The sequence below is a fragment of the Paramisgurnus dabryanus genome, chromosome 3 (genome assembly GCF_030506205.2).
Source record: "Paramisgurnus dabryanus chromosome 3, PD_genome_1.1, whole genome shotgun sequence".
In the NCBI taxonomy this organism is placed as follows: Eukaryota; Metazoa; Chordata; class Actinopteri; order Cypriniformes; family Cobitidae; genus Paramisgurnus; species Paramisgurnus dabryanus.
The window spans coordinates 27,276,014-27,346,900 of NC_133339.1; the positions used below are offsets into that span (position 1 = coordinate 27,276,014).

The window sequence follows — 70,887 nt, forward strand, 5'->3', positions numbered from 1 at the left end:
ACTTTGTGGTGTGTCCTTTAAAATGCAAATGAGCTGATGAAATGCAAACGCTGATCTCTCTTTCACTCTGCACTAAATGGTAGTGCCGTGGTTTGTTAGTGCAGATTAAGGTGAAATTATTGTATGTAGACATGCTACCTACATCACAAAACAAGTGAATGACCTAATTTTTCACATGCTTGCAGGGAATGGTTTACCGATACAAAGTTAGTGGGTTGATTTTTTTCACATTTTCTAAGTTGATAAAAGCACTGGGGACCCAATTACAGCACTTAAACATGGAAAAAGAGAGATTTTCATGCTATGACATCTTTAAAGTGTTCTCGTCCTTTTAACCAAAATCATTGCAAAGTCCTGAAAGTCTTTGTCCTGGACACCATCAGAGAGTGTCTTGTTTATGGACTAATACTCTAATTCAGTGGTTTTCAAACCCTGGGTCGCGACCCTCTGGTGGGTCGCGGAAATTAAAAACTGGGTCGCCACTCGCCAGAAAGATTTCAAAAAAATGTTACTAAAATAATTTATTCAATTTTTTTATAAAAACTATATAAATATAGCTGCAAGCAGCAATGGCGGGCCCTCTCACGTTTTTTTACCGCTACACGATGCGTCCAAGAAAACGATGCACGGCGGGCAAGGGCATCAAGTGGGTAAACATCAGTGGGCTATTTAATGTTGTTACTGAGCCATTTGGGGACTGTAGGTAAAAGAAAAAACCCACATTTTAGACAAACGGGGGCGCTAGTGAGCCACTTAAGAGACACGCCTTTGCCTGACCTATTTGTCCACTCTGAACAGCCGACAACTCTGATGTGTGTGCCAACGTTTAGGTTAATCTAAGCACGCCAAGAGTCCTAAATATGCCTGAAATAAATGTAAAGTTTGGGGCGTTGCCATGGGAACAGCGTTCGAGATATCAAAAATCCCTTCGCAATTTATCATCTACTATGTCTCGGCATCATGTTGACCGCTTTTGGTGTCAATCTCATGAAAATCCTAGAAGGAGTATTTAAAAGTTTCCTGCATGCAACAGAAAGGCTTAAATATGCCTTTAAAATGAAAGTAAAGTTTAACGCGTTGCCATGGGAACAGCGTTTGAGATATCAAAAATCCCTTCGCAATTTATCATCTACAATGTCTTGGCATCATGTTGACCACTTCTGGTGTCAATCTCATGAAAATCCTAGAAGGAGTATTTAAAAGTTTCCTGCATGCAACAGAAAGGCTTAAATATGCCTTTAAAATGAAAGTAAAGTTTGACGCGTTGCCATGGGAACAGCGTTTGAGATATCAAAAATCCCTTCGCAATTTATCATCTACAATGTCTCGGCATCATGTTGACCACTTCTGGTGTCAATCTCATGAAAATCCTAGAAGGAGTATTTAAAAGAACATCGACGTCAACTGAAAGGCTTAAATATGTCTTTAAAATGAAAGTAAACTCTGAAGCGTTGCCATGGGAACAGCGTTTGAGATATCAAAAATCCCTTCGCAATTTATCATCTACAATGTCTCGGCATCATGTTGACCACTTTTAGTGTCAATTGCATGAATATTCTAGAAGGAGTATTTAAAAGAACATCGACGTCAACTGAAAGGCTTTAATATGCCTTTAAAATGAAAGTAAACTCTGAAGCGTTGCCATGGGAACAGCATTTGAGATATCAAAAATCCCTTCGCAATTTATCATCTACAATGTCTCGACATCATGTTGACCACTTTTAGTGTCAATTGCATGATTATTCTAGAAGGAGTATTTAAAGGAACATTGGCGTCAACTAAAAGGCTTAAATATGCCTTTAAAATGAAAGTAAAGTTTGATGCGTTGCCATGGGAACAGCGTTTGAGATATCAAAAATCCCTTCACAATTTATCATCTACAATTTCTCGGCTTCATGTTCACCACTTTTGGTGTCAATTGCATGATTTTTCTAGAAGGAGTATTTAAAAGAACATAGCATGGAACTGTCAAAAAAAATCCAGCTTTGTGACTGACGCACTTCCTGGCGCCTGGTGGTGGCGCTATACCCGGGAGTCACAATAGGCACATCATTGCAATCGGAATCTTCAGACGAACAAACACACCGCGTGTCATCACAATAAGACATTTTTTGCCTTAGATATTAGACACTTCCTGTTTCTCTGAATTCGCCATAAATTCGTCACCTCGCCATGGCAGAACCGTTTGAGATATCAAAAATCCCTTCGCAATTTAGCAAGTACAATGTCTCGGCATCATGATCACCACGTTTGGTGTCAATCCCATGAATCCACTAGGAGGAGTATTTAAAAGTTCAATGCATGCATTTTTTAAACAAACCAAAATAGCCGACTTCCTGTTGGGCGGAGCTTAAATGTTAGATCATAAACTAATGTTTAAAATATTAATATATGCCTATTTTATTGTTTAAGGTGAATAATGCCTCTTTTAAAGTGGCACTGCACTGTTAGAGGCGAAAGTTGTTCGGGTCGATGAGATCTATATGCGTACCAACTCTCGTACATGTGCGCACATTTTTGCCCGATCTGTGCATCAATGTTTTTTTTTGCATTACAGGGGGCGCTATAGAGCCCCCGTGCCACGCCCGTGTTCCAGCCTTTGGATTTCTGCGATGACGGACGACTCTGACGTCTGTGCCAAATTACAAGAGTTTTCGAGTATGTTAAGGCACCCAAAAAGTCCAAAAGTGTTAAAAAAAAAAAAAAAAAATAATAATAATAATAATAATAAAAATAATAATCCGAGCAAAAACAATAGGGCTTCGCACCTTTCGGTGCAGGCCATTCTGGCCTGCTCCTCGGTGCTCGAGCCCTAATTACAACACACTTGAATAAAAGCACAGTAAAATATCTTTTAAATACACTAAATAAAAAAATACTCCACTACTGTGTCACATGACCCATGTGCGTGCGCAGCTTACTGTATTAAATTCATAGACAGCAGATTAAATTGCGCACGGGGTCACAGCCATTTTTTAAATGATGCAAGGGGAAATAAAAACTCCTAAATAAAAATAAAAATGTGTTTGGTCTGATTTAACAAAATATATATTTTTAATCTATTTGATTGGTTTGTCGAAAGTGAGCGCGGAAATGTTTAGTTGTTTGCCAAGCAAAGCGCCACCGTTACGACACGGTTGAGTTTTGCAGTAAGACTGACACGTTATGGTTCTGCTGTTATCTTTGAACTATTTTCGCTGCTGAAACAACAAAAACAGTCAACATTGCGTCTAAAATGTAAGTGGCTTAATATTAATTACTTGTTTAGTGAACTGTCATGAAATCTGTCACATTTTCAACCGTGATGTGATGCTGCTTAACTGTATCATGTTATTAAAAACTTCACATTTTTACCGCAGTATGTTTAACCCACTTTGTCAGTGTTAACTCACTTTGTGTTTGCTGCACTTATTTGTTTAACTTAGCGTTATTACATTATGCACTTTCGGTTGTCATTGAGACTAAAGGATGCAGAATCATTAGCGTGTTTTGGTGATTGTTATTGGCGTTTTAATCTAACGTTACTTGTCCCTGATAAGCGGACAAGCATTGATGTCGAGCCCTGCGACGTGTTTTTAGACTGCTTCAGTATAAGCTAGGTCCAATCTTTAAGACTCCTCCGTTGTGTTGCGTATGTCAGTTCTTCCTCGTTTTTTGCCCATTTTCATAATTAATGATATTATGAATTGCAGTGAGGTTGATCTCATTTGTGCCCCCTGAAAAAATGAAATGCCCATCCGTGAATTTTTGTCTGGCGTCGGGTCTGCTCATTAGGTAAGTTATATATACATACAGATGCGCGCGTGCACGTTTCACCGGGCTCACTCCACTATGACGGCTTTCGGCCCCGCCCTGCTTCATGCTACTAAGGGGGGGGGGGGGGGTAGAGTGTGGGTCGCATAATTTTTATTTTTTTAAATTAGGTCGCTCCTAAAAAAGTTTGAAAACCACTGCTCTAATTTGTATATGCTCAGTGCTCTTAGGCACTAGTTCAGGGCGACTGTCACTGGCCCAATCACAGAATGACAAGGGAGGTAACACCCGCCCTTTGACAGAGTGTCTGCCTCCTATTGGGCAAGTTGAACTGGCAGGTTGGCACACAGGTGTTTCGGGACTGGCTGCCCGCAGCGGTGAATGACAGCTGCCCCAATGAACAGGTGCGCTCTGAGCAGGGACAGGTGTGTGGGTCAAACAAGCATGACTCTCTATAAGTCTTTCATTCACGCATACACAGAAACAACACAGACACCAGTTGTTTTTTCAGGCCCTCCAGAACCCCTTAAAGTTGTTTTGCTTTTTTTGAGTTAGAGCTGGGCAAAAAAAATCGCCTGTGATTCTCATGCGTGTCACATCAGTAAAGCTGGTTCGGTGATTAGTAGTAAACTAATCTTTTACTACTTTTGTGTACTACTAATCACCAAGCATGCCGCACAAGCCGTGAAAAGTGAAGACAAAACGTCTTGATCGCCCCCCAGTGACTGGTCCCATATAGGTCATAAACCCCGCCTCCCCCATCTTATTCAATGAGACTTAAGACCAACTAAACAATTTAATTACACTTCTATTATCTTTTTTTCGAAGCTGGTTTCTGTCATTTACTGTAATTTTTATCACGCTGATGTTAATTCAAGTGTTTGTTTTTAAAATAAGTTTGTTTTTAGTTAGTTATTTAATGCAAAACAACGGTGGTGTGACATCATGATTGACAGCTGTGATATGCGCATTCTGCGAGAGCGAGGGCGGGGTCTTGATTTCGCAGCTTTACTTCCTGCTCACTACTGCGCTAAATAGTAGTCGAAATTAGAATTAGTATGTCCCATCTCTTTCAAAGCGCTGAATCGGGATGCAGGCCATGTGTTTATCCTACTGCAGGGCCAGTCAAATGCAAATAAATTTGCCCATGTGACATCACAAACGCCGCAAAATCAAAGATTAGGTGGATGTTTAAACCAGTGGTTCTCAAACCTTTTCAGAGTGCGGCCCCCCTTGTGTACGGAGGATTCCTTCGCCCCCCCCCAAAGAAAATTTATGACAAAAAACTGTTCTAAAACTCAACTTTTAATTAATCAAAACATATTGAATGATACAAAGTAGTGCTGTTGGTTAGTAGCCTTATTTTTTTTTTAGGTTTAATTGCACAGAATTCATGATAAATTTATTTATTTTATAAAATGACATAAAACTGGGGCCCCCCGGGCACTGTTTCGCGGCCCCCAGTTTGAGAATCACTGGTTTAAACTTTGAATATATGCAGGATTTAATAACAATAAAAATACATATATTCCAATAGCTCATGGAAAATTTGATTTCTCATCACCCCTTTAAACTGTCTTTATAAAATGTCATTCTTTTGCATTGACATGGGTTTCTTAAATACTGAAAGACATTGCTGTCTGATTTAAGGGCAAAAACAGCATCAAGGATCTCACTAACAGAAGGCAGTGGCACACACACAATAGGTGTCGCTTGACTATTTTAGGGGCCACACTACAAATCACACTTTTCTAGGGGTGCTGACAAATCTTCTGCTGTAAACAGAGCCTGCAGATCTCTCTTCACTAAAAAGGCATGACATTTTGACATACTGCACAATCAGCACCCAATCCAATCTGATTTTGTTTGGTTTATTTTAAAAAAAGACTTGAACTTGCAACATAACAGTATGTGTGAGCCACAACATCTAACACAGTGGAGGTCCTGAAGCTAATATCACCCCAGAAGGCACATAAATTGTAAATCCACAGGGGTAGTGTATATTAACTATGTATGTGCTGTTTTTTTTATTAAGACCACCTGAAATGTTCTAGTCATCCTTGTGGCTATAGTGAAATTTTGTCTGTTGAATTTCGCATAATAAAATAGTAAGATATATGTCACAAGTGAATTGGGTCCATATAGCTTTCTGTAAACAATCAAAACCATAATACATAATGAGACAAGGGGAATGAAAGAGACAAGCAATTGGTAGAGAGGGAAGAACTGGTGATGGAAGAATATGCAAGTAAAGAAAGAAGAGACAGCCATGTGCATCTGGAGCGTGGGGTGCAGACAAAGACAACAGGCAGTGCAAATATTTGAAGCACAGAATGCAAACAGCTGGCAATGCACGGGTATCTATTTGTGAGAGGGGCATAGAAAATTGGAGTTACAGAGAGATAGAGAAAGTGAGAAAGCATAAGATGACCTGTTTGTAACATGTATGCTAGCAGGACAGCTGCTATTTTAAATCTGCTTTAACTTCATCAGAACACTATTCTAGCATGCCATAACCCTAACCTTTTAAAAATTAATACAAATGTCAATATAGAGTTAATATACAGTTTACATGAAATATGGTTCATTCTCTAGCAAGCAAACTGTATTAATAAAATTTCAAATTATAGAACAGTGTGACCGAATTTGGAATTCTGAGTCTTACTATTCTAATACTATTCTGTATTAGCTGTCACTGGGGCAGTGGCCTTTCAAAACATACACCTTTGCAACCCAAAGAGTTCATATTAAACCTCAGAGGTACCAATAGGTACCAAAGAGTGCATTTTAGTACTTCAAAAGTACATATTTCTACCAAATGTATGCATATCTACCTAAAAATTACATATCAGGTCCTTTTTAAAGGGTACCACAGTGTCATCCTTATTTATAGTGTGTTGTTCTTGCACAGCTAGTGGCACCAGATTAAACACTGATTTAAAGGCGGGGTGCATGATTTTTGAGTCGGGCCGAGTACCAAAACACACTTTTAGCCAATCAGCAGTAAGGGGCGTGTCTACTAACCGATCGTTGCCTGGGTTGCTTATACTTGGGTGGGGTCTATTAAATGAATGTCCAGATTCTATTAGGGGAAGGGAAGTATGTTTAGGTGATTTCAAATATCAACATTGGCTTTCAGAGATCATGCACCCTGCCTTTAAACACTCCAATAGTCCCATCCCAAACTGATGCATTTGGATAGGGCAAAGGTTGACATATTAGAGCATTTCTAAATCTATTTCAAGGGCAAAAAAATAATTTCAAATTTCACAACCCATATGGCAAAAAATTTAGTTTTTAAAATATAACATTTTTAAAAAAGGATATTTTTGCAGCATAAATAACTAAATAAATAAATATTCATATATATATTTTTTGCCATAAGGGTTTGGTTAAACGTGTCTGCTAAATGCATAAATGTCAATGCCACAAAGCTGCAGTGCTTAGACTTTTCAGAAATATAAAAGTCTGAATGAATGTCTTGCCGTTGTCTCGGCATATTCTCAATCCTGGATTTTAACATCATGGGCCCTATCTTGCACCCAGCGCAATTGACTTTGTCAGTGACGCATGTATCATTCGTATTTTGCGCCGGTGCACAGCGGGGTTTTTCCCTCCACAGATGCACGTCAGCAAACTAGGGAATGAACTTGCGCTCCCTGGGCGGTTCAGCGCAAAAAGGAGGCGTGTTGCGGCGCAAACCATCTCTTATGCTATTTTGCAGTTTCAAAAAACAATTGCGCTACTAACCAAAAAAAACTAGTCTAAAGTCAGTGGCGCATTGCGCGTGGTTCATTATGCTATTTTAAGGGCGCATGCTTGACCATAATGTATAGCGTGCACAACGCGCATACACTTTGCTTATCTAATCTACACAGATGCAACAGTTATTTTTGCAAATCATAAATTGTTACACTTAAAAATATTAATACACGAGATAAGAGGAATCATAGTGGTGAGCATTGTGGTGATAGTTTTTATTTATTCTCATGCAAATAACGATTAAAATATTTTCATAACTTTGTTGTGTGGCTGTATTACGTTTATTTTATGTAAATAATAGTTAAAATGTTTTCATAAGAAACCTTAATGTATATGAACTTGATTTGTAAGAGTACTTTGGGGTTGGACCTTGCTTGCGTTTCTTGGGTCCGATTTCAAAGCCCCCAAACCCTTTCAGCGGTGAGGGTGGACGCAGCGATGTCCTCTGCTGGCGTCAAGTCCTGAGGCAGATCCACCTCCCGTTACACGGCGTGCCCGATTTATGCTGGCAAGCGTGGGATTCCCCCGTACAAGGACGTCGGTCTCCTCGGCTGTGAACCGCTCCTGGCGTGCGCCTGGTAAATCCGTCATAATAATAGCAACCCGCCATGGAACTTGCGCCCTTGCGTTTAAAGGGAATGTTGGCTAGCGTTCTGATTGGTTTATTTGACGTTACGCCCAAACCACACCTATGAATAATGAACCTACTTCAGACCAACCCCTTATTGATTTGCGCCCGGCACAAGAGTTATTTCTCACGCCGGGAAAATAGCAACAGATCCGCCCACAAACTCACTTGCGCGTTGCGCTTCGCACTTGCGTTTCAGATCGTTAAAATAGAGCCCCATTACAATTACTCAAACACAACATTACATATTGTTTAAAAAATTGGAATACTTCCATTATAATCTGTCAACATTGCAATTGAGATAGCATCCATTTCAAAAAGAGTTTTCTAGTCTTGTTGTCAGGTTCATTTGCAGTATAGAGTTTATAAACCCTAATGTCATCTCTAGCCGAGTTCTCAACTTCGCTTCTCTAAAATCAGATCTGCACTACTACCTGGGTTACACCCCATAATTGGCTCACTAGTTTTCTATATTGTGTTGGTAGACACTGTTCTGTTGTCTGCTTTGGCACATAGTGACCACCCAGTGCTATTTTGCAGCCCTATTGTGCAATGAGGGTAACACATATGTATGCGAGTCTAGGGCATGCATGTTTTTGTGAACGGATACAATGTGTACTTCCTGCAGTCATAGAATTTTTGGGGGGTTGAGTAGTAAACATATAATGAGAAATATTCACTGGAAAAAAAGAGGTGCAACAAGCCTTGGTCTGTTTTATAAGGTGTGTGTCTGTCTTCGCTTTCCACCTGCGTTCACCAACGCTTTTTCTCCACTGTTTCCTTTCCTGCATGCTTTTCTTATCTATCACCACCAAAAGCCACCTCTTATCTATCTTCTTTTTCCCTCTCTAACCTTCCCTCCCTTCACCACCCCCGTGTGCCATCCGTCCATCCATTCATCCTCTCCCTGATTCCAAGCCAGCTCTTCAATTTAATTCCCCATCTGTGGACTGCTTGAGATATTAGTCCAGAGATGAGATCCGTGACCCTGAATACAGGGGTAGAAGATTCAATGAGAAGGGGGGCAGAGCTGCTGGGGTCTCCGTCCCAGGCTGAAGTCACGTATCTGGGCTTGGCAAAGACGCAACTGCCTCCCTACTATCTTGGATCGCCTCCTGAAGTGGCTGGGCTAAATATTTGCCCTCTGCCTCCATCGCCGTCTGGCCATGTCCTATCTTGCTAAGTGTCCAGCATCATCACCTCCCACCTCCACAAGCCAACACCATCTCCCTGTTTCCACATCAAGCATGAGAGTTGGCACAGCGACAGAGACAGCCAGCCAGATTAGAGACTAGGAAAAGTTTTAGCACTCAGCTCAATAGAGGTCAATAAAGTTCAGCGACCTGGAAAGAGACTGTTCACGCATTACAAACAACCCGTGGGTCCGAGCGATGGGAAATCTCTCTCACTTGCAGCAAATGGCCCTTTTCTATCACATTAATTCAAACTCATCTTATATGGATGGAGCGAACTTATTGTACAATATGAATCAAACTAATTAATTGCAACTAATTCTATTGCAAAGACAGACAGATCTGTTAGTCTACATGCAATGTAGCGATTGGTCAATGCATTACAGCTTGCTGTTTTTATTTATGCTTTTTTATTTTTGAGTGGTTTAAAGTAGATCTGCACAATAAATATGGGGGGGTATCTGTGATGTAATCTGTGATGTATATTGCCATGCTAATTGGCTGTAGTAGTAGCAGTAGCTGGGCTGGGTTAGCCCCTAAAACATGCTTTTATGCAATTATATGGCATATAAAAAATCTTCAAGAAGGCAAGAAGCATCACTGTGTTTCCTTTCGATAATTCATTTTGCCAAATGAATGCTTTACACTGACAGCCTAGCATTGCTGTAGAGGAAGGAAATAGAGATACATAGAAGGCTACGAGCTGAGAGAGAGCTCTCATTGGACCTGAAGCCCGTCCCTTCATTTGAATATTCATTAAATTCATTAATCTCTCTCCTTTTCTTTCTTGTCCCTTATTCATAAGGTATTTTTTGCTGCCTTAATTCTAATTTATTTCAGAGGGGGTGGAGCACGCCTACAGGGAGGAACGTATGTGTGTAGGGTTAGTAGTACACGCACTACCATATAGAAAGTTGTGATGAACTTTCTTTCTCCTCTGAGGGCCGGTTGAGATTTGCCTGCCACACTTGAACTAAACCTCCCGGCAATAATTTCTATATGGGAGGATGTGTGTGTATCTCTCACGGCGGCTTGTGTCATCACTGTTCCTGTGATCTAAGATAATTAGCTTTTCATTACATGCAACCTCCTCTTTATTTATCTGTCCAAACCTTTTTGCTTCTTTTAAACTGTACTGCATCTGTACAGCATGCAGCATGGCAAACCTAGAATGCTCCTATGTTTAATCAACCAAGCTGACTACACTGTAGGTAAGCAAAGTGACAGCTTCATTGATTTTAACTGGGGTGTTGTTTTGTTGCAACGTTTTCTCGAATTTTGTCTCTGCATCACAATTCACATTATATACCCTAAATCTATGTATTTAGCAATTGAATCGTTTTTTAACGATCTAACACATGGTCTGAAGCGAACAGCGCAGTCTAAACGGGTGTGTCCGAATCCACTTTTGCTTATTTAATGACGGGAAAAATGGTTTGTGCGCCTAGCGAATAGTCTAATAGGGTTCTTGGTATTCTCGAAATGAGTAATGGGTGTGTTTAGGGCGTAACGTGTAATAAACCAATGAGAGTCTCATCTCCCATCCCATTTAAAAGCCAGTTGTGCTTGCGCCATGCCGCTTCCCTATTTAGATGGAGGAATTTGTCAACTGAAAGACTAAGCAGAGAGAAAAACGTTAGTTTAACTCTTTCACCCCCAGCGTTTTTCATGAATTTCACCAAAGTTTAATGCCTTCCAGAAAATGTTTTTTTTAAATATATCATACAATATACCAAACGAAAGAACAGACCCTCTGCTTTCAAACAAAAAAAACCCTTTCATCCTACCTTCAGTGGTTCTTTTGTAATTAGCTTTTGAATATGGGTAGGTTTCTGCAAAACACCACATTTTGAGCAAAAAGCAGATAATTCCATTTTTGTGACGGACTTTTCATAGAGATCCCATTCAGAGCGATCTTTAAAACAGACACGGACATGCAGCAGCTTGCCATAGGGCAATACTTCCGGGTTTAAAAAGTTGCGGAAGGGCGCCACCTGGTGGATAATAGCGGTATTGCGGAAAGACGGAAAATCTCGTCATTGGCAGGGAAGCGTTTTCTCTTGATTGACGAGATATCTCGTATTAAACCTTTGGTTCTCTTTAAAAGTCGTTTTCTTTCAGTAATGAAAGTAAAAATAACAGGCTTTTAATTCCGTAAAAGTATGGATAGCCTACATGATCAGTGCAATCCAAAGAATAATTAACAGATATGCAAGAAAAGGTTTAAATAACAAAAACAATATTGTGCCATTGATTTTAGACTAGGTTTTAGTTGGTCAATGGCATAGTCTAATTAAGTTGTCTCAAAATAGCAGCGTGCCAACAATGCGCCTGAACACACCTCGTTTTCAGACCAGGGGTCTTCATTTACAAAACTGTATATAGTAGGGCTGTAACGAGTAATCATGTGTCCCATCTGAAATCGATTCTGAATCGCAAGGCTGCGATTCTGTGTTTTATGCACAGCTTGTGGGTGTACTACGGCATTTGGTCAGTAGGAAGTCCTTATCAATCTAAAACCATTATGAGTCGGAGTCGTTTATAACGTGCATTTAAAAAAGCAACACTCGTTAAACAAAATCATTCAAAATAATGTTTTTTATTATGAAAATACCTGAAACAGTTTGAAAAACAGCGATATAAATATTCCTGTAGAAATTTTCTGGAATAGCGTTTGGAATGCTACTTCTTCTGTGGCACAAAGGGAGCACGAGAGCGCCCCCTGGCTTTGGGATGTGCTGGGATTTCACCATAATTCCTTAAAATTCATTCATTGAGAAAACGCGCATTTGCACCATTAATCGTTACAGTCCTAGGGCACAGGATTCTTACTAAAAGTCTACGTACACACAAAGCCAAAAATGGCATACGCATGTTTCCAGCCCTGTTTTGTGTGTACGCACGCTTTATAAATGAGACCCAAAAATGGGCGCAGATGCATTTGCTATTTAAACAACGTGCGCTGAACGTGAAAATGATAACTGTGCAGGCTAAAACTAGCAAAAAACACCTGCGTGTAGTATGTGCCACGAATTTAATACGATTGTTTGTGGTCTGTTTTTCCACAAGAAATCAGATGTTGTTTTAAATTATATAATTTTAAATGTGCTTATCTGCTAAAATTTCATTTTTAAACTTTAAGAAGCAAAGATGGCTTCATGGCTAAAAAATATAGACTGAAAGCCTCACAACTACAATTATAATTTCAAAGAATCTTTAAAGGAATAGTCTACCCTTTTGCCATATTAACCTATGTTACTACCTCAACTTAGACGAATTAATACATATCTATCTTTTTTCAATGCGTGCACTGTACAGCGCGTTGTGAATGTGTTAGCATTTAGCCTAGACCCATTCATTCCTATGGTACCAAACAAGGAAGCCACCAAACACTTCCATGTTTTCCCTATTTAAAGACTGTTACATGAGGAGTAATACCAGTAAGTATGGTGCCACAAAATAAAACTTTTTTTTGGTACCATAGGAATGAATGGGGCTAGGCTAAATGCTAACACATTCACAACGCGCTGTACAGTGCACGCATTGAAAAAAGATAGGTATGTATTAATTAGTCTAGGTTGAGGTAATAACATAGTTTAATATGGCAAAAGGGTAGACTAAAAAGGGTAACTTTTAAGTTTATACATTAAAAAATTGCTGTGGCAGCTTCTGCCTTGCATTCCTTGCCACTTTTAAAACAACTTCAAAAGCCACAAACTACGGTTATGCAAAAGGTTGTGAACAGTATTAGCTGAAAAAAGCCTCTATGGATGCAAACCCAACAGAAATAGCATACCATCTGTGCACCCTTTATATACTGTCTTCATCATTCCATAACTCTGATGAATGAATTCTAATCTTGCACAGTACAGTATTTAGGAAATAGTATACGAGATTCCCACTTTCCGTTACACAGTTACACAATCAATTTGCTATTACATCTGAGATCTTACTTCCACTGAGTGAAGCTCAGTCAGACAAGCTCCTCTCACTATCAGTTCCTCCATTCTGCCGCGATCAACTGAGGAGCAAAAAAACAAACCAAAAACAGTCAAAGGAGGGGTCGTCACCACAGCGATAAGACAGAATGGCCAAATAATAGGTGCTGCTTTTCTTGCTGGGCAGACTAGGGGAGGACAGCTCTGGAGAATGAAGTGAAACTAAAGATAAGACGCTTGGATCTGAAGAGGAAAGAGATAGTGTAGGCCAGAGCTGTCATACTAAGAAAGACAGTGGAAGAGAAGTGATAACCTCCAGTCCGCCATTCACATATGCCAGAAAACGGCTAAAGATGTGACCTTCTGCTTCTCCATTGTACTGCTTATCCTTAACTTTTTACTTTCAGTAGCACAGCTAACACACACGCATACACTCACAGTAAGATATAAATCTACACATTTTCATTCAAGCTTGTTTTTAAAAATAAAACTGTTTAGCTGTTTATTGCTAAGGCTAAGTTCTTATTCAAACTACAAACACAGTCAAAGCACATACAATAAACGCCTGATAACGCAGTCGGCCAGAGTTGTCACATGCAGATGTGGGAAGGAGGGGGGATGCTGATGAAGAGGACACAGTATCGGTCCCCGAGGCTCTTCAGTGATGGGTGGTGGGAGATAGAGATCTTTGAAAGAGAGACAGAGAGAACGTTTGCCTTTGGACCTGAGCATGTAGATGCCCACCCGCACGCTGTGCCGCAGCCCCTGGGTCTTGTCACTTTGTATCAATCTGCATCCCCTTGAAAAAAATAGTACTTAAAATAGCGACCCGCAGCCACAAGCAACATCATAACCAGGGACCCTGGACCCCTATGCCTGAGAATGGGCTCTCATTTTAACACTTAAATTTTCTCAGTATCTTTCTCATCATTTTAAATCTGCTATACTCAAACTGTCCAGGAACCTCAAACTTTGTCTTTGAATTCTAGGAACATCCGTTTGTTCTCTCATATAGGCATCAAATAAATATCACAAATTTATCTAGTACATTTAACAATAGAAAATACTGTATATTTCCCATTAAACCGGTATAAGTCAAAAGCTTTGTTCATTCTTATAATTCACAAAAAAGTATGCAAGTATGAATACACTCTCAAGCAGACATGCATATAGCCTACACATCATACATCTATCATTATATGAAGTATTGTATAAACCTCAATATATTAATATTAGACTCTTTACAGTTTTATATGAAAGGATTTTCATGAAGTATTTCAAAGTTTCTCACTGATAAAATTTATATAATTTGACTACACCAAAACAAACAAACGCTGGTTTAATTTGGGTCTAGTCTGTTTTAAGCTCTTACTTAGTTGGTTAAACTGGTTGTACAAGTGAGAAGTGTCCAAAATCTTTTCAAAAGCCATAAAAGCAGACATGGTAGTGCATTTAAAAACAACACAAACAAAATGTATTTTTACGGTACAGTACCTGCGTAAGTTTCTTCAATGCAATGATATTCAGCATCCTTATCTGTCACCTGCGACCGAAAGCGTTATGTTAGTAGACAGTGCTCTCTAGTGGCGTGGTTCGGTTTTAAAACAAACTCAGTAGTTATTATTACAAGTATGCTGATGAACATTATGTGTTCAGTCTTTATTTATAATACAAGTTTAAAACATTTAAGTCTTTAAACAAATAACTCAAGGCTTTACGGCTCACTGCATTAATACACCTTTACATGACTTAAAAGCGAACACCATCATATAATCTAGTCAAGATTATAACGCAAAGTAAATAATGCAAATAGGCAAATATTAATATTACAAAAAACAATTATTACCGACCAGGTTCGCCACTCGTATCATGCAAGCCGTTTTCTTCTGAATTGGAGTGTAGTAGCACATTTCTGTCCGGCGTTCTGCATGGATACCCAACTTCCTCACTATCAGGACCTCAGCCAGGCAAGATGGCTGCGGCCGCTCAAGTCGTTGGAGAGTTTGAAAACTGGCTGAATGATCGGTTGGACTCGCTCGAAGTAGACCAAGAAGTTTATGGCGCATATATACTCGGTGTTCTTCAGGAAGAGGAGAATGATGAAGAGAAAAAAGACGCTTTACAGGGCATTCTCTCCGCTTTTCTGGTCAGTGCATGCCGCATGTCAGCTCAGCTGTCAGGATGTTTCACGAGTAGTACTGCTGTTAGGAATACTAAAAACTTAATGGAGTGCTGTTGCAAACTGGTCATACTAAATGGAGTAAACTGAGTTGTATTACTAGTTAAATACCTCTTTGTTAAACCGTTCAATACTGAAATTTCTTCTAACGCCTGTTGCCCTTACCTGGTGTCATCAAAACATGCATTAAATGTGCTTTGCGTAACGTCTGACCAGGAGTGTTGGTAATTATTTTTAATGTGGGTTTATGCAAGTCAAAATGTGGACACGTTTACTAACAACCCTTCCAGATTTGGTCTTTCTTTTCTACAAGAGTATTTTTAATTTAAAATGGTAAATAAGAGTTTACTTTGTTGTCATAGGAAGATGACACCCTAGAAGAGGTTTGCCAGCAGATCCTACAACAGTGGACCGAGTGCTGCAGCAGAAATTCAACAAAGAGAAATGAGGGAGATGGTAAGTGAGCGAGCTGAATTGGTGAAGGAAAACCATATTGCAGTTACGATTTGATTAATTTGAAATTAACTTGATAAGGTCATCAAGGATTAAGGCTACAACGTGTTTATAAAGTGAACTTATTCTATTGAAAAGTAATAATGACAATATACTACATGTTATTTGTTTTGGTGACGGTGTGATAAAGGAATTTTTCAGTTGTACAATCACAGGAATTTTTTGCGACCCTCTTTTGCAGATGAGGTTCAGGCCATTGCCAGTCTAATAGAGAAGCAGGCGCAGATTGTGGTCAAACAGAAGGAGGTGTCAGAGGAAGCGAAGAAGAGGAAAGAGGCTCTGCTGGCCCAATATGCGAATGTCACAGATGAAGAGGAATATCCTTATGATGCATGTCTTTTTCATTGTGTAGTTATTTCTGTGATACTCATTTTAGGGGATGGTTCACCCAAAAATAAAAATTTTGTCATTTTGACTTCCTCTATTGACTTTCATAGGATTTGTTTTTCCTACTATGGATGTCAGTGGGTACCATCAACTGTGCAGTTTCCATCATTTAACAAAATATCTTTGTGTTTAACAAAATAAAAAAAAAATCAAACAAGAGGGTGAGTAACTATCAAGAAGAAAGAATCGATGTGTCTCACAATGCAGCAGTTTCTTTAACCTTTGTACTGAAGAAGAGGAGGAAGAGCAAACGGCAGTGGTGATACCCAGTGAAAAATGTATCCTTTTCACATTATTACTCTTATGTAGGGTTTAAAGGGATAGTTCGGCCAAAAACGATATTAAACCCATGATTTACTCACCCCCAAGCTGTCCGAGTTGCATATGTCCATCGTTTTTCAGACAAACACATTTTCAGATATTTTGGAAAATATTTTAGATCTTTCAGTTGATTAAATGTAATGTTACGGGGTCCACCCATAGTCCACGACCTTCAAGTTAAAAAAAGTGCATCCATCCTTCACAAATTAAATCCAAATGGCTCCAGGATGATAAACAAAGGTCTTCTGAGGGTAATCCGTGCGGTGTTGTTGTAGAAATATCCATATTTAAAACTTTATTAATGAAAATAAATACCTTCCGGTAGCGCCGCCATCTTAGACTCCTCTGTATTCAGGAGAGAGTATCAGCGTAGTGTACGCACTTTTCTTAGTGACGTATGACAAATTCGGAGGGCGGGGGCACAGAGCAGCAGCAGAGTAGCCTCCGTAGGCTGCGTAAGCTCTCATCCTGAATGCGGATGCGACTAAGCTACCGGAAGGTAGTTATTTACGTTAATAAAGTTTTAAATATGGATATTTCTACAACACCGCGCGGATTACCCTCAGAAGACCTTTGTTTATCATCCTGGAGCCGTTTGGATTTATTTTGTAAAGGATGAATGCACTTTTTTTGTACGAAGGTCGTGGATTATGGGTGGACCCCATTTAATCAACTGAAAGATCTAAAACATTTTATAAAATATCCGAAAATGTGTTTGTCTGAAAAACAATGGACATATGCAACTCGGACAGCTTGGGGGTGAGTAAATCATGGGTTTAATATCATTTTTGGCCGAACTATCCCTTTAATGTAACTGTTGTAGTATAGTGTCCGCTGTTGATTTTGTTGTAAGAATACAACAAAAGTTGATTAGATTTATATCTGTCAGAATATAAACTCTTCCCTTTACTGCCAGTCCCAGCACTATTCAAAAACACCAACGTTGAAGATGTTTTGAACCGCCGCAAACAGCAACGGGATAACGCTAGAGAGGATGCACAGAAGAAGAAAGAACAAGACAAGATGCAACGTGAGAAAGACAAACTGGCCAAGCAGGAGCGAAAGGACAAAGAGAAGAAAAGGACACAGAAGGGAGAACGCAAGAGATAGAGATGCATGGATTATATAAGGTTCTTTACAAAAATGAGCGAATAGGAAAAATACAATGAAACCTCAGCAAACAATGTCCAGACTAACAATATGAATTCTGTTTTTGGTCTGATGTTGTCTATTAAATGATAATGTAGGGCCTATTGAAGCAGTTTCTAGGCTTAAATCAACCACACACCAGCAAATGAATGAAATCGTCATCATGACCCATATATTACAGGTGCTTAATGCTATACTACTTTTTTTAAAGTGTATCTCATAAAACAAGACTATTTTTCACTCCAAAAGCTAAAATATTTGTCTTTATTATCTTGCAGAATTATAATAGTGATAATGCAAAATATTTTCTTTTGAATTTGGGGTGAAATGTGACCTAGACTTTCTTTTTTTAAGATCAAACCTTTAAGATCTACCAGCAGGTAACCAACACGCTTGGGTCAAAAAACACCATCTTTTTCCTTGACAACTGTTTTTATGTTCTCCACAGGCTGGTAATCATTAGCATTTCAGTGATTATATATATATATATATATATATATATATATATATATATATATATATATATATATACTGTAACTCAAGACGTGTTACATCTATTTATTCATATTGCAAGTTGTTGTTTTTTCAAGACGACCTAAAAAACCATAGGTAGCCACTTTGTCATGTAGCAATATATGAAGAGGGCTCGCAGTCAACCCAAAGACAGAAAAACAGTTTTTTGGAGGGGCTGAACTATGAACACGTCTGTGTACTGATAAACGCCACACAAACAGATCTTGGTGGAAGTCTGCGTCTTTATTTTTGGTTGTTTTTTATTATGTATTTGCAGTGTATAACATTGAATCTATGTGATAATTCGTGTGTGTGTGTGTGTGTGTGTGTGTGTGTGTGTGTGTGACAAATAACAACCATTTATTTGACGCTGCTACATACAGTATTGTGCCAATACCTTTCATATTGCCTTGTATACTGTCAGGCTCCCTCATAGGCAAAGACATATCTTTAATTGCTAGCATCTTTTAACTATTAAATGCTGATTATTTGAACCTTTTTATTGGAGCTTCAGGTTTTTGTACACTAAATTATTCCAAAATTATTACAATAAACAGAAAGTTGTGTGAATGAACATTTGTTTTCACTTTTGGCTGATATGACCATTTAACCACCAATTAAACATGGTATTATGGTGTTGTAACTGTAGATTGTACATCACAGCCAGATCCTTAAACATTTTGAATGTGTAAACAATGCAAATCCCATCGATTATCTGTTTTACCTTGCAGAGACTAGACCAACTAAAATGAAATGTGTAGTGGTTATAAAGTCATACCAATTGCTTTGCATCGAATATATTTAATTAGGGTATTTTTAATGTATGCAATAAAAGCCTTAAATTGAGCTCTGACACAATACTGATGAAACTGTTTTACGTCCTGCTTCCATCTAAACAAACACTGCATATCTTCTACTTTTTTCTGTACATCAGAAACATTTTAATGTTAAGGTAAATCAAACTATTTACTATATTCAGGGGTCAAACTTGAGTAACTAGAAAATAGGATATAAAGGGTTTGAGAGTGAGAAACTTGTTTACAAATGCTTTCCTAACTAAGCAAGCCAGTTGTTCATGGGGTAAACTAATCATAACACTTCTCTTCTGACAGCTAAATTTTTCTTTAACACTTTAGGTTCATCAAAATGTTGACTTGAAAATAAGTTTTTTAGTCACTGTGCATTAAATAACAGTGTATCTTTGAATAAATGAATACATTTGTATTTAAATAAACTGTAGTGTTATGCACCAGTCTGAGTTTTGAGACTTTTTTTGTTTACTGTTGATGCGAGTTTATTTAATGAACAGAAAGTTAACAAAAAAAAGAGAAATGAAGCAATAACAGTAGAAGCACACATCATAGGAACAATGACAGTCTTAACATTCACAGGTAACATTCATTTAATTTCAGTCCATTAATGATATCTCCGTATATAGCTCAATATATTCTAAAATAATTAAATCACACACATATTGATATTAAACATACTTGGAAAAATAGTGATTGAAAGATTGTCAGGGAAAGATTTAAGAAAAGCAAACTGAGTAACTAAGTAAAATCACATTCAGATTTTCAGAGTTAGGTAAATATCTACTATTATTATCATTAATTGCCCAGTTAGATCACTATAAAACAATTGCTTATTCAAATTAAATTATTCTCAAATAAATAAGTAATGACAGGACAACCAGAACACAACCTTTGGTTATAAATACTGCCTTAGCTTTTGTGAATGGGTGTATCAGTTGACTTTAAACTAGCAGAGGATGTTGGTTACTTTGAAGCAGACACTAATTAAACTTTAAAATAAACTAACATAAATTATTGCTTTTGTCCAAAGCAAAACACACACAAGTATTAACTATTTATACACATTCAGGGTCAACTGGGCAACAAAATCCCCATATCCTCCAAAGTCACAGATGATACTCCAGCTGCAACATCTATATCATTATCACCATTGTCCAATAAAAAGGTTCCTTCTTTCTGATTTCATCCCTCTTTAATTTTTAACTGTCACTTTTCAGCCACTCCCAGTCTCCTGAGGCACATGTTACTCTCTCAAAACGTTCTTACCTGGAAGTTTATTAGGAGTCCTTGGACAGTAATTCAAAACTGATCTCATAATTGTATGCACTTTTGGAGAATTTGATTGTATTTTGATTGGTGGTTTCCACAGAAGACTAATAAATATTAATGAACTAAGAATTCGACCAGCTGCCCACAACTGAGCCTAATACTGCATATCACTGTAATATAATAACATAAATAACTCATCTATTCCCCTTTAAAACACAATCCCATCACAACATTTCTGACAGGCTAAAAATGTTATTCTGTGTTAAACAAAAAGACACACACAAATGTGTACCTGACATTCAGTTATCACAGGGCAGTCAGTGCTATATTCAAGCTTCTCTGCTCAGGACTGTCTTGCCCTAAAGGAGAACAGATACCTTCCTCATGTCTCTCCTCTTGGTAAATGCTTGTTTTGGGCAAAGTCATTTGCAAAGCACACCAAAGAGCCGTCCGGGCCTTCCTGGTGCTGCTGCACAGATCTTTCACTGCAGATGCCAACAGAAGTGTCTCTGTAACAGCATAAGACAAAGTGTGTATAATATTTGTTAACTTATTAAGGTAATGCTATCATAGGAGACCAGAAGTATAGGCACCTCTGTCAAGCTCCAAAAAGGAAAAAAACACCATCTTACTGGTATGTATAAAATTAAATGTAGTGTCAGGTTTGACATTTGGTCAGTACTTAGTCTGTCAGACTATACCTCAATAATTTCCATCGATTTCGGTTTAAGATCAAAATCGAGACACCCTTAGTTTATGTACAGTTTTATTGTACAGTAAAGTATGTACTTGTGACAATATGTGACTTGAAGCAAAAGTATTTGATGAACGTATAATACATGCCGAGAGCATTTAGTAAATATCATTATCTCGTTGGCGTTTAGCAGCTTTTTCTGACAAAACACTTCTCAACTAACCATATTTTTAGTCACTATGCTGTTAAACTTTTCCAAGCCTCGCCACTGGCCATCTTAAGGACTGTGGCTTCAAATTAGTTTTTATATGATGTGTACTTCCTGCTTTTGTTATAATGTAACTCACTAACCCCTTTCCTCTCTTAAGAAGGCCACTGGCTGCCTCTGTCTGCTGCCAGCATTGATGAATTCATCCTTGCGGCGTGCCTGAGTGGTGTAGATGATCTCAAGATGCCTGTCCAGCGCTGAGATGATATTAGCATGAAGCGGAAAACTACGCAACTGTTCCATCTTTCCCAACAAACCTGCCACCTATAAAAAACAATGCAATTTCACAATATGAACTGGAGTATTTTTAACATCCTTAAGAACTGTAAAAACACATCACTTTACTATAAATAGTCAAATGAAAATGCATAAGTTTTATGGAAAAGGCTGACCTTGGATTGTTCTCGCAGCTGGTCTACGATAAGTCGGTCCACTCTAGTGGGGTTTGGAGGAATTTTGGGTAAAGTGCTGCTGGTCACCACAGACACACGTTTTCCTGGGTAATTCATCATAAGAACAGCTTCTGCCTGTTAAGAGTCACATAAGAAAAAAAACATCAGTTATTCATCTGATTCATCTTATCCAAGTAGAAGGCAAAGCACTGCTACTTGGGCGGAGTGATTTGCTTGCAGCACCTGAGAAGCCCCCTGATGAGGAGCAGAGAGTTCGGTCAGATTTCAGGTGCTTCATCGACGTTGATGCCACCCTTCACATAAAAAGTCAGAGGTATGGAAGCATTTTAGATTTCGCAAGCAAGACGACGACGATAGTGTTATGGCTTTAAATTTCTTTTTATTAATTACCCACTTATAAACTACTGTTCACTGCAGGGCTCCAGAATGCCACCAAATGGTGGCATTTTGCCACCAAAATTTGAAAGTATGCCACTGAATTTTACATCCAGTCACACATGTGCGAGCAGTAAATTGTACCCTTTTTTGTGACATGACAGTGAATTTGAAACAGTGACATTGTACTTTCTGCATCTATCATCAAAGTATTTATTAGTAATACAGTGGAAATTTGTAGAAATGTGATTATTTGGTTAGCATGTTGATTTACGGTGTGTGCCCCTACATTTTTTGGTTGCGCCTCTAAAATTTTCAGTTGGGGGCCACTGTGCTTCTAGTGAAAAAAGTTAGTCTGGAGCCCTGCACTGTTCTTTTTTATTAATATAGTATTTGTATTAAATCTATATTCATTGAGTTGAATTGAGAATCGAGTATAAAAATTTATCCGAGAACCCGAATCAAAATCGAATCGATTTGATAGCTTGTGAATCGAAATCAAATCGATCTGTAACATCTGAATCAATACCCAGCCCTACAGTTTAGCCATATAATATACCAAGTGTACACAATTAAACGAATTCACATTTTCACTGTTTTCTGTAAACAAATTACACACATTGTGATTCTGAAAATATATAAAATATGCAAATATTTTACAGTACAATTTTTTTACAAAATTAGAAAAGTTTACTGTATACTGTGACAAGGAATCTCAAAATGTCAAGATTCACTTGACACCAATTTATCAATTCAGTTCACATTTACAAAAGACTAAATAAACCTATGAAAAACATGCTTACAGTAAAAGATTATGAAAAAAAGGTCAACAAATTTGCATGAAATGCCTTGTACAATAAACTAATTTCTAAATGTTTTGGGGTGTAACACTATTCAACAGGAACCAGTATAATGTATTTTGATGAAATATAAGCATTAGCAACTGAAAATGTAGTGAACAGCAGACAATTATACAAAATCATCTGCATGATTGTACTAAGATTTGCAGTTTGTCCAAAACAATGAGAATTTGATTTATGTTGTGCAAAACTGATTTGATGATGTGGATGTTGAACAAAGTGTGTTAAAAAATTTATTTCAGATCTGAGAAATGCTCCAAAGCAACCAAAGGTTTTTTAAAGGGTATCCTCCCAGTGACAGCTTTTGTCCCTTTATTTCTGAGAATGTGTATTAAAAATAAAAACATGAATGTCTCAAAAGCACTTACTTTTTTTCTCTCTTTCTCCAGCATTCTCCACTGCTCATAACATTCCTCCAGATAAGAGTGTAGCTGACTGTTGGGGCTTCCAAGTCCTTTGCCAAGCATAGGTAAATTCATAGCAGACATAAAACCTGGGAAAGCCCCATCCCCCAATGCTTGGCTCGCCACACTAAACTCTTGCAGGTAGGGACTGAGGGCTGAAATATCTCCATTTGCAAAATGTTCATTCATGTCGATCACAGGCATAAGGCCTCCATAAGACAGTGGAGGTGGAGGCTGAATTGGATGGCATGCATTTTTCCTAGGATCATGCATCTGATACAGGAATGGGAAAAGCTGCGATGGTGTGGGTTTGGCTGAGTTTGATCCAGCTCCGGTATATCTGACCCGCCCGCCGTACACACTGTCCAGCCCCTGGTATGGTTTCTGCAGAAGTCCAGGTCTCTTGTCAGTCTCCTTAGGAAAACCAACTGGAAGTTTGGGCTTCATGCTGAATCGCTGAGTAAGACGGCCATCGACCATGAGGCCTGTCGACTGCTTGTTGTTCTGTAGCTGGAGGTCAAAGTTTGAAATGTCCATATTTCCAAATCCGTTCCTTAAACCCTCCAGACTGGTCTGGCTTACAGTGCTCTGTAGTTTCTCTTCATTTCCCTGACTGAAATCTGCTGGGACTCTTGACGCAGTCTGAAACAACTGGTGAGAAGGAAGTAATGGAGCAACCCCAGACAAAAGCTTTGGTAACCCCTGTGATTCAATGTTATTGCTAGCTTGGCTTTTGTAATGATTTGACAGGGTTTGCCGAAACTGATTCACACTTTGTCCCATCTGACTGGCTTCTTTGTTTGGCTGGACGAAGGTGGGTGAAAAAGGTTTAGGTGGCTGTTGTCCGAACGCCAAAAAATCATTTGTAGGAAAATAACTTTGTAAAAATGAATTTTTGGCTCCTGCGTCAGCTTCTGCTTGGTTCACATTGCTGTGGGTCATTTCTCTCTTAAAATTTGGCATCTGAGTAATAAGCTCTGACATCTTTTTATACGGATGGCTTTTCTGCTCTGCCATGATTTCCTCACAATTCCTCCGGACAAGAAAGTTGTTCTGATACGATTCTCTGCAGTTACCATCCTGCTCTAAGAGAATGGCCAGTTTATTGACATCCTGCATAGAGAAAGATTCAGCTTTTCTCATTTTTTCCATGCCCACAGCTGAAAAGTCATGGGGCGAACTGAAAACTGAGTTGTTGGCTCTGCTTATGTAATCAGACAGGCAGTTAGTGCTGCTGCAGTATCCCTCATCCTTCTCAGGTGTAATATACTCAGGTTTACCCATGTAAGACCTTAAAGCTGACGCTGGGCTTAAGCCTGGGGGAAAAGGGAGATTTTGAGGTGGGGAAAAATATGTATCAGCCTCTCCATTGCAGGAGAAATGAAAGGGTGGCACAGAAGAATGGAAACCGTTGATATTCTCAGGTTCAGACCACTGATGAGATTCTCTGCCTGCAACCTGATGACAGACACTGCTGACTGGTTTAGCACAAATTTGGTTTGATGGGAAGCCAGTGCTGGGTGGCACCTGCACCTCATTATTGAAGTACTGTAGGCTGTCCTCTCTCATTAACTTTGGAGACCAAACACCTTTCAGACTAGACGATGCCCTGCTAGAAATAAATATATTTATATGAACATGTGTATCACCTAAAAATACACTTATGTGCATAAACACAATAATAAGCTGCGTCTCAATTAGAAGGCTGAGATCTCCAAAGGCTGCATTCCAAGTTTTACAGCAGCAACTTGGTGATACCAGGACTTACATTGGTGCTACCAAATTGAGTCCCCATGCCAGAGTCATGAGTGGGGGAAAGAAAAAAAGAAATATTGAATCTACATCCAAATGTGTTTAATGCAGAAATATGTTGTTTGCCAATTAATACAGTAATGTCTTGTTTATGGATAATCATCTCTATTAGCATCTTTACCATACTCCTAGTTACTACATCTTTTGTAAACAGTAAAACTAAAAACTGTATGCTTCTTTTTGCTAAATCTTTTTTCTTTTTACATATTTTAACCTTACTGATATAAACATTCATTAAGTACACATTTTATTCTCATTATGTCAACTATAGTAGTCAACATTTGAAGTGGATCAAAAACATTCACCAAATTTGTCCTAAAACAAGAACGGGTATTGGATATTGGTTTTTAAGAAAATTTTAGAAAAGGTTTTGATCCACTTCAAATGTTGACTAGTGTATAATAATGTTATATTATATAGACTAACGTCATGTTTTAAATAGATTAATTGAGAGCTTACATTGAGCACTGCTGGACATCAGTATGCCACATTACAGTTGCCCAAAAATAATGTCACTACTTCATAGAGGCGTCTGACTCTATCATAAATAATATAAAGTGGGTCGAATCAAATTCGTGGGAGTGTTCTTTCTTTTCATAGTTGTGGCCGCAATGAACCCAATAAATTGAGCTCAAGTGTTGCCATTTGAGTACCCTGGTATTTGGTTCTGAAGTTTCTCAGACTATAACTTGGGAACGGCATCTGGCTACAACGCTACCACCAATGCAGCCGCTTAAACAAAAATTGTAGCACCTGCAAAAAAATATGGTCGCAGTCTGGAGGCCTGATCAGGTGACACAGCTATGGATCCTCTGTAGGCTAGACCAGGGGTTTTCAAACCTGTCCTGGAGGACCACTAGTACTGCAAATTTGCATGTTTCCCTTTTGTGACACACCTCATTCAGTTACCTTACACACCCAGTTCAGGTCTTGCAGTCTCTACTAATGAGCTGAAGATTTAAATCAGGTGTGTCTAATGAGGGAGACATGCAAATTGTGCAGTACTAGTGGTCCTCCAGGACAGGTTTGAAAACCCCTGGGCTAGACTGTCTCATTTCAGTTTGCTTTGTGAACTTCGGGGGCTGCATCCTTCAAAGGCCCAGTCTTTCGAAGGATTCGGCCTTCGAATTGGGACAGAGCTTATGTGTACATACAAAAGACTATCATGTACAGTCAAATTACAGAAATGTAAAACCTAGCTAAAAACATGTTTTTTGTGTGATTTACCGTTTTCTACATAAAATCATCCTACATAATATAAGGAACACTCTGTGAAAATATAACCTTGATATATTTAATACTGACTGAGTTAGAGCATGTCAGAGATTTAAATTAAAGTGAAATCAATTAGTTAAATCAAACTTTGATTCTCCTCATCTCATAATTGGATTTGGTCACAAATAATGAAATATCATTAAACATTGTTTTAGAAGAATTATTATTTGTATGAAAAGCAGGTGGTTTTGTCATGTCAGTAATAATTAGAAATAATGGTTTACTTCTTTTATCCAAGGCAGGAGAAACATACTTTTCTGAGAAATGTGAGGAGTATGGGTCCATCGAATCCGGCTCGTCCAAGATGTTTGACACTAATCCATAAAGATCGGCTTCACTTCCACAACTGCTGCCATCTATCAGATGTCTTTGAAAGATAATATTTTAGTTGTGCAAAATATCAAACCCCTTATATACAATGTATTATTAATATGTCTAAAAGTAACAAAAAACCTGTTATTAGGCGTGCCTTGAGGACAATCCACTGATTTACAACCGTCTTCCAGAGTTGACCAAACTGTGTAAGGCAGAGGTGCATAGTCTTGCAACAGGCAGTCCGATAAAAAGTTGGAAGACTGAGACAGGCATCTGCCATCATTAAAACTTTTCTGGAAATAAAGAAAAACACAAAGAAATGAGACAAGAGAAATTTATTTTAGAACAATAGATCTCTCTATTTCATACTAAAAAAGATATTTTTGAATTAGTTTACTATAAAATTTTATTTTAGAAAAGATTTTTCATACTCGTATTCTATTTAAACATGGAGATTGATATATGACATTTATATCAATGTATTTGATATATAACATTTGAATAATTTAGTAGTTACAATAACAATACATTTACTTATAAATACACACCAAAATTGCACACTCCTTTTACACAAGAGTGGCAAATCAGTTTACTGAAAGGATTCTTGTATAATCTGTTAAAATGTTAGCCATTAGTATGGTTTATCACCTGTACCTTGTAAGGGGAAAAGTATGAGTCTGGTCCTCCATTCTGAAACCGATCAAACGTATTTCTTGCTCCACTTGAATTCCCATTGACTTTACTTTTCATTGCATTATTAACCTCAAACAGAAAATTGAAATCAGACATAATTATATTAATAATATCTACCGAAAAGCAATCAATGTCATGACAACCCTTTATTTGCATATAACTTGTTGAGACTGCTTAGATAACCAAAACTTCAACTATTGTAGCTTAAAAAAAAGATAAATATCTAAATCTACCCAACCCTCAAGAAACAACACGGCAATGTGAGCAGTAATCACATGAATGGGTACGTTATAGAAGCGTGCTGGAAACAAGTAAAAGGCAATCCATAATATGCAAAATGGTGACGAGGATTCACTGACTGTTCAAAACTAAATTGTCTTTTTGCAGTAATAAAGGCTTGACAAAGGGGTTCTCATTATCCTCGCATATAATCATAAACATGCCAAATTGCCAAGACACTTTCCATTTAGTTATTATACGTTAACGTTACATCAAATCTAGTCAAATGAGGCCTTGTAGTGATTTTTTTTTTTTTTTTTTTTTTCGGCTGACCAGTCGATATTTGGGTGATTATTCGGTGCCTTTCATTTATTACTTTGAATACTGCAATTAGCTAGTCTTGGACACTTCGTAATTTATATCTATATTTGGTCGGTAAACAATTAACATTTTAACATTTTTAGGCTGACAAAGTTAACCAGAACTTTTCCCTCAGAATTTGCTCTTACCTCCATTGACAATGAATTTCGCTGGCAGCGGCTAATAGCTTCTCTCTTTAAATTACTTTCAATATAAATAATAAATATATGTGTCCACGATTGTTTTAATTAATCATACAGCTGATTTATGGCGAAAATAATTAAAGACGTTAACCCAATCAAGTAGTCAAACTTCTTCACAGGAGTGCTCCCGCTCCTGCCGGGTGTCTTCTCAACCCTCTACCCCGCGAAGACAAGCATCTGGAGCGGACAACTGTTTGCTGTTATTCTATTGGCTACACAACTTTTAATTAGCCAATCAAAGCCTATAAAACAATCGCCTGCAGAGTTTCGTATACGCTTAGCAACCGAGCGATAACTTTACTGAAACACATAGCAGATACAATTTTTTTAATCTAACTATGTGGTTTATATGTGAATTTATTGCTTTATTTAATTGTTAATTGGACATTAAAAATACACGAAGACTAACAGACTGCTATTGACGAAATAGCCACAAGATGTCACTGCTTCTTAAAGATGGAGCGTTTTTCAGACATTTGATCACTATTTCACCTCCAAAACTGGTAGACAGTATAGTAGATAAAAGTATTTTATATTTAATTATTTGATTAATGTTTTAAATTCTTGTTTTATTTAATTGTTAATCGTAATTTTCGCATTAAAAAAATTAATTAACGATAAAGCCTTAGTCTATCGTAATTTTATGGATGGATAGATAGATAGATAGATAGATAGATAGATAGATAGATAGATAGATAGATAGATAGATAGATAGATAGATAGATAGATTTAGTTGACTAATGGCATATGGTGGTGATATTGATATTCCGTGATTCAATTGGTCAGAAGACCTTGATGAAGGTTTAGGGTGGGGATCTGTTTCAAGACCCCCAAAATCCCTCCTTCTCGTACTCCCTTCAAAGTTAGTAGCAGTCAGCCCAGGGGGAACTTGAAACAGTCTGACGGACAAAGGGGGAAAAGTCATGTATCCACTTTTGCGCGCAACAGATATGCATCGCAAAGTATGCGCTTTACGTTAGTCCGTGGACTGTTAGTCGAGTCTTTTCATTCGAGATTTTCTAAAACGATGCCAAGTGAAAGTTAAGCGGCAGTTGCTTACGGAACTTTCAGGGACAATGAAGACGAGTAGACGTTTCTGTCCGTTTTTGGCTGTGCTGCTGTCGTGCTGTTTCTTGGCGTCTGGACAATATCATGGAGATAATGGAATAGCTCTTCCCGAACACGGATTCTGTCAGCCCATAACAATCCCGTTGTGCACGGACATCGCTTACAACCAAACTATAATGCCGAATCTGGTTGGCCACTACAACCAAGAGGACGCGGGGTTAGAGGTTCATCAGTTTTACCCGTTAGTAAAGGTACAGTGCTCTCCAGAACTGAAGTTTTTCCTATGCTCCATGTACGCACCAGTATGCACGGTTTTGGAGAAAGCCATTCCTCCCTGTCGCTCCATTTGCGAGAGGGCAAAGCACGGCTGCGAGGCCCTCATGAACAAGTTCGGGTTTCAATGGCCAGAGCGGCTGAGATGTGAACATTTCCCCGTGTTGGGAGACGGGCACATTTGCGTGGGCCAGAACGACTCCACGGCCACGGTGTCGCCCGTTCATATGCCTATACCGGGAACCCCCGGTGTTCATCTGTACTCGACGCCCGACAAACCTTTCCGCTGTCCGTCAATGCTTAAAGTGCCATCCTACCTCAGCTATAAGTTTTTGGGTGAGTTGGACTGCGGTGCTCCATGCGAGTCCTCCAAATCCCATGGGGCTTATATGTTCTTCACTGACCAGGAGATCGAATTTGCTCGTATTTGGATTCTCATTTGGTCCTCCCTTTGCTGTGCATCCACATTTTTTACTGTAACCACTTACTTAGTGGACATGCAACGTTTTAAATATCCCGAGCGTCCCATTATCTTCCTGTCTGGTTGCTATACCATGGTCTCCATCGCATACATCGCTGGCTACTTTCTGGGCGATAAGGCTGCGTGTAATGAGAGCTTTCTTCCTGATGGCTATAAAACCATTGTTCAGGGTACAAAAAAGGAAGGATGCACAATTCTTTTCATGATGTTGTATTTCTTCAGTATGGCTTCTTCAATCTGGTGGGTCATCCTGTCTCTCACCTGGTTCCTGGCTGCGGGTATGAAGTGGGGTCATGAAGCTATTGAAGCCAATTCGCAGTACTTTCATCTGGCTGCCTGGGCCGTTCCAGCCGTAAAGACCATTAGTATACTTGCCATGGGACAGATTGATGGAGATGTGCTAAGTGGTGTGTGTTTTGTGGGCCTAACAAATCTGGATCCACTGAGGGGCTTCGTGCTAGCCCCCCTCTTCGTCTACCTCTTCATCGGCACCTCTTTCCTGCTCGCCGGCTTCGTGTCGCTCTTCCGCATCCGCACCATTATGAAGCACGACGGTACCAAGACAGAAAAACTGGAACGTTTGATGGTTCGCATAGGCGTTTTTTCGGTTCTCTACACTGTCCCGGCCACCATCGTCATTGCTTGCTTTTTTTACGAGCAGGCCTTTAGACAGCACTGGGAGAGGAGCTGGATCAGTACAAACTGTAAGAGCCTGGCCATTCCCTGCCCCATGCAGCCCGCTCCACACATGACCCCCGACTTCACTGTTTTTATGATCAAGTACCTGATGACTCTTATTGTAGGGATCACTTCAGGATTCTGGATTTGGTCCGGGAAGACGCTGCATTCTTGGAGAAAGTTCTACACGCGTTTGACCACCGGCGGGCAAGGGGAGACTACGGTGTGAATTCCTGAATTTTAGGAGTACAAGCTGATAAAATCAAATATAAAGTGCCTTCAGTTGTCAGTATGTTTAAAGCAATTATACATGCCCATTTTCTGCAAGTACTGTTTGTCAGATTCCAGACTTTTGGAGCATTTTGGGTTCTTGGACTCTCAAGTGGAAAGAATGTAAAACCATCTTGGTTTCCCCAAACAAACATGGCCAATTTGATACCAAGTGTTTTCCTCCCCCATTCTGCACTCCCCCTTTTTTTTTCTCATAAGCTGCTGGCCATAAAAACTCTGCTTGGAAAGTGAGATACCAGCTGGGAATTCAGCAAATGCCAGAGCAAAGACCTAAAGGGGGATGAAAGCCTGAAAAGGCCTGTCATCTAATACTGTTAAATGTACTTAAATCCTTGTAAATAGTTTTTGTAAAAATCTGTATTTGAACATGATTATATATTTGTATTTAAGCCAATCTGCATTTTTGTGTTTCAGCGATAAATATTCCTGTTTTTAGCCACCATTCTCTCTCAAGCTCTCTCGCTTTGTCTCATATCAGTTAGCATTCTGTACTTATGTTTGTCCATCTGTTTCAAATTAAAAGTGCTGTACATATAACTTCCTTTTTTCTGCCATGTATCACTGCTAAGCCATATTTAGCACACCAGTAAAAGAAAATCTCTTCCTGTGCTGTGTGTTGTATGAGAGACTGAAGAGTAACTCTGTTTTTCAAATATGTAATCCAGCTGTATGTAATTGAGCGTTTGAAACCACCATCTTAAGTTGAGAGTTTGGAATGGTTGTGTGCGTGAGTCAGTGAAAGAGAGTGCTGATTAAACACCGTATTTTGTCTGATTGCGGTGTGAAGCAGTCATTGAGGAGCAAATGGTTCTCGCATGGTCCTCCGAGCTGAGGCATGTGGAAAGAAATGAAAAGCACATGATAAAATGAATGTGTGTTTATGTCACAAACCAGGCTGCCTTGCACTCTGAGCTACACATTAGACTTTTTGTTACCAATACTGTACCTTAAATCTGGTCACATAAAGAAAAAAACCTATAACCGTTTATAAAGTCATTAACAGCAATGATTGGTATTTTGTTCAATCATTCCTGTGAAGGCATATACTTTATAGATTAACAGTAAAGGTAAGGTAGGTCTAGAGTAGTTGATGTCTGTTATGAATTACAGCTAAACTGCTGAGGGTTTTATTCCACAAACTTTCCCTGTCTTCCGACTGCTTGGTTTTTTGGGTTCTCCTTGGTTTAGCCTGTGAGTGTCTGTTTGTGAGCTCAGGTTTCTAATCTAATGCATACCTCTGGGCAGCCAATTTCATGCGCAGCCTTTCATACAATGTTTGCCTTCTTCCTTTGCGCTCATTCACTCATACACCTCAAATGTTCATTGTGTGTGCGTGCGTGACACTATATACAGGTATAGGAAAAGTCTGCAAAGAGCGACATGGTTTTCGAGGTTCTGTATATGCTTTATTTAAATGTGGTTAGAAAGGCTTGGATGTTTAGATTTGTATCTGTATACTTATACAAACTCCTGCCGACTGCTACAAATCATGCATGTACACACTCCTTATCATGGGTTTTATGAGTTTGCATGTTGATATAATTATAAGACACCATTATTTTGGCTTTCTGTCCAAAATATAGCCCTTATGAACGATGAAAACATATTCTAATGCAATCTTGTGACTTGTATTTTATGAGGTATTCTAATTCGTATTCATATGACCACATGTTAATGCGTTTGCCCCGTGACATTGGGGAGGGATTTCATGGTTTGTTTGTTTTTTATGATAATCATACATTTTTATATGATGCACTTTGTATGAATTAGTCAACTCATAAAATACATATGATTTCCTGTGAGATCAGGCTTTGTAATATTATAATGGAAGTAAAGTTATTCTGAGAAATAAAATGAGGAGGCCAGAAATTTAGCTGGAGACAGGTGTTTATTTGCCCTAACAATGATCACAAAATTAGATTAAAATGTCATCTTGAACTTTTTGTTAAATGCATTCAGTAAAACAAATTATGCATGGCACAATATGTTGACAAACTAAAGCACAGCGACGACCGTGTTAAAGAGCACCTATTTCATTACAAAAAAACAACGTTATTTTGTGTATTTGGTATAATACAATGTGTTTGCGTGGTTTATGGTTAAAAAACACATTATTTTCCACATCCTGTACATTTTTTACATTGTGGCTCCAGATTTTACACTCTTCATGAAACGCACAGATTTTAAAAGCTCCGTGTCCCTGATTGGCCAGCTAATCTGTACGTTGTGATTGGCCTGAGTTCCTCTGACGTCAGCCGGAAATGTAACGCTCCTTATCATGTTTGAAAGATTGGCTGGCTGACAGGAGTTAACTTACAGGCTGTGAGTTGGAAGCGGGAGGAATTATGATAATGTCGGTCTTGTCTACATCACCAATCCCATGAAGTAAACTTTTGCCTACAATCTGTGTGTTTGTTTTAGTCCAAGAAAAGAGATTTATGTTGGAAACGATAACTCGCGTCATCGTTTACTTTGGGGTATGTAGCCTACCTTATACATATCATTACACGCACTAATACACACTTACACACCAAAGGAAATTTAAAAACATGAATCAGACAATAGGTGCTCTTTAATGGAACTTTTTTGTGGATTTTCTTACTGTTCATGTAAAATGATAGCCCGCTGCCTCTTAAAATAATCTCTCCAAACATTTAGACAAAGACGAACACACAGTCTTATTGTTGGAATCTCCCTGAAAGATAAAGAGCGGTAATTCGGCTCCTGGAGATAGTGATGTCATGGCAGAGATGAAGGGGAAAGAGTAAGTAGATCCACCCTAAATCTTAGCAACTAGGAAAAGTACCACAGGCATTTACTCTCTTTCTATCGATAAATGCGTCTCGAGCTTTGAGAGTTGTCTCTAAAATTGGGATTGTTCTGGAAACACCTCAATTCCTACTTTCAACCTCCTCTTAACCAAGCAGAGATTATTTTACTTTTTATTGCTGACTTCTCAGAAGATTCAGAGATAGTTGTTATACTGTTGACAGCTCAACAGTACATTCAGATGAGAAAGTATTCATATCTCCAGTAATACTTCTGCAGAGTCTGTCATCACTTTAATTCTTCTCGTGGTAGATGACTTGATCCCTCAGGGGAGTCTTGAGAGATGTAGGTTAGATAAAACAGATGTCCCAGATTTGTTACTGCTGATATAAAGGTATTTCATAACCTAAAAGATATAAATGTTAAAACTGTGGACAGTTCAGGCTATCTGTTTGGGTGTCATTTCAAAAATAATGAAACCCCAGGTGTCTTTTAAGCTATTATTATATGGTGTTCCTTACTTTTTTTAACTTGCAATACACTGACAACTCTCTATCTCTCCCTTGCTTTATTTTTCTCAGATGAAATAAAGAATGCAGTGAGCCAGTGGCCAAGTATATTGCTCTGACTGTACCTTATGAATTTGGCTGGCCCAGTGACAGCATATATCCTGTCTGTAAATGTGTGTGTGTGTGTATGAGATAGCTGATCTGCCTAAAAGTTTGAGCTTGGTTCAAGTTGATGATGAGAATCTCTGTTTTGCTTTTCTATAAAAAGTGAAGGGAGGGAAAAAGTTTAACATAACAACTAAACAATGGAGTGATAAAACGCTGGGTGCTGGAATGGTTTCCATTATGGTTTTGTAAGATTGGTTGGGAAGATAATGTGGAAAATACAGCAATGCAGTGTTGAGTTTCCACATTACCCTCTCAACTATTTTTCTTTCTATATGTCTTTCATTTGGTCCAGGACAAACAAGCACTAAGAAAAAATGGCATTGTAGTACACTGAGAGATTATGTTTCAGCATTGAACAAAGCATTCGGTCTTGTAACCCAGGGCCAAAAATGAAAAAAGCAGCTAAGAGCTTATTTAACTGAGAATTTGAGTCTCACCGCCTCATCTCTTTCCTTTTATGTTGAATATTTTACAAAATGTCAGCATGTGTTTAATGATAAAATAGAGTTACAGATTACATCCTATTATTCCTTAAAATCTCTGTTTATATTCTTAACCTTTTGTCAACAAGATGAGTTGTAAAATTTGTAATTCAAGGAGTTTTCAAAGGTGAAATCTCCCTGGCGTGACAATACTCCTCCTGCATCTGTATTAGTTTAGTTCACGCTGCTTTAAAAGATGTGAATGCATGCTGAGGGGATTGGCTCCTCGCTTTTGGCATGCGTTAAAAATGTTGATGACTTGCCAGTGTAAAAGTTTCAGCTTTAGTGTACACTGAACTCTTCCCAGACCTCCGCACCCGAGAGAAACGTGCAGATCAAAGTGTTTATTGTGTGTTTCTCTCTCAAAGGTTGTTGCAGTTATAGTATATAGCTGTTTTCAAACATGTTATGCTATGTTGCAGTGTAAATGTAAGCTGGAGAGAGCAGACATAGCAACGGGAAAATCTAGACAAAACTAACATTTATCAGCTTAATAGAAAAGGCATGCCGGGTTTAGATCTTCTGATTTGTGTATGTTTTCACTCTTTTTATGCACGTGGAATTATGCAGCTTTCATCTCCTCTCGTGGGACAGGAATGGGCAAGCTAAATAGTGGGCAGAGGAATGCTAACCATCAGATCACATGGCGATTAAAACAAACACACATTTACACTCATGCACAAACAGATATGTGTTCACTTGCACCAAACCAGCATCTATGAATTGGGATATTGGTCTGATTCTGTTTATTCAGCAGGTGTTTTAAATGGCGGTGAGAGTACAGTCTTAACCACTGACTGCCTGACCATATAAACACCCTCTATCTGTATCTATCTTTGTTACTATTGGCCTCTTTTATTACGGTATATGCAAACAGGAAGTGGGTAGCGTTCCTGCTCCCACCTTCCTCTGTGACAATTGCTTCCTGTGTTTAATTGTTGCTGTATGTGTGACCAAGTATTTAAAATGTTTTTTTTAACATCTTTGTATGTTTTTGTGCATGCGTGATTGCATTTTCTTTGTCTTAATTTATAAGTCTGAGTCTGTGGGTGGATTTACCAAAGGGAAGTCTCGATGTTTGTAAGTGTGTGGCAACAATAACTTCTACTAGCAGCTGCCGTTTAGAAAAGTGACGACAGCTGTGTTATGACTGTGTGCCTGTGTGTGATGGCTATTTACAGAATAGGACACCCAGCGAGGATAATTATGGCCTTCTGTGTGAGCAAACACGTCTGTGAGTTGAAAAGATTGAGATTGACAACAGATTGATGGACTGAAGCAGAGATCTAAAAGAGATTCAGATTTTAGAGGATGATTCAGTGCCGGGAACCAATTGTGCAGAACCGCTGTTGATTTGGTGGTATAAAATGAATGATGTCATTGAGGTTTATTGCAATCTCAATTTCATTCCACAAAAAAAAACAAAAAAGTACAGAAAGCATGTTTACAAAGACACAGAAGACTAAAAGACTAGCATTACTGGTAAACTGGTAATATGTGGTTGCTGGTTTTCACCAAAGGATGCTGGTGTCACCAGGCATCTTGACTAGCTTAACCAAAAAGATTTCTTTGGTTAACCAATGAGAAAGAGAAATGAATGCAATTCTACACCAACCTTTAAATCTGATCTTGTTTGCTAACACAGTTTTCTTTGCAGCCTCATAAACTTTCCTGACCATACGCTATATGCTCTTTGTGTAAGTTGTAAGTAGTTTTACTTTCTTGCACTTTAGTTTTACTTTATGAAAGCAGGCGTTTAACAACTGATATGGGTGTATCTGGATTAAGAGGTTGCAGATCTTTCAGTGACGTGACTGCAGTGCAATAGATGCGCACCCTTAGGCGCCCTATAGACTGGCACGGGCTGACCTGGGGCGGAGGCTCAGGCATTAGGGTGGAGCTGTAATGCGAGTCTTCAGTCTTCAGGTAATGAGTAACAGCTTTGGCTCCTGACAGTCGAGTCTCTGATCGTCAGGGCTTTAATAGAGGCATTTTAAATGGCTCATCTTTAGGAATTTACAATGCAACTCCCACCCACAGTCACTAAGAGGAGAGGAGGAGAGACAAGGCTAGCATACACAGTGCTGTCCCAACAGAGAGCAGAATGGGAAAACACAACCAGAGGCAAAAATAAAGCCTGTAAAGTATAAGCATGCTAATGTGAGTGCGTGCATGTGTGGAAGAAGAGAGTGAGCATGAGTTCTCTATTGTTGGCCTTTGTAGTCTGTATGTGTGTGTAAAGTTGATGGTCTGTACATTTGCTGTAATTTTTCCCTTCCAGTGTAATCACTTCCATCTGGGACCTGCCCAGAGAGGGGCCCCAGATTGGAGGTAAGAGACAGTAACAAAATGCAAACTCCCACACAGCATTACAGTATGACTCCCTAGTCTCACATCTCTGACATTTAAAACTCATTTATTTGGACTGCTTTACAAGAAAAACATGAACTAAAGTACGGTAAAGCATAAAACAGGTTTCTGCAACAAGAAGCAAAAAAACACTGGAGAGTAAAAAACATGTAAAACAATAAGTGCATCTCTCCTCTTACTAGCTATGCAGTAGAGTTAATGACGATTTAGCGCCATCTACTGGCTGTAGCGTATCTGTCGCAGTCTAATTAGGGAGTCAGAAAGTCGCCAGAAGCGCCAAACCTATCATTATATCTCAGGAAGTACACATTCACATCTGCTACCCTCAGTAATTATTATTATCTAGTTAAAAACACAGCTTTTATTTGGTTAAAAGGTTATCCGTGGGGCAGTGTAACGTGCATGAAAACAATAAATGTGTACAAGTGGAAGTACAGCGTTATTAATTAAAACAACATTTATCCATTTAATTAGAGATATATAGAAGGATTTTGCTCGGAATTCAGCTTGATAAAGTTCCTTACGAATTTAGTTTACATGTGTTACATTTACGAACCATGTGCAGATTCAGACAATTTTGTTTATATTTTCATAAAATGTGCAAAGGAGGGGGGGGGTTAACACGAGTTTGCCTGCCATGTAGTACCGCGAATAGCTCTCGCGGTACTTTGACGTCATATGCCCATCGGCCTGCGCAGTGCCGCATAAAATTGAACACGCCTTTTCGATTGCTGTGCTAGATCACAGCTGAAACCACGCCAACTTGTACTACTTCATAAAATAAGGAAAATCAGAACAGAAGAGGAATAGGATGGTGCAGGAAGAATCATCTCAATTGTAGGTAAACGTCTGGTTACACACTTGATTGACATGATTAAATAATCTCTCAATGTACGTTTATAACGTTATTTTCCATTAGCTGTACCTATACAAGCATTAAGTTAGCCGGTTTTCAGCCATACACTTAAAAGTCAATTCAATCTTACAGAGACAATAGTATTCATAATTGGGAACATGCACATGCACAGGCCCGTGTGTCGGATAGTGGTACTATTGTAAAGAACATCAGAGATTTAATCTAGGAAATTTTATCCCACATCGGACCGTATAACGCAGGGCTTATTAAAAAAAGTATCTTTAAAATAAATTATCCTAAATACAGACAGTAAAAAGGGCTGCAAACACAGTGCTGTTGACATGGAATCTCATTAATTTTTAACAACACAGTTACTTGAGTTTTTTGGACCAGTTAATAAATATGTAATTTAGGTTAGCTTGCTACCTACTGAAGATGACCTTGATAGTTTTGGTTTGGATTATTTTTAATGTACAGTAAACACACACAGTGTTGATGTTTCTTTGTGTTATTCTTCATTCTTTCCACCAGAGCGCGCAAATTTATCAGTTTTTGACATTTAGGCAAAGAATGACCATTTTGACAGGTTTTTATGTTACGTTTGTAATTTTTTGTTGCTGGTAAAAAACAATTGTTAAATATATCTACTAGCCACATTTAGTGTTGATGTAACAACACACTCTATTAACTGAATAATAATCAGTTATTTTCAGTCCATAATATGTTGTGTTTACTTTAAGACTTGATTCTAGAGTTAACTGTTGATTATATTATTATCATCTTTAGCTTATTGAAATATGTGCACTTATTTGTTTATTTACATTTAGTAATCATTTCAAAGCCTTCGGTTTACTACTGCAATATTTTACACGCCCTAAAATAAATCATCCACCATGTGCGATTCAGAAGTCAAATGTTTGTCGGAATCCGATGCTTTGTTTTTGTTTCCAGTTATTCGTGGTTTGTTTTCCAGGATATTCCTGTCTACATTTCAACAATAACAACATGAACAGATTTTGTGATAATGAGGTCGACTGTTCACTGCAGTTACATAGTTAACAAACCATTTACTTACTCCCCAAACCACAGCTGTTCCAGAGAAGTTTGTTTCACTCATTTTTCTCCCTTTAGAAGTTATCTGCTTTCTTTTTGGTCTCTCGACGCACACAATAAAGCTGCTGTGCTTTATTGATTGTTCTCCCATTTTCGAGGTCTTTAGTGTGATGTTTGGGTTTCTCTTAGGACTGGCATGTCCAAAGCAAACAGTTCCTCATCTCACATACACACAAGATGAGACTTGCTTTGTTTAGCTTATTTGTCCAATTTCACATGGAATTGTTTATTGCACTCATTTGAAAAAGTTTGATTTTCACACAAATGTAACAAAAATCGACATTTTTAGACCGATGTGCCATCAAGGTTTCAGATGAGCATGCAATGGATCAATTAAACTAATTCCAGTTGCAGTGTTGGGGAAAGTTACTTTTAAAAGTGATCATTACAATATTAAGTTACTCCCAAAAAAGTTACTAATTGTGTTACTTGGTTACTTGTCATGGAAAGTACTTGCGTTACTTTTAAGTTACTTTCTCTTACTTTGCTGAGGCTTGATCTCTTTCAGGACTTGCAGGTGTTTTCTATGACCTAAGAAGTTCTGCATTTAAAAATTTCATATTTCCATTGAAAAATGTCTGGCCTGCCATCTCTGTCTCTGACTCAAACTGTTCCTGCTCAGGCACGCACACATAGAGTGCATAAACTGACTATGTTCAGTTTAATTATGTACATTATTTTTTTTTTTAAATCGAACTAATTACACTGAAAAGTAATTCGCATTACTTAAAAAAAACTGAAATATTAATGTGTACATTTTTAAAGTAATGCGTTACTTTACTCATTATTTCAAAAAAGTAGTATTATAACGTAATGCATCTTACTTGTAATGTATTACCACCGATGGGCAACCTTCCAATCTCTGATGAAACAATACGGAAGTAATTTAAACTGCAAATCTTCAACTGGCCACTAGGGGCTGGCTCCAAAAAGGAGTCAATTTCCATAGACCCCCATGTTTGAATGCCCATCTTTAGAGCAGAAAATAATATGTTTACAGCCTGGTACAAAAATAGTTTTTGATCTGTATAGCTAATTTTGTCCTTTATGACAACTGTGAGAGGGGTGAATTTCTTTGCAACTCGTTTAAATTATATTAAGCCTTAAAGTTCTGCATAATTAAGGGCGTGGCCGTTTGATTGATGGTTGAACAGCCACTGCTGTCACTAGAGTCAAGCTAGGCAAGCCTCTTTACCTCTTTTCAGATATCCATGAGTGATGCGTGGTGAAGCGTGGCCAAGATGGCGACGGCAGGCACCGCCTACTATTGGCTTCAAAAACGATCTTCAGAAACCTATGGGTGACGTCACGGACACTACGTCCATATTTTTACAGTCTATGGTTACCCCCAACACTGTCCAGAGGTGTATTTAGTGTAACTGAAGGTGTAACTGTACTTTGAGTATGTTGTTTGCAAAATAACCAAAATGTGCTTCTCAAGATTTACAATAGCCTACCAGCTTAACCTGGAGTTGTCTATGTAATGATGACATAATCAAACACAAGGCTTCTTTTGGGAGCAAATGGCATACAAATATACATAACTTAAGGTTAATTGATAACATGAGAGCTATCGTAGAGAAGAGAAAATCCCTGACCTTTGGTTTTAGTCATTCTTTTGCTGTGCGCTGCTCTCTCTCTCTCGCTCTCTCTCTCTTTTGCTCTCTCTCTCTTTTGCTCTCTCTCTCTCATTCATTGTTTCATTTTCACTTATAGTATTCAAAATGTTGTAATTGTTGCAGGTGTAGTCTGGGGAGGTGCTGAGAGAAACCGAACAAAAAGATAGCACCAAAAAAATAAGGTATCCACTGTGTAAGTGATATAGTGACAAGTGAAGTACAGACAAGGGGTGGAGTCAGAGACTAACTAAACAGATGCAGGGAAGGACAGAAATAAGACGCAGAGGATGTGTGTGCATGTAGGGTGACAGGAAAAAAAGGAGCTGTCTGATAAGAATTCTGGGAAATGAATTGGATTTTATAAAACTCTCCACAGGATAAAGTCAAGGGCGACAAGAGAGATGAGCATTACCGGTGGGAATACTCGCTATGTGTCTACTTTCAAGATGCAGCTGTCGGCCCCCAAGTCAAAGGGGGCCAATGCACAAGACCCCCAACCCGCAGTTGTGAGGAATGGTGAAGAGACATCCAGTGCAGGCAAGTCTGAAAACTTTGCATCTACACAAGTGTTTGTTCATACAAATGTGTGTAAGCGTGTTTTCAATTTGTTTTCATATCTTTAAGTATAGGTTTAGACAAGCTTGTTAGATGTTTATCTTAATGTATGCATGTTGTGAAAGGGATGTCTTTGCTTGTGATTACATGCATGAAGTTAAGAGGAAAAATATTTTCTGGACCAGAACGTGGTGATAGACACTTTGTTTTTACATGTACTGTTTTTGACTCGAAAGCTCAGGTGCCAGAAGAGTTACTTACATTTATAAAGACACATATAAAGGCTCTCTCTTTCTCGGAATGGATGTGTTTTTACTTCGTCACTATGCAGATTTCTGATAAGGAAATGTGTTTATTCAATCCATCCTGTTATTGTGCTGCTGCATTCTTATGTACAAGTCTGATAGCACTAGTAAATGCTCATACATTGCCCATTTCTAATTGAATTAAATTGTTTGTCTAAGAATGACTGCATGTGTGAAAAAGAAATAGAATAGAAAGCAAATCTGGCTTTTTCTGTGAAGAAATGCGCACACGTCACAAATTTGCATACATTTGATTAGTGACCTAGAAATAGGGCAAAATCTTAAATATTCTTCTGTATGCCTTTTATACATTTTTTTCGGTTTAAATGTTTACTGTAAAAATCTTTACTGTTTCATTGTAAAACATAAAAATGATCTCTGGTGTTGTATTGCCTGTCATTCTTTTGAAGCTCATCGTATCTCAGCATGCTCAGGATGCAAATTGCCAAACAGCCAAGGGGTCAGTACTGGAAGGAAATTCCTTCCTTTGTAGTTTAAGCACCCAGCAGGCCCGTATTTTGTCTTAATTGCAGGAAAAATATGTTTGGGAAGAATGTGTTGATGATGATGATCAACAAGTAAGCCTAATGTATTTCAACACTGATTGCAACACTTTAGTTCCCTGCTTGCATTTACTATCATATCATCTAATACAAGACAGTCACGGTGCTGTACCAAGAATAAAAATAAAACTTATTTTTACTTTATTTTTGTTCTTCTCAGTAGTGTTTTGCAAGTCAAACATTGAAAAGTGGTTTGCTTGAGCAAACAAGGATTAGGTTTGTAGTGGTTACATGAGGCCGGGTCAAAGGACAGTGAATCATGAGACCTATGAGGTTAATGAGAACCAGAAGCGTTGCCTAAGTCAGTGTTTCCCAACCAGGGGGCCTCAGCAGAGTTCCAAGTGGGCCTCAAGATGACTTAAAATTATAATAATTTGACAAACCAAGCATTAAAATAAGCTAAAACAAGTAAAAATCAAGATGTTTCTTTTATTTGGCCATTTTAGTGAATATACATTTGTCTAGTCATTCTAAGCTCTAGCTAATTTTATTTGGAAAAAAAATTGTGAGTGGGGGGCCTTCAAATATTGTTGTGGGCTACTAGGGGGCCTTAAAGTGAAAAAGGTTGGGAACCACTGGCCTAAGTGATAGGAAAGCAAAAAAGCAAAATGACTTGTTCTCTGTATTGAAGTTCCATGTCCATTCACTGAATTAAATTAATGTGACCACGTACGTTTCTCAGGTCAGTCTCTACATAAGGACTTGCAGACATTACAGATGTTTATGAACTTGTTTAACCTGGAAACACCAGTTACCATCACAAATACACACTGAGAGAAAAATAGTCAAAAATGGTCCCAGGCTGTCAATGGGGCAGTATCCTTGCAAAAGCTCCTCCTAGTATGTATAATTTATGTGCAGAGATATGTGTACATTAGGTTTTGTCCGGAGCTACATTCGTGTTAAATTAAAGCAAGAGGGGCAGATTTATATTTGCCCATATGGCTTTCAATTAGGGCTTGATTAATTTCCATTGTTCACCACAAATTTAAATTGGGGAAAATTGGGGCGCTGTTGAGCTTGGGAGGGCAGAGGCAGAAAGTCTGGAAACCATGGCCGCTTTGAAAGGCCAAGTATCAACCAGTAAGGCCATGATGGACAGGTAAAGCAACCAATTACGTTTCACTTTGAGTCTCGTCATGTTTGGGGGCTTGAAGATTTCAACCACGTGCAACCACGTCTCTGAAGTTTATAACAACAATAGCAAAGCAACATGATCTCACAAAGTTCCGTGGGATAGTCACGGAATTTTTATCTGATGTATTCTTTTATATTTTCTAAACTTTAATCAATTGTCGCCTGGCGTTTGGGGTTAGAATTGGGTTTGGGTAGGGATGTCATTTTATGTAAATCTAACACTAAACTGAAGCGACAATGGTAAGAAAACAGGACAAAACAGTTGAGTAACCAATCCGTGAGAATGCCACGGAAAAGAAAGTTCGTGGCAGGGCCACGGAAATATGCGGAGATCCGTGAGAATGCCACGAAAAAATGAGCAAAAAATTTTGTGACTATACCACGGAAATTCGTGAGATCAGGTTAAAATGCCTTTCATAATTTTAAACATAAAGCATTTATTCAATCTTGATGAAGCATATTCTTACTGATGTAAACAAGAAAGCTTCGATCAGACGGCTTTGTATTGTTAAAGACCTTGACACGCACATCTCCCGGAAATCCTGTATGGAAATCTCACTTTATGCTTTTAAATAATCTATAAACTCTGAAAATATTTGTAAAAATATTAGGCACATTTACAAGTCTAGATTTGAGTTATTTATATTTACATTCTATGTTTTCAAGTGGATTAATATTTGGGTGGGGCACTGCCCCACCTGCCCATACCACAAGCCGCGCCTGTTTGGTACCACTTTGTATCTTTGTTGTACTAATTTGAACTCTTTAAGTACAAAGAAGTACTTTCTGAAAGTGTACTGCCCCAATAACAGCTAAGGACCATTTAAGCATGTCTTTGGAAGATACTTTTATACAAGCGAATGTATATTTGATCAGTTGCCTATGTGTATTCCCTGTGGATCAAACCAATGCCCTGTGCGTTGCCAACCAAATGCTCTACCATGTAAGTGAGCTGCTTGAGCACCAGTTCATAATGTTCACACATATACGCTTATTGGAAGTTCGTTTGGATTATTTCAAATATATCAAGGTTATATTTTCACAGTTTTTTTTTTATTATATAGGAGGATTTTATGTAAGAAACAGTCAATTACAAAAACTTGACATTAACTGGGCTTTCCAATGCTAGATCATAAATCAGCCAAGATCCATACATTCTTGTGTGGCAGCTCTAGAATCAGATAAGATCGCTGTTCCAAAGAAGACTTTGATGTCTTTTCCATTAGCAATAAACTCTGTTGGTTTTGTTTTTGTAGTTTTGTCGGTCTTAAATTGTACTTCCTGATGGGGTTCTTTTCTGTTTAGGGCATTTTAATAGATATGCACTTGTGATTCTACACAGGCCAGTAAGAGAAGGTGTGATAACATAGGATGTTGATGCGATGGGCATACTATCACTTACTGTACAACCCATATCTTAGCCGTGTTTCTTCCTCTGTGAATTCACAATGAGAACGGCAGACTAAATTCAGCATGATTTGTGCAGAATTTGAGCAGTGCTATAGGGCGCTTGGTTAGAAAGTTCAGCTATGTAAATGTAATCCAAACGTAATGTAAATGAAGTCAATGAGCCAATCTCAAATGTGTTTCTCTCTGAGAACAAAGCAGAGACTTGACTGAAAAGTGCATTAACTTGTATTATAATATATAGGCTATGACTAATGTAGGAATTTGTGAATGTGAAGTTTGAAAGAAATTACTATTTTGCTGTGCTGCAGAATTTATTTCATTTATGTTGTTCCTATATAAATAAACCAGTCGTCTATGGTTATCCAGTTTATAAAAACTAATATGTGGCACCTTCATGCTTCATTTCTTAATTCATTCATTCTCTTATCGCTCTAATATTCATTCTCCGCTGCTTCTGCTTCTTGTATAACAATATCTTTCCTCTGTCAAGCTAGTGAGCACAAAAAACATCCATACGAGAGGTCTGGATCCACCCCTTTTTATCAAGCCCCTTCAAGACTGTTTGGTCGATGAAGGAAATGACATCATTTTGAAGGGTATTATTACGGGAAGTCAGCCAATCAGCGTTTGCTGGCTTCATAATGGTGAGTGGGGGGCTGCATCCGAATTCCTGTTTTAAGTACTCATTTCCATAAACAACGTCCTTGTCCCATGATGTAGTATGGTCTGTAAGTATGTAGGTGTGTGGTGTGTAAACACATTCCATGTATCCCATATTGTACCTTGGCCTGTGTTATTTGACCTGAACTACAAAAATGTACAATTGATCATGCACAAAACAGCCTTTTTTTGGTACTTTGCACTTACGTTTAATATAAATCACCTGGCTTTTCAACATTTCACATTAACATTTTCACTCTTTATCTAGCTTTTCAAGTTGCTACAGCATTAATGCTCACAATACAGTGCTCTATCTAGGCAAATAATATCCTATCCCTACCCTAATGTACTGTAAATATGCTTCTCACTTTTCACAATGTCACAATGACCTCATCTGCCGCCTTTGTCTCCTTCTTTTCTCCCAATGATTGTACACCTGTCTTAGGTGAGGCGGTCCAGTTTGGTAAATCCTCTTTAGAGGGTACAGACGTGAGTCTGGTTGTTAAAGAGTGTCTCCCAGAAGATGCTGGGGCTTATACCTGTGTCGCTGAAAACACGGCAGGAAAAACATCTAGCAGTGCAGCCGTCTGTGTGAGAGGTAAGACACCCACACACACAATCACGTTTCTTTTATGGCAACCAGGTTTCTTTTATGGGAGGTAGAGATGTGTAGGTGTTCCTGTTTTCGTAAAATATCAGTGTTTTGCAGTAAGTGTGTGTACAGTATTAACAAAAAAGAAAGTGAAATCCTAGATAAAGTCATTTTGTGATTATTGATATTATTATCTTTAATATTGACCTAGTAAAGCCATGTCAAAGATTAAACTTAAAGTGAAATCAATGACTGAAATCAAACTTTGACGCTCCTAATCTCAGAATTGGATCATGAGCCTGGATTTTACAGAGAGGGTCACATGTATGTGTTTGTATTAACAGAATTATTGATGATGTTTGTATTGAAATAATTATCAATGTTAATTCGCTTCTGTAATATTTTTCTCTCTCTTTTTCGCTGATTCATAAATCTGCATGCTCCCTCATACTAATGTACAAATGCACAATGTTCCCCCTTCGTCTTCAAACAACGTGGACTTTTAAGACTATGAAACAATTTTTGGGGTCAACAACAACATCGCACACACGTCTCATTCTCAGTCACCTCATCCTCTCACTCCTGATGTGGTAAACGGGTTATTAAACTCAATCGGGAAGATGCCAGATGACATCAGTGTTTTTAAAGAGTCGCATTCTCCTCACACACCCCAGACAGGAAGTCCAGATACAAGCTCTCCAACAAACAAAAAAGGTATGACAGTAACAATAGCCCCACCCGTGAATTCATCAGTTAAACTGTATTATATGACATTATGGTTAATACTTGGAACAGTTTTGTTCCTCAAAGCATCATCATTAATTTAGTTAACATCACAGCAGTGACAATAATTCAGTATCACCTGATGTACTTCATCTACAACTTACAATTTTTAAACTTTCAGTTTTGAATTTTCATCTAAAATGGTCTAGATTTTGTATATAACATTTTCTGTTTTTTTTCCAAGTATTTGTTAACTACTGCATTGTAAAGCATTGCTTTTATTTTCCAGAAAAAAGTATTAAACTGAGTATTACCTGACTACTTAAAGGGACAGTTCACCAAAAAATGAAAACCTCTGCTGTTATTATTTACTCACCCTCACTTTGTTCTAAACCTGTATGAGTTTCTTTATTCTGTTGACCACAAAAGATTTTTTTATCATAGATTGTATCCACACAGTTGACAGCACCCATTGACTTCCATAGTATTTGTTAATCCTACTATAGAAGTCAATGGGTACCATCGAATCTGTGCTTACAATCATTTATCAAAATATCTTCTTTCTTGGTCAACAGAATAAATAAACTCTTACAGTTGTGACAACAATGTGAGGGTGAGTAAATGATGACAGCAAAAATTTCATTTTTGGGTGGACTATCATTTTATCATGCTAATGATTAAGTCATATATTGATATTTTTCTCTTTTATCTGTGTCATTTATCTGTTTTTCTTACATGCGCACACACATGTCCTCTAGACTCCTCCCCTGTATGATAAGCAATGCTTATGTTATCTGTTGCATGTGACCGTACACACACACATGATTCTTCACATATTTGTGCTCTTGTTTTCAGAGGTGCCAGTGAAAAGGAAAAGCAGCTCTTGTACCGGTAAGACTATCCTTAAATGTTGTCCTTTATTTATTTCAAGCTTACAGATGGACCTAGATTGGTCAATTAGAATCTATTAAGGATCTATAAATCTAAAATCTCTTAAATCTTTTTTCTTCCTCGCTTGTTCTTCTTCTCAGGGACACCTGAGCTATAGTCTCTCACACACCTACTTTTTTTAACATTGTAATTAATTGGACCATGTCTTATAGTTGTATTTGGTCTAGAATTCAAGTTAAAGCGTAACCACTGTGACCTCTTCAAAGTCGGTTGCTTTAAGAGGAAGTCTATGTTGCTCGGCTGAACATTCCTTTCATTTCCAGATTGCTTCAGGGGCTGTCAGGTTTAAATGGAACTGGCCCTTTTTCTTTGTATGTCATAGATACAGGTTTTCGTCATAGACTGTAACCACTGATTTACAAAAGAATGCATCAGATTTATTTGACTTCGTGTGAGACATTTTAATAGCAAATATACAGAAAAAAACAACCTCTTAATATGTATTTATATCTCACAGACAAATCATGTGCAGGACACTCATGTACTCGCCAAACCGGCCCATAAATAAATAGAAAATTTGAAAACCACTTGCACTCTTAAAGGGATAGTTCACCCAAAAATGAAAATTTGGTCATCATTTACTCATGTTGGTACAAACCTGTATAAATTTCTTTGTTCTGATGAACACAGAGAAAGCTATTTATATGTTTGTAAACAAACCATTCGTGGACCCCATTCACTTCCATAGTATTCTTTTTTCCTACCATGAAAGTCAATGGGGTCCACGAACGGTTTGGTTACAAACATTCCTCAAACTATCTTCTTTCATGTTCATCAGAACAAAGAAACTGTCTTTTAAAAATTAAGCCCGCTTGCACTCATAAACATTTTTGGTTATATTATTTTCATAAAGAACCTCATTAACTCTTTCACCGTCAGAGTTTTTTTTAAAAGTTGCCAGCCAGCGCCAGCGTTTTTCATGATTTTCACCAAAGTTTAATGCCTTCCAGAAAATGTTCTTCTTTAAATATATAAACATACAATATACCAAATGAAAGAACAGACCCTCTGCTTTCAAACAAAAAAAAAAAACGTTTCTTACCTTCAGTGGTTCTTTTGTAATCAGCTTTTGAATATGGGTAGGTTTCTACAAAAACACCACATTTTGAGCAAAAAGCAGAGATAATTCAATTTTTGTGACGGACTTTTCATAGAGATCCCATTCAGAGCGATCTTTAAGACAGACACGGACATGCAGCCGCTTTCCATAGGGCAATACTTCCGGGTTTAAAAAGTTGCGGAAGGGCGCCACCTGGTGGATAATAGCGGTATTGCGGAAAGACGGAAAATCTCGTCATTGGCGGGGAATCGTTTTCTCTCAATTGACGAGATATCTCGTCAATGGCGGTGAAAGAGTTAAGAATTTCACAAAAGTTTTTTTTGTAGTGGATAAAGGTCCTTTTAGACTATAAAAGTGAGAAAAATAAGATCCTTTAACTGAATGTTTTTTCGGTGAACCAAAAGCAAAAAATAAACCTTTAGCACCTTTATTTTTAAGAGTAGCGTTATATTTTATTTTATACTGTGTTTACACCAAACGCGAAAAGAGCGTCTGACGTAAATTATTTCTAAGTTAAGTCAATGTAAAGACGCATTTACGTGCGTCTGGAGGTCTTTTGGAGCAAATGAGGAATTTAGCGCGGCGCGTTATACTCGAATGCGCCTCATTTGCTCGTCTAGTTCATGCAAATGACGCAAATTCACGCGCGAATGACGCAAATTCGTGTCTGACGCCAGAGGTGAAAAATTTGAACTTTGCATCAATTCGCGCTGCATTAACCAATCAGGAGCATGCCGCCCGGAGTCACTCAACCTGGAGGAACGACAAATATTGTCATTGATCAGTCACCCAGACATGCGAGACAGGAAATGATGAAACTTGCCAAACTGGGAACACCTCCGGAGGGTAGAATCAAGTATGGCGACGTTGACCCCTATGCTGCTGTTCTGCTCTGCAGAGCAAATACAAAGCGGTAACCTCGATGAGTGCTTGATTGACATCAGCCATCTTGGAAACAGACGACTGCCTAGCACTTGCCCCTCCCACAAGAAGTGGATTTTGTGTCTATTTCGCTCTAGAATGCATTAAAAATGTTCAAGACTTTATAGACGCAAATTTGACGCTCTATTCACATTTGGTGTGAACGCAGCATTAAATGCAGTCTCATTCATACATTTTACAGCATGTGTCCAAAAATATTTCATATGTGCTCTGTCTAGACTTTTGTCTGTAACAGATTTGTTTGAATCTGACGCTCTGTTTATACTGTAATAATAGGTGTTTTCTTGCTGTCATCTGGTCTTTCATGTAAAACATGTCTGTCTGTGGCCATTCTCCGTGCTTGCTTTGTATAACAATAGATCTGTTTAAAGACATGAGGTTATCAACAGTATAAGCAGGTTAAACTCAATCCCAGTTTAATTTGTTTAACTGTACTGGTTTGAATAATGCAAGTATTAAGTATTTGTTTTAATGCACATGGCCTACTTAGCAGTAGAGTTGTGTTTGTGTTGTCGGTGCAGTGTTTAAACGCCTCAAGACAGCTGTTAAATTCTCTTCTGCATGTACCGTGTGCATTGTGTGAGAGGAAGGAACTGTCACGGGTCTTCTCTAAAATAATGCATTGTGTGAAACCACATTGCCAGCATGGTTTAAAGTGAATTAGTTATTATTTGTAAATAATTGCTAAATTGCTCTCGCTCTGGTTGATGTGCACGTGGTTTATTCCGGGAGAAGTGCCCATATAAGGAATTCCGCCTTTCATGACGTCGTACAGGACCATACTTGAAAAAAACTTTCCTAAACTTATACAAACCCTGATAAAGTGTATTCGGCACAGAAACATACGACCAACTAGTTTTAGTCAGAATGCCTAAAATAGCATTAGACAAATAATATTAAAGGCGGGGTGCATGATTTTTGAAAAACACTTCAAAAAAGTGGGTCGGGCCGAGTACCAAAACTCACTTGTAGCCAATCAGCAGTAAGGGGCGTGTCTACTAACAGACATCGTTGCATGGGTTACATATTTGTGGGGCTGGTCTATCAAAAGAATGTCCAGATTCCATTGGGGTAGGGGCGTGTTTGTTTGGGTGATTTCATATGTCAACATTTGCTTTTTCAGAGATCATGCACCCCGCCTTTAAAGTAAGAATAAAAAGCAAGTTCATATTAAAATCTCATATTTAAAGGGAAGCAGAAGTCTTAATTTACTTTCCACTTACAATTGAGCTTAAATAGATCTCATATGTGTAATGGTCTCTCATGTTTTGGTCTTGACAGCGCCACCTCTGCAGTTCATAGCTCCATTAGATTGTTTGGAGGTCCGTGTTGGAGAGACGGCCCGACTGACCTGTGCGTTCAAAGGCAGTTCGCCAGTGGTGTCTTGCTGGATCCGAAACAAAAAGGAGGTAAAGCCCTCACACTAACTAACACAATATATTTTTGCCTTCCTACATATGCCAGAAAACATCTATGCATCTACTGTATAGTGAAGTGTCATGACCTCTCTTTTTAAAGGTGGTAGAAAGCTCCAGGTTTCAAATAGAGAAATCTGATGAGAGCAGTTCTCTGGTGATCCTTAACGTTTTACCAGATGACTCTGGACGTTATACGGTATTTGTACGAGATCGCAAAAGTTCAGCTCAACACACGTTGACCCTGCGTGTCATTGGTAAGGTCTGACAACATTTACGTTAAACATGCGGCTGCAATACTTCTTTGCATGTGTATAATGATTGCATTATTTATGTATTTAATCCAGATCGTCCCCAGCCTCCTGCTTCCTGTCCTGTGCCGTGTGTTGTCTCTTCTCTCTCTCTGGTCTTGTCCTGGTCTGGTCCTTCTTATGATGGTGGCAGTGCTGTGACAGGATACGTGGTGGAGGTTTGTGAAAGCCCTGCTGAGAGTGGACACTGGAAAGAGCTCACGGCCGAGTGCACGAGCACTTCATTCAGGGTGAGCTCAGGCCTGAAGCCGCAAGGAGAGTACCGCTTCCGGGTCAGGGCGTATAACGCTGTGGGAGTCAGTGAACCGAGTCAAGAGTCGCAGCCAATCAGAATGGAGATCCCAGGTGAGGCGGACCGTTTCTTTGAAATGAGTCAGATAAATATTATATAATTTCTTCCTTGTAGTAAAAAGAATGTAGACCATATTAATTTATTAATGACATTCAAAACATAGCACCTTCAGAAACAAAATAAAGCAAAACAAAGTGTAGTGCTATTATTGCCTCCATGTATGAGCCGTTTTATTAAAAATAGCTTACTATAGCTTGCAATGACAGATCTTAAAATAAGCCAGTGTCATTGATTTGTCACAAGATAGATACACACAAGTTTACACAGTAACGTCTTTTCTAAGACACGTACTTTGAAGAACTTAATTTAACTAAGGCTTGGCTTTAGCAAAGCCTTGTTTGTGAAACCAGGCCTTCGTTTTCTTATTTGCTTAAAGTGTGTTTGTGGTTATTTCTTGACTAAACCCTATTTGCTTTGATATTTTGGTATGTAATGGAAAATGATTCATGCATATTTTCAATGTGAATATATAAATATTTTTCTTTTCTTCCAGTTTAGTCGTTCTGTTGGTCGTATGCAGCTATTAGTTGTTAAATTTTTTCTCACACAAAGTTCAGTAACCAGACTGTAAACAGGAAGATAGCATTTAAAGTCATTATCACAGACATGAAGGCCATGCCATCTGTGAAACTTTAACCGACAAAATGAATGAGATCATTTGTGTTCTCTTTACAGGAGACGCCACTGAAGAGACGCCCGTGGAGTATGTGAATGTCATCATCAATACTGAAAATAAAATAACCGATCACTTCATTGTCCAGGAAAGACTCGGAGTGTAAGTACCCACATCCACATAAAAAAGGGCTTGTTTGCAGGGCCTGTCAATCACAACTTCATACGGGCATGTTTGCGTGTATTGAATGTCTACATGTTCCTACATGCACCAAAACCTATTGTTTCCCGTTAAAGTCAAATTCCCAAGTGTCATATGAAGAACAATTACAGGGTGTTGGGTTTATAAACGTATTAACTTTTTACTAAGTGCTTTTATTCTATAGTGCAGTAGCTACACGAGGGTTTATACATAATTAATATAGTAAATACATATTCATATTTTAACAGTTGTAAAATGTAGACTCAAATAACTCTCCCACTTTAAATACTATCGGGCGGTTTCCCGGACAGAGATTTGACTACTCGTAGACTAAAATAAATGTAAGAGCTTTCCATCTTTAAATACATCAGTGCTCTTTGTTTTGCCTCAGAATGCACATAGAGACAGAGCGCAGTTATGCTAATTTGAAAACCACGCCCACCGGGGGGAAAACAATCCAACCGTCGCCATTGACTTTGTATTGCGGGAGGCCGCCTCCTTGTCATTTCTGGCTTATAACAAAAAACAGAATAATGCCAAAAGCTGCTGCGTGACCAAATGTACAGCTAACAAGCCAAAAAACACAGAAATACGTTTTTACAAACTGTCGAGCTGTAAAACTCAGACTTTAAGGAGAATAAAGTGGATTGCCGACTACGTTTCCCCCTAGTGGATGCAGTTCTATTATTAGTAGTACTATATAAATTGCCTATTTCCACTTTTGTGTCTTTTAACGCTCGTTCTTGACAGCTTATAAAAACTTATTTTTGGGATCTTTGGCTTGTTAGTTGTACATTTGGTCACACAGCAGCTTTTATGTATTATTCTGTTTTTTGTTATAAGCCAGAAATGACAAGGAGGCGCAATACAAAGTCAATGGAGACGGATGGATTGTTTCCCCCCAGTGGGTGTGGTTTTCAGGTTATGACGTGTTGCGTTCTGTCTCTATTAGTACTACTGTTTTTAGTAAGACATGTTTGTTAAAACTAGTTATATTTTTTAATTAAACTAAGACCTAGTCCTGGTTTAAGCTTATCTCTGTCCGGGAAACCGCCCCTATGTATTTAAATTATTTTGAATACTATGTACAATTATATCAAATGAAATGTCTACTTCTTGTGGTTATATATACAGTACATGTAGTAAATGTTATTTAAATTGAGTTTGTGTGTGTGTGTGTGTGTGTGTGTGTGTGTGTGTGTGTGTGTGTGTGTGTGTGAGAATAAAGCTTAATCTATTCTGACCCTAGAACCTGATTCTGATCCATTGTCTTTTCCAGAGGTAAGTTCGGGCAGGTCTTTCGGATGACCCATAAGGAGACGGGCCGTGTTTGCGCTGGAAAGTTTTATAAGGGACGTCGAGCAAAGGAGAGGGAAGCTGCGAGAAAAGAAATCGAGCTAATGAATTTCTTACATCATCCTAAGCTGGTCCAGTGTCTCGCCGCATATGACAACAAGTCTGAGATGGTCATGGTGATGGAATAGTGAGTTTTTTTCATTTGGATGACTTAAATTCATGCTGTTATTTGAACTTATCGAAAACCACCTATGAAATGGTTTGAGATGTCATTTTCTTTGTGTGCACTTGTTCGGGAGGAGCATGGTCATGTAATCCAACCAATCAGTGTGAAGAGGTGCCTATAAAAAGCCGTCCCTCACCTCTGTGCCATGCAGCATCCCTCCTCCACCCCATCACCTTATTCTCAGCTAGTTCATATATCCCAGTTAAAGGGGAGGGGTACGGTGTTCGGGCTAATATTCAGAGCTTGGAGTCCTCCATTCAGATGGCAAATATGCAAATATGCTTTATCTCAATTCCTATTGATTATATTTAAATGTGAACTTGTGAACTACCTACTAAAGCAGGGGTAGGCAACGTCATTCCTGGAGTGCCGATGTTATGCAGAGTTTAGTTCCAGGGCTGCGTTCAGCCCGCAAAAAACGTTGCACAGCGTTTATTAAACACAACAATGATGCATTGAACACCCTGTTGTGATGACGCAAGAGTTGCAACTACGGTAGCTGAGAAGCATGCTTTGTGTTCTTTTTTAAATGTTTCCGGAGCCTGATGAAACCTTTACAAATACATGTTTAGTGTAAAATACGCTTGATGTTACAGTCACTGACCTTGCCGTCTAGAATGAAAGAAAACATTCTAACTTGAACCCATTGTGCGAGCTGTCTCTTTAGTACCACATGTTTTATTTACATGTTGCTGCTGATTGGACTCCAGTTCTGACACACCCACCAAACAAGATCGCAGCGTTTCCAGGAAACATGTCGTTCAACCCGGAAACCATAGCAAAACGTTGCGCACAGTTTTGAACTTGAACGTGCCCCAGCTCTTATCAAGCACACCTGAACAACTAATAATCAAGGTCTAAAGTGTCACCTAAAGACAATAGACCATTTTGGAGTAGACGTCACAGTAACGTCACTGCAAGCTGCGCGCGCAGTGTGGTGGCAGAAAAACTGTGGAAATGAATTAGACACGAGTGAAACGAGCAAGATAACTCACTAGAAAATGTCCTGTTGTGCTGTTGAGTGTCAGAATAAGAATGCCAAAAAAGATAGCTTTCATTTTTATATAATACCATCGTAGAAGACATCATTTGAAGATAAACGTAGGTGTTTATGTTTGCAATAAGCCCTTAAACGGACAGACTGGAGCGATGAAATCATCTGGAAATCTATTAAATAATTAGAATAGAAATTAAGTAGAGAAAATGACCGGTGTTCTGTCGAAGTCTGTTCCCTCTGTGTGTTTCTTATAGCGTTTTTATCACTTTACATTTATAATTTATTCAGAATAAACGTTTTTTATACTGAAAAAGCAATAATATCACATTTTCTCTGAAATATTTCATACTTCTTTTCGTTCTGTATTATTTCTTTTTATTTCCTTATATCTTAGCTTATGTCTTCTTCCTGTTTGTTCTAAAATTATTATGTTTACATACTTAATAAATATATAAATATAGCACACACACACACACACACACATATGATGTAAAGTGTTATTAATATATAAACATTTTAATGTATGTTTAAACATAATAGTTTTATAATAGTTTTAGAACAAACACGTAAGATAAATATAAGGAAGAAATAATAGAAAACAGGAAAATTATGAAATATTTAATAAACGCTATTATATATAATACATGATAGTATTGCTTTTATATGTACTTTAGCGATTCAGACTGTAAAAATAATTGATTTAGCAAAAAAGAACAATACATATACATTACATACATGGATATCAGTAGCCAAGCCATTTAAACTTTTTATTTATCTAAAAATTAAATGTAACGTGATTAAAACGCTATAAGAAACATTTCGCTTAAGGGAAACATAGGGGAATCAGACTTCGACAGAACACCGGATCCATAAAAATCATGGTTTAATGCTAAAACATCTCACAGCTACTGTGGAGCTGTCACTTTTTTGCAACCAGTTTGGCTCCGCCCACAAAAAACGCCATCTCTGTTTGCAAACAGGAAAGTGGTCTATAGGTAGGCAAGGTTGTATCAGGGTTGGAGCTAAAATCTGCAGGACATCGGCACTCCAGAACCGATGTTGCCTACCCCTGTATTAAAGTATAAGCAAGACAAATCAAAAAGTTCAGCCTTTTTAAAGTCACAAAGAAACAGAAGTAGCGAATGTATTTATTTTCCCTGTTATGGCATTTATCCGAGTAAAACAGCTTATGAAATTAGGAAAAAAGGCAGGACGAGACTTGAATTTGTCCATCGAGAATTGATTGGATCGTTGAAAGTTGGGTCATGTTGTTATTTGTTAATTGCTGCAAACTGTTACCAGACCCCGCCCTTGGGCAATTCCTCCTGACTGGAAGTAAAGAGAGATCGTTTCGAGTAGGGGAGGAAAGGAGATTAGCGTTTTTGATTGGGGCACATTAATTATTTTTTAAGTCTCACAGCTGTTAAATTATCACAGCTAAATAAAAACAAATCACAATATTAATATTCTAATATATCTGCTGAAAAGTTTGTTTTGTCCATTTTTAAAAATTACACTTAGATTAAAAGCATAAACAGTCATGGACTACAAGACTCCATTTTGATTTGATTTGGCATTTTGTAAACACAATCAGAAATATTGATAGACATAAGTTTTTTATTTTTTCCTAAAATAACATACAAAAACAAAGAGTACCATTTAGTTTTGTGCCTTTACAGTGTCTATATTTTTGTTAATATTTTGGTATCCAACATACCACAGCTTAACACATATATTTATGTTACTCTGCATGTATAGTGTTGCTGGTGGCGAGCTGTTTGAGCGTATTGTGGATGACAGTTTTGAACACACCGAGATTACCTGTGTGGGATACATGCAACAGATTTTGGAGGGAATTCAGTACATGCACCAGCAAAACATTGTCCATCTAGACCTTAAACCTGAAAACATTGTCTGTGTGGACAGAACTGGGATTCAGATCAAGATCATTGACTTTGGATTAGCTGGCAAGCTGGGTAAGAATGTACTCTGATCAACATAAACATCTTAATATTCTTTAATAATGTGAAATGATTTAATGATTTTGTCTGTGTGTGTTAGATCCCAACGTACCTCTGAAGGTAATGCAAGGCACTCCTGAATTTGTTGCTCCAGAGGTGATCAACTTTGAGCCTGTTACTTTGGTCACTGACATGTGGAGCATTGGGGTCATCTGCTACATCCTGTGAGTTCAAACAACATCTGTATAGGACGTTGTAGTGCAGGTGTTGTCAACCTGGCTCCTTAGGAGTCACTGTACTGAAGAGTTTAGCTCCAACCCTAATCCAACACACTCAAATAAGATAAATGAAGTATTTAATTTTACTTCGAAATAACAGGCAGAAGTGTTGGATTGTGACCGAACTAAACTTTGCCAGTCAGTAGCCCTCCAGCAGCAGGTTTGATTAGTCGTGCTGTAGTGCTTCAAGTAGTTAAGCACTTGCCGCCCCCTAGTGGTAAATCATGCAATTGCATTGTTTTTATAGATCCTCACAGTCTTTGATTTTCTCCACGTTGTAGGCTGAGTGGTGAATCCCCGTTCCAGGGTGAAAGTGACACAGAGACTTTGTCTCTTGTAACAGCTGCACAATGGGAGTTTGATGAGGAGAGCTTTGAAGATATCACTGACCTAGCCAAGGATTTTATTAGCTCTCTGCTCAGCAAAGATGTCAGGTCCATCAATTTAAATCACTTATCCCATAATAACACAAATACATGCAATGTACCGCAACATCCTGTACATACATCCACACTAACTCTGCTTAACCTTTTTATAGACGTAGGATGTCATGTAATGATGCTTTAGCGCACCCTTGGATGGCATACTTGTGTGTAGACAACGCCAACAGCGCCACCAAAACACTATCCAAGGACAAGATGAAGAAATTCCTGACTAGGCAGAAGTGGAAGGTAATACAGAGACCAGGCCTACAATATTAACTTCATTTTAAAGACAAACACTTTGTCTATATTTCCTATGACATGGAGTTGTGTGTATTCATTCTTGTGTGTTTTATTTGCTTATAGAAAACAGGTAAAGCTTTGCTGGCTTTGAAAAGGATGGCAATACTGGCCAAACCAGAGGGTTCTGCAATCTTAAGCCCTGTAGATGGTGAGAAAACAAGAATTATAAATGGATTTTGGTTTGACGTTTGTGTCAACGTTTCACTTTTTTGATGAATGCTTTAGCAGTGGTCATTAATGCATTGTTTTTGCTCTTGTGTGTTGTAGAGACCGAGCAGGCATTGCAGTCTCTGGAGCTAAAGCTGCAATGTAAACCTGAGTTCAGTCAGACTCCATGTGACCTGACTGTCTCGCAGGGCTCCAGTGCCAAACTCTCCTGTCTCATCACAGGTCAGGCATCACAGACCAGAAAATATTTGCATAAATATTTACTTTTGATTAGGGTTGCATGCACCTTTCAATCATGTACAATTTGCATTTTTTTTTTTTTTGTGCGTCAATTAAAGCGGTTCACAAATCATTTATTGGTAATCGCAACTGAATGAGAAGATCATGAAAATGTTTTGGTGATTTTGTTGGTGGAACCTTAATCCGTCTGTTTATCTTTCAGGTTACCCTGATCCTGAGGTGGTGTGGTTAAAGGACGGTGAGCTGCTGGAGTTAAAGGAGGGCTGTGTAACAGTGGACTATGAGGAACAAGGCAGCTGTACTCTTACGCTAGAGGAGGTTTCGTTACACCACAGCGGCCTGTACTCATGCAGAGCCACTAATGCACATGGGGAGGCGCTGTGCACTGTAACCCTTGCTGTAGTAGAAAAAGATAGGCCTGTAGATTCATGATAACGCAAACATTTACAAATTTATAATGCATACATTGTGTCTATACATATCACACAACACGCACTCAATCCAGTGTTGGGTTAAACAATAGGTTAAAACAACCCAGCATTTTTGGTTGAAACACCTCCGCATAAAATTACAACCCATCGTTTTGGGTTTGTCATGTTTTTTGACTCAACGCTGGGTTGAAAATAACCCATAATTTTTAAAGAGCATACATGAAATTATTTATGTTTATAGATATCACACAAACCATATATACATATAAACGCACACCAGATATGATATAATATAATGTGATATTATTGTTGATAAAGTGTTAAAAATGTAATAAATTGATGCATTACTTTCAAGTTGATTTATATATGAGCATTCATTTAAGTTTTATATTATAACATATTTAAGTTTAAATGATTATTGGACTTTGGTTTAATATTATTATCTTACTTGTAGATTTATTCATTGCGTCATTAAGTAAATAAGCAGACAGATATGAGTCTATAAAAGTTAAACAAATTTATTTTAAGAATTGTGTCCGTGTGTCTCCTTCAGACTTTATGCTAGGGTTATGTCACAAGAGCTTTAAGGTTTTAGGTGTAACCTTGGTGTTAGGATGATGGTTTTAAAAACCATTTCAACACTGTATAAGATTTATATTTTTATGAATTCTGTCCTAAGGCTGGAAAGACTTTTCTATGACGTCAACATCAAAAAGGATGACCACATCATTATCTATGAATTTATGAAATGCTTTCTATAATTTTGACAATTAAAGGCAGTATTTTTATTACTATAACCTTTTTGTTTGTGCTAAACATCATACAAAAAGTAGTCAGTGTTGGATTCATATTGAGCTAGTAGACCTTTGGTAGCCCATTTTATCACTAATTTGGATAGTACACAGATACACACACACACACACACAATACAGCCTTATATATATATATATATATATATATAAGGCTGTATTGTGTGTGTGTGTGTGTGTGTGTGTGTGTGTGTGTGTGTGTGTGTGTGTGTGTGTGTGTGTGTGTGTGTGTGTGTGTGTGTGTGTGTGTGTGTGTGTATATGCATGCATCTATGTATCCAAATTAGTGATTAAATATATATGTATACTGGACTCTAGCCCTTGTTCTGTCGAAAATGTAAAGAGGCTGGTGTAGACATACATTTGCATAAAGCATCCATATTTGTCCACCCATGTTGTTTAGAATATATTAAAAACTTGAAAAGTGTTAAATAAAGGTAAATTTAGAACAGATAAAAATGTGCGATTAGTTTGTGATTAATCAGGAGTTTACTCAATTATGCAATTAATCTAGATTAACAATCCATTGACAGCCCAGACGTTTTACCGTAATTTGTCTAATTTTAACAAAAATAAAATGGAAGTATTACAGTTCATTTACCATAATTCCTTTAGAAGATGCTGTTATCCAAAGTAACTTAAAAATTAAAGTATTACTTGCAAACATTTAGAGAATGACAAAAACTATATGTTTTGATGTTGTGCGTGCCACTTTTACTATACATGAACATGTTGTGGTCACTTAACAACCAATATTTGCATATAAAGCTATGTCTTTATGCATAACTCTTAAATGTTGCATTATTTTGTGACCAGTATAATGAAAGCTTAAAATGTGCTTTCCCAAGTCACGATATATTGTCATAATCAGGCATTGCAAAAGAATCAAATGAAACCATACAGTATATTTTCATAAATTGAATGTCATTGAGTTGGTAATGCAAAAGAAAATAGATTTAATAAATTGCTTACCAGAACAGCAGATATTATAAACATGATTTGTTTTTGTATAATCATAATTCTATATGATTTAAACACATTTACTCATACGTAAATTACATTTTAAACTCTGGTGTCATGTAAATTCATCTAGAATTTACACCAGCAATGTGCAGGATAGAAAGCAATAGGGTCTATCCTTATGAATATAGACTTATCACTGCCATGTCAAACTCATAGTGAGTGTGGGTCATAAACATAATACATCAACATTACTACAGTGCAGCATAACCACTTTTTTCTAGCGGTATCTGTTTCCCTGGCCTTTATTGTTTTTATTGTATTATTATTTGCATTACATTGCTGGAATATTGGCATGACTGTTCCTCCATATTCACCTGGATTGTAACATATATGAGACAGTTCTGTTAACCCAAACCCAACTGGCAACATGCTATCTAGTACAGACAGTCTGAATTCAGCTTCCTTATTCCCTTCACAAGTCATGTTGTTCTGTGTTCATGCTGGGGACCAAATCCAGACTAAAGTCTCAATCTAATAATGAGATTATGAGCATCAAAGTTTGATTTCACTCACTGATTTTACATTGGTCAATATTAAAGATATCAAAGTTATATTTTACCATTTTATAGAATGGTTTTATGTAGAAAATAGTTAATAAAATAAATAAATAAAAGACTTTAGCAGGGTTTAATTGGTAACATATAGATATTCTGGTCCACCAGCATTAACCAACATTCATGGCGGTCTCAGTGTGGTTGTGTCTTTAAGTCAAATTATTGTGAATAAATGAAGCAGGTGTATTATGTGAAGCAGAAAGTTGTAAATTATCTGGTTTTGCAAATGGGCATTTGATCTCCACAATGCAAATCTATAACATTTCCAAGGTAACAGACAAAATATGGACAAATGTCCTGCTATAAAAATCTGTCTCTTCAGCTCCACCTTCATGGAGCACCACACTTGGCATCAGAGGATGAAAGAATGGAGATGTGGACAACAAACAACTCTTCCATCGACACCCTTTTGGGCGTAGATAGGAATTTGTCAAACCTTTCATCTCATAACCAGCTTTGCACAGGATCTTACCATCCAGCCCTTGCTGTTCTTGATATCCTTATGGTTGTTGTTAATCTCCCAATAGCCCTCTGTGTGGTTGCAGAGCTACTACTGAGACAATGCCGGGCACCTTCAAATTCATCTCCCTTTTCCATGAGCGAGATCTTCTTTCTCCATCTATGCTGCATCCATTTTTTTTATTACATCGGAAATCTGCTCACGATTGTTCGCAACTTTGGAGAAGTAACAGGAATCAGAGAGGAATACATCATGGCCTTTCGTAACACCAGTGTGATTGGAGCAGCCTTCTTTTTTGCTGGCATGGTGGTAGATATGTACATGGCTGTGGTTTATCCAATAGCGTATGTGGGCCAGAAGATTTCCACAAAGAAAATAATGGCACACATATACTGCACATTGATTTGGCTGTATTCCATTACTTTTGGGATAGTAGAAGTCATCTTTGATGTTAGTATGTATGATCCGTTAACCCTGACGTCTTTATATGCCACAATGCCTATTAGCTTCTTTTGCTGCATTCTTATGGTGAAAACCTTACGCACCTCTGGGCCTGGAAAAAGCAGCCAAACTTCAAAAATGGATAAAACCAAACAACGGGCTGTCCAGTTCATTTTAAACAGCATGATTGTATTATCATTTTACAGCCTTCCTCGCAGCTGTTTATTAATTTACAATGCAATAAAGAAAATTGAATGGGAAAATTTGCCATGTCAGGCTTTACCTCTTTTGTTATTCGTCCAGATTGCTGAATTCTTAGCACCCCTGCTCTTTTTTTATAACACAGGAAGAATGGACGTAATGGTTACACGTTGTTCATCTGTATTTCAGAATCATATCTGCTAATCTTGTATTACTGTGAATCTCACTTCATTTAAATTGTGCTGTTTATAAATGTTAATGACAAAATTGTTAACTGAAAATAAAATAGCTTTAACCCTGTTCAATTGTAACACTCAATACATAAGAATACTACATATGCGTTTACATTCTCATCTCTTTAAAGCGTAACTAAACCCTAAACCAACTTTGTAGCTTTATTAGTGCTGTTCATTGATTTTAGTAAGTTTTTTGACATTTGGATGTAAAGTGTTTCAATACTACAATATATGGTGTAAAAACGTCTGAGTGGTGCCCTCTTCAGGTTGAACGGTGGCTACTGCAGTTTAATTTTCCTATTGGATGTTGGGTCCAAAAAATTACTCGTGACGTAAGCAGGTTCAAGATCACCACGCCCTTGTTACGATCTCACCACACACTTAGTTCGTCCCCTCTATCTCCTTGGGATCTGCCCACTTTTCTTGCATTTTTCAAATATTGCCAGTGGGTGGAGTCACGCTCTGACCAGGGGTTTAGTTACACTTTAAAGCTGATGAAGCTTGTACTTTGACTGGACGTGTTTAAAAGGGCTCCTGTTTATAGTGCACATCTACAACGGGAGTTAAACTTTCTTAACATAACTTAGTTGAAAACTTAGTTGAAGTCTTGCATTTTGTGCAGATATATGTTGTATAAAAGCTGAATATTATGTAGAGTGCGTCATGTAGAAAGCGCTTCAGTTTGTGTTTATTAACCCTTTGGTTTCACTTCATCACGCAGCTTTTCCTGTTAGAGGTTTCTGTTAAAAACATTTAATTAATTAAGAATCTTGTATGTGTTCATTGTTCTGTCATAGTTTCTTTAAAATTAAGATTTATTTGAGTGTTTTTAATACAAATATTTTCATTTTCACCATGACGTATACGCCCCGCCCCTTTGATTGCCCCGCCCCCAGTTAATCGAGTACTCGTTCTTCAGACCTATGGATTAATCGAAATGAAAAAATGAGATAAATGCCCATCCCTACCAATATGAATGTACCTAGAACATAAATATGCAAGTAAACTTTATATAAAAATACAGGCAAACTAAAGCAATCAATAAAGGTTTTCAGTTTTATTAAGTTGTGCACCGTTTTATGAACAGAAAATGTTACAGAACAAGGGGTACAGACAGTCAATGTTCACTCTTTAATATGACATACCCAGTCAACACGTGAGATCACGCAATGATCACAGTGACGACAATTCAGGCACGTGCACACATATGGCGCTTTTCCATTGCATAGTACCCCACGGTTTAGTTTAGTTTGGGTCGGGTCAGCTTACTTTTGGGAGCTTTTCCATTGGGTGCAGTACGTAGTACCCGATACTTTTTTTCGTACCACCTCGGTTGGGGTTCCAAGCGACCCGAGCTGATACCAAACGTGACGCGAAAACACTGTAGATCACTGATTGGTCTGAGAGAATCGTCACGTCATCGCTATAATGTAAATATTAGCTTTAGCTTACTGCTAGCTTGCGCTGTCTCAAGCAAACATGTTGTTATCTGTGTTCTGCTATAAGTTTCCAAACACCCTTTTAGCGATGAAAAACATCCGCAGGTTGAGAATCCGGGACACCATAACAGTTTTTTTCTAGACTTGCAGTTTGTGGCGGCACATTCGCGACGTGCACGTCCGAATTATATATGCTTAAATGCAACTGAATGAGGCTCAGCGGAGCGCCGTCGACTGACGCCACGGGTCGGGTGTTTGAACAGAAACTGTCATGTGAGACAGAGGTAGTTATAAACGCGATGTGCAAACATCTATTTGTGGTGGTCAATTTTAATTTTGTGGCAGACTGAGAAATAAATGAATGTATGGGAATGTACAACAACGCTCTCACGTGAATGATGTCACAGCAGTAGGCAGCGTAAATATAACGACACGCCTATAATTCCTCCCACTCCGAAGTGATACTAAACTCGATGGAAAAGCTAACCACGCCAAAGTGAGGTGAGCTGACCCGACCCAAACTAAACTAAACCGTGGGGTACTATGCAATGGAAAAGCGCCATTAGACATCAAATGGCGCTTTTCCATTGCATAGTACCCCACGGTTTAGTTTAGTTTGGGTCGGGTCAGCTTACTTTTGGGAGCTTTTCCATTGGGTGCAGTACGTAGTACCCGATACTTTTTTTCGTACCACCTCGGTTGGGGTTCCAAGCGACCCGTGCTGATACCAAACGTGACGCGAAAACACTGTAGATCACTGATTGGTCTGAGAGAAGCGTCATCGCTATAATGTAAATATTAGCTTTAGCTTACTGCTAGCTTGTGCTGTCTCAAGCAAACATGTTGTTATCTGTGTTCTGCTATAAGTTTCCAAACACCCTTTTAGCGATGAAAAACATCCGCAGGTTGAGAATCCGGGACACCATAACAAAGACTTGCAGTTTGTGGCAGCACATTCGCGATTTGCACGTCCGCATTATATATGCTTAAATACAACTTGAATGAGGCTCAGCGGAGCGCCGTCGACTGACGCCACGGGTCGGGTGTTTGAACAGAAACTGTCATGTGAGACAGAGGTAGTTATAAACGCGATGTGCAAACATCTATTTGTGGTCGCCAATTTTAATTTTGTGGCGGAGTGAGAAATAAATGAATGTATGGGAACAACGCTCTCATATGTATGATGTCACAGCAGTAGGCAGCGTAAATATAACGACACGCCTATAATCCCTCCCACTCCGAAGTGATACTAAACTCGATGGAAAAGCTAACCACGCCAAAGTGAGGTGAGCTGACCTGACCCAAACTAAACTAAACCGTGGGGTACTATGCAATGGAAAAGCGCCAAAAGGGGCCTTGAGCACCTGCCCTTTTTATTCCTGGAGAGAAAGTGCCCTTTTTTCTGGGGTGCTTTAAAAAAAAAAAGATCTTTATTCATATAACAACTGATGTCTGTCTGTTTCTTGTGTTTTTTACTTGTTGCTTATTTTAATTTAACATTAATTCATTCAGGAATAATTTAAATGAGATTTAAACTCTTATATAGAAAGATAGCGCTATTTGTGGCACACAAACGGTTAACAGATGAGACCCGCCTCCAAAATTCACATCGCTAATATGATTGGCTTTACCTTTCCTTAGTCCCGCCTCTCTAACTTACTGCGCTTTATGATTGGTTTGTCTACACTCGTGCTGCATCATTCGCGCTTCAAGCGCCAAAGCTCAGCCTGAACGAGACGCGATCATGTGCATGATTATTCAGGCAGGTTATCGGTAAGTGTTTGAGGATGAAAGCATTCTTATATTAACAGTTTTATGCACAAAATATGGGACACGTTGTTACACATAACGATTCAGGGACATTGTTTTCCATGGCAATCCCATATTAAGCTGAAGAGTTGCAAACTTGTAACAGTGTAGTGTAGTTTAAACAGACTGCTCATAAAATAATAAAGCACAAACAATAAAATAATTGCTAACTGCAGTAGTAAGCTTTTTTGTTTGCGTTTTTTGTAATGGCTGTTAAATAAGTATAATGTGTTATACTGGATGGCTGGAGTAGATTGGGAAGAAATCTGATGGTTCAGTATTTTACTTGCCCAGTCTGAATTTTCACTGACATCACAAAAAAGTAAAATATAAAATACAAATAAAATAGGCCTAATCTATATTTGTTGTTTCTGACATGTGTAACCCTCATAAATATGAAACCTAAGATTAAAGGTGCCATAGGATATGTTGTCATAATATGTTAAATTGTTCTTTGACAATTACATAGAAGGTATGTTGCTTTATTAAGTGCAAAAATTATCCAGAAACGTTTTTACATGTCCATTTACAACCCTAGAATTTGTCATTTTAATTAAATGGTCTATTTTTGCCCTATTTGAAAGGGTCATGAATAATAATGTTGAGCTCTGCTCTGATTGCTCTGCTCTGAGGCTCATGCCAGAAGCTCAAATTAGTAAACAGACCTTATATTTTGAGCCCTTATCAGACAAAAATACATTTTGAGTAACAACTAACAACTAATCAGCTAAACGCTAGCATATGATATAGCATTTATTGGCATGTAGCGCTAACTCAGCAGTCACAACTTTGTTTTTAGCATTTTAACAAATTTGTAATTAATTTGTAATTTAATGTTTTCAAAACATGCACATTGTGTAATGGCTTCCTTTGCTGCTCTATAAACCTACTACTAAGGAGACCATGGTGTCTGTGTGAACTGATTATTTTGTAGACATCTTTTGAAAATTAAACAATTGTGTGAGTTTGAGGAAGATAAAATTAATTAACGTTTTTAATAATTTAAAAAAAAAGGAAGTCAGAATTGCGTTAATATATATATTTTTGTTTAAAAAAAAGAAAAAAAATATACATAATTATAAGAAGTGCCCTTTATTTCACTTGAGCCCCTGCCCCTCAAAATGTCTGTGCACGTCCCTGCGTCACACCATTCTCATACTGTGATAATCACACTGTGAGCTATATGTGAGCTCATTGTGAATTCAGAATGTTGAGTTCATGGTATGAGTGCACAATAAGGTGTACCATGACCTCACATCGTGACCATAGTATGAGCACACTGTGAGTGTATTGACCTCACATCGTGAACATAGTTTGAGTGCACACTGAATGTGCTGTTATCTGACATCGTGAAAATAACTCAGGATGTGAGGTCACGCCACACCACGCTCATTATGGTCACAATGTGAAGTCATGGTGCACTCACAGTGAGCTCATACTATGGTCATAATTTTAGGGGAACGGCACACTCATTCTGTTATAGCAGCCAGGACAGCACATATGTCTGGAAAATGTTGTCCCAAGAGTAGAATGTCACCCTTCTTACCTATAATTTCTAAGAAATATTATAGGAATGATTATAGGATCAAATTTAGGACACTTTCTACACAGCATTTTATACAGCCATATACATGGTGTGTAATGTATATACAATATAAAATGTCAACAACAACACTATGGCATCAAGAAGCCTAAATGAAGGTTTTAGAAAGCTCACACACTTTGGAGGTAAAACTGCCCAGGATTCACAAATTAGTTTTGTCTAAGCATTGTGGCCTAGTGGTTAGCGAGTCAGACTTGTGTGTAACCCAGAGGTTGGTGGTTTGATTCCCACAGCTGGCAGGAAGTGATTGATTGTTGGGGTTTTGCAGTGATAGTTGCCATATGTATGTGTGGTTGTGTGTGTTCATGACTTGAGTGGATGATTCACTGTTCAGTTGGTGGGTTAAATGCAGAGACAATCATGTCTCTCTCACATTTTCTTTTATTGGCTGGATATCATTTGCATTAAATGCTGACGTCTCGGCAACTTGTTTCCATTTAGCAAACCTATATTAGCTCTCTGAGCAACATCTGGAACTTTGTATATCATGTGCTTTATGGGTAGTATGAGCTCACAGTGAGTGTGCAGTGACCTCATATTATGACCTTAATATATGAGAAAACCGTGAGTATGCAGTATGGTTACACTTTTATATCACTGTGACCCACACATTGTGACAACATTATGAGGATCTTGTGAGCTCATGGTGACTTTACTGAGAGATCAGATTGTTGAATGGGTAAGCTCATGGTTTAGGTCTGAACAACCTTTAATTTATAGATAAATTAAAAATTCACTATTAAATACATAAAAAAGTTGCTGCCTAAACAGTGACAATTTACCGTTAAGATTTTGCGCAATAAAAAATGAGAAAAATACAGACTACATAACACGTCTGTCTGTGGTCATTCTCCGTGGTCTACAATTGATCTGTTCAAAGACATTTGAGGTTATCAACAGTATAAGCAGATTAAAATCAATACCAGTTCAATTAATTTAACTGTACTGATCTGAATTTGCAAGCGTTAAATATTAAAAAGAAACTTCATATTTTTCAAATCTCATATTTAAAGGAAAGCAGAAGACCTGAGCAAAAAACTGAGATTAAAAACAAATTTCGGTCACACTTTATTTTATGGTATCACTGTTACAGTGTAATTATGCATTTAAGGACTAAGGGTAACACTTTATTTTACGGTGTCTTTGTTACACATGTTACATGTTATTATCATAGTAATAACAGTTAATTAGGCATAGTTAACCCTAAACCAAACCCTTATCCTAACCCCAACCCTCTTGTAAGTACATGTTGTTAATATGTATTGAGTTCTGATTGTGTAGTCTGTTTAGTGTGTTGTGATTCGACAGCAGCTTTTCTTAGCAGCGAGGACTTCTTGAGCCGTTTGAGCTTAGCTGGCGACTGACGTATTCCTGTGGGCGGAGTTTAGTCAAACACTCTTACTTTGACGTCATTCAACCGGGAGTAGAGAGCTGTAGTTCGTTCGCTTTAGGCTTTGAAAGTTGAATTCTTTAAAAGGAAATATATCGCCGATACAATAAAATTATTTATGTTTATAGATATCACACAAACCATATATACATATAAACACACACCAGATATGATATGATATAATGTGATATTATTGTGGATAAAGTGTTAAAAATGTAATAAATTGATGCATAATTTTCAAGTTGATTTGTTTATAAGCAAGTCTTTAGAATATAACATATTTAAGTTTGAATGATTATTGGACTTGGGTTTGATATTATTATCTTACTAGCAGATTTATGTACACACAGCATAGTCATTCAGTAAATAAGCAGACAGATATGAGTCAAACAAGCAAATTTATTTTAAGAATTGTGTCAGTGTGTCTCTCCATCAGACTTTATGCTAGGGTTATGTCACAAGAGCTTTAAGGTTTTAGATGTAACCGTGGTGTTAGTATGAAGTTTTAAAAACCATATTCAATATTTTTATGAATTCTGTCCTAAGGCTGGAAAGACTTTCTATGACATCAACTTTCAAAGTAAGATGACCACATTATTATCTATGAATTTATGAAATGCTTTCTGTAATTTTGACAATAAAAGGCAGTATTTATTACTATAACCTTTTTGTTTGTACTAAACATCTGTACAAAATTTCATATTGAGCTAGTAGACCTTTGGTAGCCCACGATTTAATCATAAATTTGGGTGTATATATATGTATATATACATTTTACAGTAATTGGTCTAATTTTTATGACTACAAAATTATGAATTATTATAGTACATTTACAATAATTCCTTTAGCAGACGCTTTTATCCAAACTGTCTTAAAAATGAGAGTATTAGTTTGAGAGAATGAGAAAAACTATATGTTCTTGATGTTGTACGTGTTGTGGTCACTTAACAACCAATATTTGCATAAAAAGCTTTGTCTATATCCATAACCCTTAAATGTTGCATTCTTTTGTGACCAGTATTTGCTTAAAATGGAAAAGCATGTGCTTTCCCAGGCCACAATATCACATAGTAATCAGGCATAACAAAAAGAATCAAATGAAACCATGCATTTTCATAAATTGAATGTCAATGAGTTGGTTTTATGCAAAAGAAAATAGATTAAATAAATTTCAAATGTCAGCATGCCAGAACCGCAAATATTATAAAGATGATTTGTTTCTGTATAATCATAATTCCATATGATACAAACACATTTACTTACACATAAATTACATTTTAAACTCCATGACCCCTCATTTGGTGTCATGTAAATTCATACACAATTTGCATTAGCAATGTGCAGGACAAAAAGCAATATGGTCTATCCTAATGTATGTAGACTTATCACTGCCATGTCTAACTCGGTGTGAGCGTGGGTCATAAACCATAGTAATACATCAACATTATGGTGCAGCATAACCACTGATTCTAGCGGTATCTGTTTCTCTGGCCTTTAGGATTAGCATTATTAATATTTGCATTACAATGTGTAGTGTTGGAATATTGGCATGACTGTTCCTCCACATCCACCTGGATTGTAACATATGGACCCTTTTACTGTTAGTACACAATGATGACGTGGCAGCGTATGCGCGCATTTAGGCAACGGAAGCATGGTAAGAATCAACAGTGAAGCAACACAGACAGAGAAAGTTATTTTAAAAAGTTGACTTTATCAACATTTTCAACACAGCTGATCCGTGTACTATAGTGGAGTGGATAGAAACCCAAGCGACAATTGTAAGAAAATAGGTAAAAACAATGAGAAAACAACACATAAAATG

The 70,887-nt window shown here is 38.0% G+C and overlaps 4 protein-coding genes across 6 annotated transcripts; 3 read left to right on the plus strand and 1 right to left on the minus strand.

The window, feature by feature from the left end:
• The first annotated feature begins 15,208 nt into the window (after window positions 1-15,208).
• ccdc43 (coiled-coil domain containing 43) lies at window positions 15,209-19,588 on the plus strand. The gene is made up of 5 exons (XM_065274144.2): window positions 15,209-15,420; window positions 15,816-15,909; window positions 16,148-16,283; window positions 16,582-16,631; window positions 17,597-19,588. Exons 1-5 carry the CDS (start codon window positions 15,247-15,249, stop codon window positions 17,782-17,784), a joined length of 642 nt encoding a protein of 213 aa, XP_065130216.1. The 5' UTR covers window positions 15,209-15,246; the 3' UTR covers window positions 17,785-19,588.
• A 46-nt stretch (window positions 19,589-19,634) lies between these two features.
• Window positions 19,635-27,604, minus strand: moto (minamoto). Its single transcript, XM_065278860.2, has 7 exons — window positions 27,488-27,604; window positions 26,972-27,126; window positions 26,772-26,885; window positions 23,396-25,043; window positions 21,772-21,906; window positions 21,463-21,643; window positions 19,635-20,926 (listed from the first exon to the last, which is right to left on the minus strand). The coding sequence occupies exons 1-7, from the start codon at window positions 27,581-27,583 to the stop codon at window positions 20,724-20,726; spliced, it is 2,532 nt and encodes an 843-aa protein (XP_065134932.1). The 5' UTR covers window positions 27,584-27,604; the 3' UTR covers window positions 19,635-20,723.
• Window positions 27,605-29,148: 1,544 nt separating this feature from the next.
• Window positions 29,149-32,957, plus strand: fzd2 (frizzled class receptor 2). The gene has a single exon (XM_065277931.2). The coding sequence runs from the start codon at window positions 29,385-29,387 to the stop codon at window positions 31,035-31,037; it is 1,653 nt and encodes a 550-aa protein (XP_065134003.1). The 5' UTR covers window positions 29,149-29,384; the 3' UTR covers window positions 31,038-32,957.
• Window positions 32,958-38,193: 5,236 nt separating this feature from the next.
• On the plus strand, window positions 38,194-59,451 carry mylk5 (myosin, light chain kinase 5). 3 transcript variants are annotated; one of them, XM_065277915.1, is made up of 17 exons: window positions 38,194-38,234; window positions 41,362-41,522; window positions 46,061-46,213; window positions 46,715-46,921; window positions 47,786-47,821; window positions 51,165-51,292; window positions 51,402-51,555; window positions 51,646-51,954; window positions 52,637-52,736; window positions 54,055-54,258; window positions 57,053-57,270; window positions 57,356-57,479; window positions 57,815-57,967; window positions 58,072-58,204; window positions 58,322-58,406; window positions 58,526-58,648; window positions 58,869-59,451. In XM_065277915.1, exons 1-17 carry the CDS (start codon window positions 38,209-38,211, stop codon window positions 59,096-59,098), a joined length of 2,544 nt encoding a protein of 847 aa, XP_065133987.1. In that variant the 5' UTR covers window positions 38,194-38,208; the 3' UTR covers window positions 59,099-59,451. The 3 variants fall into 3 exon arrangements, with proteins under 3 accessions (XP_065133987.1, XP_073670055.1, XP_073670054.1); XM_073813953.1 differs by lacking the exon at window positions 38,194-38,234 and adding an exon at window positions 41,084-41,167; XM_073813954.1 differs by lacking the exon at window positions 46,715-46,921.
• The last annotated feature ends 11,436 nt before the right edge of the window (window positions 59,452-70,887 follow it).

Coding starts and splice junctions, on each gene's coding strand:
- mylk5 (XM_065277915.1), top strand. CDS start 38,209: ATGGTGCAGGAAGAATCATCTCAATT. Junction 41,523..46,060: donor TGAAGAGACATCCAGTGCAG/GCAAGTCTGAAA, acceptor CACCTGTCTTAG/GTGAGGCGGTCCAGTTTGGT. Junction 58,205..58,321: donor TGACTAGGCAGAAGTGGAAG/GTAATACAGAGA, acceptor ATTTGCTTATAG/AAAACAGGTAAAGCTTTGCT.
- moto (XM_065278860.2), bottom strand. CDS start 27,583: ATGAAAAGTAAAGTCAATGGGAATTCAAGTGGAGCAAGAAATACGTTT. Junction 25,044..26,771: donor TCCTCACATTTCTCAGAAAA/GTATGTTTCTCC, acceptor ATTTATTTCTAG/CAGGGCATCGTCTAGTCTGA. Junction 21,907..23,395: donor TGGAGAAAGAGAGAAAAAAA/GTAAGTGCTTTT, acceptor GACTCTTAACAG/GCAGAAGCTGTTCTTATGAT.
- ccdc43 (XM_065274144.2), top strand. CDS start 15,247: ATGGCTGCGGCCGCTCAAGTCGTTGGAGAGTTTGAAAACTGGCTGAAT. Junction 15,421..15,815: donor GCATTCTCTCCGCTTTTCTG/GTCAGTGCATGC, acceptor TTGTTGTCATAG/GAAGATGACACCCTAGAAGA. Junction 16,632..17,596: donor GGTGATACCCAGTGAAAAAT/GTATCCTTTTCA, acceptor TGCCAGTCCCAG/CACTATTCAAAAACACCAAC.
- fzd2 (XM_065277931.2), top strand. CDS start 29,385: ATGAAGACGAGTAGACGTTTCTGTCCGTTTTTGGCTGTGCTGCTGTCG.